This window comes from Papaver somniferum, chromosome 3 (assembly GCF_003573695.1).
Source record: "Papaver somniferum cultivar HN1 chromosome 3, ASM357369v1, whole genome shotgun sequence".
Classification (NCBI taxonomy): Eukaryota; Viridiplantae; Streptophyta; class Magnoliopsida; order Ranunculales; family Papaveraceae; genus Papaver; species Papaver somniferum.
The window spans coordinates 1,674,176-1,745,255 of NC_039360.1; the positions used below are offsets into that span (position 1 = coordinate 1,674,176).

The following is a 71,080-nucleotide window of genomic DNA, read 5'->3' on the forward strand; positions in this document are numbered from 1 at the left end:
TAGAATTCCTAGCACATACTACACAAAGCAAAGTGCAAAGGCTCACCACCCTTGTTAATGCTGGAGAATTTACATCAAAAGGAAACGATAAATATTGCATGTTTAAGAAGATCAATATAGAACATCTTATACCTAATGGTCTCGCAGAGGCTACCATCAGGGGTTACAGATTGGTAACTGGATTTAAGCCTGACATTCGTGTTCTTACGCATTTTTGGTTGCACTATATATGTGCCATTACGACTCCACATCGTACTATGGTGGGTCTTCAAAATTTAGTTATGTTCGAAATGAGTTCCCAACAATTATCCGCATTTTAAACCTTTTGGCAGGATATCTCTTACCGCTAGATTGCGGATAATCACTTTAATGAGACGGTCTTCCCGTCATTAGGAGGAGATAAGAAAAAATATTTTCTAAGGGAACGGCAGGAATTTTCGTGGTGTGTTCCCACTGTGTCTAAATGTAAATGTGAAGTGACAAAGAATAATCGATTTTCAGAATGTACTCTAATGTCGTAAAGTGATTATATCACACATACCAGCTGCAAACCTACCTGCAAGGTTACAATCCTCAATAAGGGGTATACACCATAGACTAAGGTGTTTCAACTACACTTAGTGTAAGTGTGGTTGAGACCGTGGCTCCATAAAGGAAGATGAATAGACCACCAGGTTTTATCAATGCTCATCTTGAAAGAAAGTAGATGAGTAAGGCACAATGTAATTTGTATCATTAATGAAATCATCTCATTTGATTGTCTGTGAATATGTCCATGAATCAAACTGGAGGACGCTCCAAAGTTTAATGATTCCAAAGAACAATGAAATCCTAAAGGATTATGAGAACACATAGGAGTCAATCGAAAGATCGTGCGAGCATATTAATGATTATTTATATATTTATAGTTGCTCGAGGAAATAGAGCAGTATGATATTGAACCATGCTTTTTATAATTTAATGTCAACAAAGAGCATATTTGGCCTACACAATCCAGATAGAACTTGGTTCTTTGATAAATATACAGGTATTTGGTGTGGTAGTGCTAACCAACCAAGTTTAAAGCCTATGGGACATACATAATTATTTGTCATACAACACAGTGGGACGAATGAAGTCTCAAAGTATCAAGACTCGCCTTGTGGCACGAGGTTTCTCACAAATCCCTGGAATTGTCCTCTAGTAATGAACGTTATAATATTCCGTTACTTATTAGCTTGGTAATTTCAAAAGGACTTGAAATGCAACATATGTATGTGGTTATTACGTGTCTCGAATCAAGAGTTAGTAGATACTTACAAAAGTACTTGATATCCTTTTGTTTCCTAAATCAAGTGACTCTAAACTACCGAATGCGTTTACAGTTAGGTAGAACGCTCACTTATAGATTGAAATAATCAGGAAGATGTGGTATAACCGTCTAAGTGAGTATTTGATTTGGAGGGGATAGAAAAGTAAGTTATTTTTAGTTGCGCACTCACAAGAAAGTTCCTGATTTGGAATTGTAGATATCTATGCCGATGGTACAGACATGATAGGTACTCTTGATGTAATAAGAGGCCTTAAAAGCTATTTGAAATCCGAATTTGAGATGAAAAATCTGGGGAAAGCTCGACCGAATACTGATCTTGTGGTATATTATTCCACCAGTTTGCATATGTCTAATGTTGTCAGGCAATTTAACAAAGACATGCATCCTGATAGCACTCCCATGATTAGTCGAAGTACAAAATAAGTAAATGAGCATCTCTAAAGAAAGATGACGAAGATGTGTTGGGATATGAAATTCCCATATCTAAGTGCAATAGACGTATTGTTGTACTTAGCATAATGTACTCGAAAAAAATATTTCATCTGTAGTGAACTTGTTAGCTAGATATAGCTCAGCGCCAACGCAACGTCATTGGAATGGTAAAGTGAATGTAACCATGTACTTAAATGTAACTATTGACATGAGTTTGTTTTATCCCTTCAAAGGCATAAAAATGAATGCTAAAGGAACTGCAATCCAAAGGTTGTTGATTATGAAGGAACAATAATCTGTTCTCCAACGAAAGTAATCAGGGGGAGATATGGTAGACTATTTTATAAGTCACTACCTATATTCAGTTTCGAAAAGTACATGATTAAAGAAACTGTCTGGAACAACTCTAAAAGTAATCAGGGGGAGATGCCTACATTAGGGGGAGGATCCAAGGATATGATGTCGACATATTTTACTTCGAAATTGAAGTTGTGCTGTATTCTTTTTCCCTTCAATCGAGAATAGTTTATTCCAAAGGGTTTTGTCACTCGACAAGGTTTTTAGCGAGACAACACTAAAAACATCAAGTATGTTGAACGTTGAAGACATAAAGATCGCGTTGATATTACTTAAAATATATGAATCAAAGAAATGAAACGTGATAGTATGTTAAGCAACGTAACTTCCAGAATCAACAAAAGGGTCTTATAAACATTCAAGTCACCAAAGTAAAGTGTGATAAACTCCTTTTGACTGCATTAGACTAATGAAAAATGTTTGACATCAAGGGGAGCATCTAATGGTGTGTTGAACTATTTTTCTTCACCGAGGTTGCTTTTTCCCACAGGGTTTTAATACTCGAAAAGATTTTTAATGAGACAACAACAAACACTGGGAATGTAATTTCCCAGCTAAGGTTATTATCTTTCCCACGAGGGCTTTCCGCCTTAAGAGTTGTGAAGCAACTAGTCAACATCAACGGAGCAAAGTGATCATCTGCAATGGATCACCTTTACTTGCATCTGTCACATTGTACTCTTTTCCCTTCGTCAAGGTATTGTCTTACTGGGTTTTCCCTTGTCAATATTTTAATGAGACAACATATTCAAGTCCAACTATGTTCTAAGTTTGCTTAATATTTTTACTGTTTTTCTTTAGTTCAGATTTTGTCCCTCTGGGTTTTCCTGATGAAGTTTTAACGAGGCAATTAACTTAGACTCGTCGATCTTTGAATATCGTACAACATGTGAAGTACTACATGTGAAGAGATGTACCAAGGTTTTTTTTCACTGGGTTTTCCATTATCAAAGTTTTAATGAGGCAATGGATCATGCACAAGTCATCAAGGAGAAGGACATTTAAGAATTATATGTAAAGCATTATGTATAAAGTTTTGTTATTGAACCGCACAAGGGGGGTGTTACATGGCCTACGGTCCATGGATGTGCAGTCCAACTAGATTCCTAGGGTTGTATATAAGGGAAACTATGTAATGATTCTACACTACTCTCCTAATAAGATTGTTCTTCTCCTTCCTCTTATCTTTCCCTGTTTCACCCATAATTCTCCTAAAACATGTTTATATTTTTTAGCTGGTTTATATATATACTAGGGTTTAACACGTGCCACGAGGGCTCGAGTGTTATATTAATTATTACGTATAGTTATGTTAAATTAATTGGGACCATTCTGGGACAAGAGTGGGACGAAGCTCCGCGTCACCAATTGGGGTCAATTCTCATCATACCCGGGAAGCACTTCATATGTGTTGCACTATTTAGAGTTTACAATATATATTATATTAACATCATTTTTTCGAAGTATTTAATATCAACTATTGATACAAATATATACGGTGATTATGATTTTTTATTTTATTATAAGGAGTTGGAGCCTGAATGAGAAGTTGAGTTGGTTACTTGTTTCTTAAGACAAATATATGATATTGTACGTAAGGCAGGTGGGGAGTGTATAACGGGTGAAGTACAAACAAGATTTGGCCCCAGTAGAATCCTTTATTTGGATTTTGAGGTAGAATATTATTATGACTTTGTTTCTTTATTTTTAAGTGGTAAAAGATTAATCGTAGAAAATTAAAACCAAGAAATGTGTATTCTAGAATTTAGCAAGACTAAAGGTAGTAAATTGATACAACTATATATAATGACTGTGATTTTTTATTTTATTATAAAGAGTTGGATCCTGAAAGAGAAATTGAGTTGACTACTTGGTTCTTAACACAAATATATGATATTGTACTTAAGGCAAGCGGGGAGTATATAATGGGTGAAGTACAAACAAGATTTGGCCTCAGTGGAATCCTTTATTTGGATTTTGAGGTAGAATATTATTATGACTTTCTTTATTTTTAAGTGGTAAAAAATTAATTGCAGAAAATTAAAACCAAAAAATATGTATTCTAAAATTTAGCAAGACTAAGGGTAGTTATAGTGCTACTTTGAGTAGCCGACTTCAGATTTAGCCTTAGCAATTATTTTTAATATACTGATGTTCACTGGGTCATTGATTACATAATGATTTCAAAGGTTAGTACTATAATGTTTCAAAAGCTTAAACAATATCTTCGTGGTAAATTTGGTTATAAGATTTAATCTACTAAATGATAATTGATATTTTTCATTATGCAACGCAGTTATTAATTGAGATCTCTTTTAGGACAGGTGCGGGGCGAATTTTCAAATTAGTATTAATAAAAATTGGAATGAATGGAAATCTTACAAAGTGTTTAAATGAAGAAAAATGTCCTTCAAGTCAAACATACTCCTCGATAGTTGACTGAAGTCCAGGTACCAAAACACTAGGATGATTCGACAAACAAAAAAAACAATGGTGCACGGTCAATTTTGTGAGCTAACAAAACAGGAAGTTAAAAGGAGTTCTGCTGATAAATTGGTCCCCTAATACCAAAACCTGATTCCACTATCCCGCCCATCATGTCCCGCATGTATCTTGTTTTTATGCCGCAGTCATACTATTCCATCGGAATCTTCAACAAATCCTGTACACGCCAGACACAAAATCACATTTGTCAAGAGATTAATTTTGTGTCCCTCTCTGGCTCTTACTATTATAAAAAAGAAACAACCAAATCCAAACGTATCAAAAAAAAAAATTAAAAAAAAAATTACCCTTTCTCTTATCACAAAGGCCAGATATAATAAACAAACTAGTTAGGCAGTAGAGATTCTTAGTTTTATATTACTAATGATCCTGTTTAGATTCTGCCAACAGATGGTGTTGAGTCAGCTGTCATCAATCATTATTAATTGGGTTATGAAAAGTATCGAGACTGTTTCTTTTCGGGTTCTTGTTAATGGATCTCATTGTAGAAGCTTTCAACCTTCAAATGGGATTAGGCAAAGGGGGTCTTTGCACCAAGTTAATCCAACAGGGAAACGTTTTGATATAGGTAGAGGTGCTCCTAAAATCACCCACTCATTAAATGCTCATGAGTATCATTTTGTGAAGGCCAGCTACGAAAATTCTCGTAACTTTAGAAAGATTCTGGATAACTTTTTGTAGGTGGTCTGGCCAGATTATTGGTGAGGCCAAATCCACCTTATAACTTCTTCTAATTTGGGAGGAGTTTCACTAAAGGTATTGAGCTCGTAGTGTCCTCGTGGCCTCTAACCAAGGAAAAAATTTAGACATTCCTATGAAGTGGGGGAAGATTTTAAATCCCGTTGAAAAGATTGAAAACATGATGTAAGTTTGGGAAGCTAGTGATCTAAATATTGTTGGTAGAACAACACTACTTAAATCTGTTTCGGACCCTGTCACCAACCATGTCATATCCTTATTAAAGTTATCAAAAGGCTCATATAACAAACTAAACAGATTTAGAAGGAATTTTGCGTGGGGTGGTGACAAGGAGAGTATAAAAATTGATAAAATCAAATGGAGTTCCTTTTAGGCATGGTGGTATTGTCTTTAGGGATTTGGAGATTGTTAGAGCATAGCTCGGTTGAACTCACCAAGCATTGTTATGTCAAGTTTGGTTGTCATATTTTAGTATCAAAACTCATCTAGAGTTTCTTGATTAAATACTACAGTCAACTTCGTTTAGGTTAGACTAGAAAGTATAGGAATGCTGAGACATACAAGTATTACTACTCTGAAGACCTGAATAATGATAAGAAGTAACGATTACAATGATGACACCATCCTTCTACTTGAGGTTACTAATATTGACTTGAACTTATTTCATTCCTAACGTATCTTTCAAGTTGCGCTATATTGAAAACATAACATGCGAAGCTGTAGATATTGTGCATAATACTCTAGTAGATAGACATGATCATAATAATATGGTCATAGTATTAGGAAATTATATTACGAAGTATTACGCTTATCTTTTGAACTTCGTAGATATGACATCGACATAATCTTGTATATAATGTTATGATTATGTGTGTGTGTGTGTTATGGTGAATATTTCATCATAGGAAATAATGTTTTACATTTGTGTAAAGGAAGTATACTCGTGAACTTGTTTCATGAATCGAAAGGGAAATCAATAGGTATATTGGTTCGGCTATTCATTGCATATACTTTGGATGACCAATATGTGTAAGTTGGTAGAACTGATCTTAACTCAGGTTATGTATCTTGGTATAACCGATCACAATACCTAGACTTATGATTTGGTATGACCGGTCCTGGTAATTGGTGTAACCGATCCTAAGTAATCACCATGAGATGGTATGATCGATCCTTGTAATTGGTATGACCGATTCTGATAACTGGTGTGACCGATCATAAGAGGTTGTTTGACCGATCCTTGTAATTGGTATGACATATGCTAATGATTGGAGTGACCGATCACAAGTAGATACCATGTGTAGATGGAGATGATCCTTCTAATTGGTATAACCGATCCTAGTGACTGGTGGGACCGATCAAAAGTAGGTACCACGATTAGGTAGAACCGATCCATGTGATTGGTATAACCGATCTGAACCCATGTATGTGACTTGGTAGGACCGATCACAAATATCATTGTGACTTGGTACGACCTGTCACATAGTAAACTTGGAAGTTTGGCAGAACTAGTTCTAAAATTGTTTGGAAGTGTGGTAGAACCGATACCAAGATGCAAATCCATGTATACTCAGAATAAGGATTTGTTGTCTAAAGATGTCAATATACTTTGAACACGAGCAGTAACTATTATCATTTATTGTTCAAAGATATTCCTTGGTACTCAAGGTGATCTTGTACCTAAATAAATTGAGAATCTTTTAATTAAGATTTTTGGTTATATATGTTTTAATTACCAGCAAATAATGCATATAGAGAATAAAAATTAGTAATGTGCATTTAATAATTGGAGATTTTATATTCAGAGATTACAGAAATATTGGACCAACATTTATTATAATTAGGAAAATCGAATTTGGGATTTATTGCATATCTTGAGAATATTTTCGGTTTTGGAAATTCCTTGGTGTCCAAACATCGTTGGTATATAAATACCAAAGTTTGCATTTCTATCAAACTATTCTAAGATCCAGGAAAACTTAATTACTTGTTGTTTTTGGTGGAGCCGTCTAATCAGAGTGGAAAGTATCCTAATTAGGTGCAATCTCTTATGACTGCTCGTTTAAAGACTTTTGTGGGATCAAGAAGCTCTATGGGTACCGCTGGTGGGAGACTAGATATTTGCAGTGTTATTAGTTTTCGATTTGATTTGATTGACTAACGATTTTTGGAACTTTGATTGCACCTAGTTTGTTTATTCTTGAGAATCTTCTCTTCTGATATAAGATTCACTCCGACTAGATCAAAGTATCAACGATATCTTTGGAATTGTTGTTAGATATAAAGACATCTTGTGATAATCCATTGTTAACAGACTCTGTTCTGTATTTGATTGATCACAAGAGGATTTAAGCGGTGTTGTGCAAGTTTTTGAGGACAATAGAAGATTTGAAGACGAAGAAGAATTCTTATTAGTTTTCGTGGTTTAGTAAATTATCACAAGATGTCTCTATTTCATTATATTCCATCTGAGAATTCTTGAAATTGTGGATCATATAATAATCGAGAAATCATCATATAATAATCGAGAAATTGCATTAGAAAAGAAAAAAGAGGGGTTTGTGATGATTTTGAAATCTTTTCTACTAGGTAATCTATTATACTTATGCATGAAGATAATAAATTCGGTCGTTGTGGTCGGTCTCTATTATGGATTTCTGACCACAATCTCCATAGGGCCCTCTTATCTCTTCCTTCTCCGAGCTCGGGATATGGAAGAAGGAACCGAGAAGGAGGTATCAGCACCAACGGGTTTTATTATGGGACATCTCATGATGTTCATATTGATCTATTATGCGCGTCTCCATCTAGCATTGGGTAGACCTCATACAATAACTGTCCTAGTTCTACCGTATCTTTTGTTTCATTTCTTCTGGAACAACCACAAAAACGTTTTTGATTATGGATCTACTACCAGAAACTCAATGCGTAATCTCAGCATTCAATGTGTATTCCTGAATAATCTCATTTTTCAATTATTCAACCATTTCATTTTACCGAGTTCAACATTAGCCAGATTAGTCAACATTTATATGTTTCGATGCAACGACAAGATGTTATTTGTAACAAGTAGTTTTGTTGGTTGGTTAATTGGTCACATTTTATTCATGAAATGGGTTGGATTGGTATTATTCTGGATGCAGAAAAAGAATTTTATTAGATCGAATAAGTACCTTGTGTCAGAATTGAGAAATTATATGGCTCGAATCTTCAGTATTCTCTTATTTATCACCTGTGTCTACTATTTAGGCAGAATGCCGTCGCCTATTGTTACTAAGAAACTAAAAGAAGAAACTGCCAAAACGGAAGAAGGGGGAAAGTGAGGGAGAAACAGATGTACAAATCGAAACAATTTGCGAAACGAAGGGGACTAAACAGGAAGAAGGATCCATCGAAGAAGACCTTTCCCCTTCCCTTTGTTCGGAACAAAATTCGAAGTTATAAACACTTAAACTTAAAGAAGATAAAGACCTCCTCTGGTTTGAAAAACCTCTTGTTACTCTTATTTTCGACTATAAACGATGGAATCGTCCAGTGCGATATATCAAAAATGATCAATTTGAAGATGTTGTCCGAGACGAAATGTCACACTATTTTTTTTTACATGTGAAAGTGATGGAAAATAAAGAATCTCTTTGACATATCCACCTAGTTTGTCAATCTTTTTGGAAATGATAAAAGGAAAGATACTTTTGTCCACAACTGAAAACCCTCTTCTGAAGAATTGTATAATAATTGGGTTTATACCAACGAAAAAAAAGAACATAAACAACGCATTTTTCAATAGAATTGATGCTCCAGAAAGGGGGTCTCTGAAACTGAATGTACTTGAAAAAAGGATTAGATTACGCAATGATGAGACTGAACAAGACTGCCTGCCTGAAGGGTATGATCCTTTTTTGAAAGGAACCCGCCGCGAAAGCGAAAAAAAAAGTATTTAAACTCAAGTTTGAATATGAATGAGGCTTTCTCAGAAGAAGGTTGGATCTGGATAAATAAATTTAATAATATACTTCCCACAAATTACCAAGAATTTGAAGAAAAAAAGGAAAAATTTGAGAGAAATTACTTCCTTCAAGAAGAAGGAAAACTTAATTCAGAAAATAGAACGAAATATTTATTTGATGCGGTTACACCCGATAGACATCATCAAAGAACTATAAAGGAATCCATTGGAATAAAAGAAATACGTAAAGAAGTTCCTCAATGGTCATACAAATTGATTACCAGTTTGGATCAACAAGATGGAACAATTTTAGAAGAAACGACTGAGGATCGTGAAATTAGGTCAAGAAAGGCCAACCATGTAGTCATTTTTACAGATACCGAACGTACAAATAGTACAATGAATACTAATGATGAAGTAGAAGAAGTGTTTGTCCTACGTTATGCGCAAGAATCGGATTTTAGTCGAGATATAATCAAAGGATCTATGCACGCTCAAAGACGTATGGGTGGAATTGGCCTGGGGGTCTCCGTAATAGAAGACATTTGACGATAAGCTTGTTCTTGTTTGGAGGGATCATCATAAATGATTGATGGTATTCGTGAACCTATTTCTGGGTCTCTACTTTATGGAAAAAATTTCATCTCTGGTGCCATTATTCCTACTTCTACATCTATCAGGCTGCATTTCTACCAGTTCCTTGAGTAGTTCTTCATCTTGTATGATGATCGCCATGTAGTTCTTGAACTCAACTACACTTTCTATCCTAGTCCGAGACTTAGCTATAGTAGACTAGAAATCAAGACTTATAGTTTTGATCACTAACATTGACAAACATGCTTGAGATAGCAACGCATGCGAGTTCGACCGAGCAGTGCTCTAAAAACTTTTGAACACTCTGAGATAGTGTAAGTTTGGTTTTAGACCGTAGGTAGACACAGTTGATCAAGTAACATGTTGCAAAGATAACTTCTCCCCAAAACCTTAAAGGTAAGTTTTTGTTATGGAGCATTTCCCTGGCCATTCCCTGAATGTTCCTATTCTTTCTTTCAACAACTCCATTAGCTTGAGGAGTAATAGATGGTGAGTATTTGTTGAATAATCCCCAGTTCGTCACAAAATTCAAACACCTTAGTGTCCTTGAATTCAGTTCCATGGTCGCTTATAATTTTCTTTAGTTTGCGACCTTGATCTTTCTGGATTCTATTAACAATAATCTTGAATTCATCAAGGGTTTCATTCTTATGAGAAAGAAATGCTACCCAAGTGAACCTGGTGTAATCATCTACCATAACTAAAGCGTACTTCTTACCCGCAACCGTGAGTTGTTGAATGGGTCTGAAGAGATCTATATGAATTAAATCAAGTGAAGCTTTAGTGAGAATGTCTCGAGATGATTTATGGTGAACTTTCGTTTGATTACCCTTTTGACAGGCACCACATACACTATCAATCTTTGAATTGATTTTGGGAACGCCTCTAACAAGTTCCTTATTAATGATCTTAGTTAGAAAAAGATAATTGATGTAACCAAAACGCTCATGCCAAAGATGTGTAGATTCCACCTTAGTCAAGTTGCAACAGTTAGTGAATTGAGTATCCAGAAGATAACAATTGTTTTTACCACGAGTACCCTGAAAAATTACTTTCCCAGTTTTTTCTACAATGTCACATCCATTTAAATTGAACACAACTCTATGGCCTTTGTCACAGATTTGACTAATTGAAAGAAGGTTTGCAGTCATACCTTTTACGTATACTACATCATGGATTTCAGGTACGCCGGGAAGTTTGATCGTCCCCTTCTTACTTATATAACAACAACTCACATCTCCAAACGTTACCGGACCTCCTTCATAGTCGCTTGAAGTTACGAACCACGAGAGATCACCAGCCAAATGTCGGCTACATCCACTGCCAAGAAACCATTGAAAGGGCGATGTTGATTTTAAAGAAAGAGCTCTCATACTAACACTATTATCCTTTTATGATTTCTTATTAGTTTTGTATATCCTTTTAGAGAAGTAAACAGTTGTTCATCTTTCTTATGAAGATTACTTCCAACCTTTAAACTTTTCCGGAAGGACATACATGTATGTTTAAAGTGATTGTAAGAGTCACATAACATACATGGACCAACATCTTTAATCTCGTCTGACTAGTTCTGAGTCACATCAGGTTTCACAAAGCCTAAATCTGACTTACGACAATTCTTCAGGGAAGAATAAACAAAGTTATTCAAATCCATCAAAGAAATTTTGACAGATTTCAAATCCTTAATCATTGCAATTTCTGCAACAAGATCAGAGTTGATCCGGATTTGTTCATCCAACTTTTTATGGAGAATAACAAGTTTTTCAGAACTTTCTATGCGATCAGAATTTAATCCTGGAAAAGCATTTCTACAGACTTTAATGTGCATATAGTAAGATTGCTACAAACACAGACTTATTAGGTCTTTAAACGTGTTTTTCAGCTCTGATACCAATTGAAAAAGAGGGGGTCTAACAACCACACCCAATATTTCGCTTAGCAATCTGTATGGACTAACTCCAATATACTTTTAAGAGAATCAACTAGACAGTCAGACTCAATCTTAATAAAAAGTATATCAAAGAGTTATATCTCAATTTCTCGATTCAATACTTAAGCAAATAGAAATCTGCGAGTCTAATTGAATACAAGAGAAATCACTTGAACGATACCAAACACTAATGTTCAAGGATTAATCAATTTAAACAAACAACCAAAGGTTGGATTTCCTAATTGATCGATTCAACAAACAACCTGTGATATTTCCATTATATAAAAAAAAATATAATGCAGAAAAGAAATAACAAAACACCAGAAGTTTTGTTAACGAGGAAACCGCAAATGCATAAAAACCCCGGGACCTAGTCTAGATTGAACACACATTGTATTAAGTCGCTACATACACTACTACAAACTAACTTCAGTCTGGACTTTAGTTGAACCCCAATCAATCTCACACTGATTAAACGTACAATTGCGCTCCCTACGTCTCTGATCCCAGTAGGATACTATGCACTTGATTTCATTAGATGATCTCACCCACAACTAAGAGTTGCCACGAACCAAAGTCGAAGACTTTAATAAACAAATTTGTATCACACATAAAAGTCTACAGGAATAGATAAATTTGTCTCCCAAAGAAACACCTACGAGTTTTGTTCTGTCTTTTGATGAATCAAGGTGAACAGGAACCAATTGATATACCAGACTTATATTCCCGAAGAACATCATAGAAATAACAATCACCACACAATAATCTTAATCGACTAGCGAAACATGATATTGTGGAATCACAAACGATGAGATGAAGATGTTTGTGACTACTTTTCTGTCTTGCATATCGGAAAAATTAATCTCAAGTCAATCCTTACGATTGTACTCAAATACGATAGAAATAGCAAGATCAGATCACACAACTATATAAAAGATAGTCGGGTATGGCTTCATAATCCCAGTAAAGTCTTCAAGTCATTAACACTAATCCAAAATCTGTTTTTAGGACACTTGAGATTTGAGAAAATGACAGATTAGGCATGTAATTAAATATTTTACATATGGGATTTGTCAAATAATTTAGGCGTGATTAATTAACGCTAACAACCTGTAATTTCTTTTCCTATTTGTTTGCCCTTATTCCCTCAATTTTCCACCCCTATCGGATCAAAACACGAACCCTTGGATAACTTTAATTGTAGGGCCTATAATTATATTTAGGAACTTCTCAAAACCGAATCACACCGGTAGGAACTTCGTGTTTATCAAAACTGAAACTTCCTAACTTCCCCCACTCGATTCTTCTGAGTTTCATTTTCTTAACATAGCCATTAAATTTGATCAGCGTATTTAATCAACTTCATCACGTAAATATTTAATTTTCTCTAAAACCCCAATTTTTACTGAAACTTGAACCCATTTTATTCCGATTCCGATTCCAATTTGTAAACAAAGATTTAGCTCGAAAGGGTGAAAGTGGTAAGGGGTTGATCCCAAAGACGAACATAGAGAAGATTTCATCATCATCTGGATCTGGACTAGAAATCTTCCATAAGGTGAATAAACCCAGGTGGACGAGAGATAGAGATGTAAAATCAGAATAGATTCGTGTAATTTTGATTTTTTTTTGTTTTCCAGATTTAATTACTTATTTGTTTGTTTGATTAGAGATTGAAGAGGAATAGAGGAGGATTGTATTTGATTAGAGATTGAAGAGGAGCAGAGGAGGATTGTACAAAAGCTATCGAACTAGACAGTAATTCATCAATCTCTCTAATTTGTGGTTTCTATTTTATTAAATATGCCGATATTTTTATTTTAATCTGCCCTTACATGCAACCTATACGGGATTGTTCATTAGGCTTAATGATATAACCATAATTTTAGTAGTTTAGGTACAAATGTGTGTGGTTACTGGCAACTAAGCGGAAGGTGAAAATAATTTATGATAATATTGGTTCTTCTTTTTTTTCTGTATATTTGAATGTTACCCTGTGATAGTCATTGTGTATGATTGGTTTGGTATGTTTGTTTATTTTATATCCAAGTCCAGCAATTTTTGCTCGATACATCTTTGGCATTACAGTTTCCAACCATTTTTTTTTTTGTTTGTTATAAAAAAAAAAAAAAGTTTCTTGGTTGCTTACATTTTTTTCTTCCCTTTAATATGTTTTTGCACATCTCTCTGATGCATCTTATCTTCTTGCTTTATTTTAGTTTAAACTTCAGTTAGTTTCGTCTAGGCGGTTTCTTATAAAACATAGATGAAAGAACCCAAAAGACCATTCAATAATAAAACTGTCCATAAAATACTTGGCTACTACATTCAATAACAAATAGCATAAATTACCTACATAAGAAGGATCCACGAAACAAATATAATTTTTGATTTATATGCACATCACTGCCTCTTTCCTATATATCCCGAAAATGTAAAACTAAGGAGACAACAAAAGTGAACCTGCAATCACAATGAAATTCATGTTATAACTGCTTGTTGTTGCACCAGTTCCACTTGGCGTGCTAGGTTTTGAGGTGAGAGTTTCAGTAGTTGGTCTTGAAGTAGTGGTAGGAGTAGTAGATGTTGTAGGAGTTGTGGGAGTGGTAGCAATAGGAGGTTTTGTTGGAGTGGGAGGTGTTGTAGGAGTTGATGGTGTATGGCAGGATTAGCAGTTGTTGTAGCTTTGTAAGAGTGGTAGGACTAGTAGGAGTTGTTGGTGTATCTGCGTCACCGCCTTTGACCGCTAATTTCATTTCACCAGCATAATGATTTCCTTCTGGACTTTAGAAATACATGGTTCCGGCTACTTAAGGGACAGTGCTACTTCAACCATTGTACGTACTTTTGGCTCCTGACCCACAGTTATTATAATCACTTTTGTGTACCACTTTTACTTATGCAATTGCACATACGTCAAAGATGATCAAGGTTATCCAAGATAGGAATTTTAGTTAACAAAACTGTGCATAGTTGATAAGAATCCACACCAATATTAACTGTGTCGTAAAAGTAAAATGTTTTCGTTAAGGATATTATTGTTATCTTACTTCAAAATCATTCTCATTTTTAGTACTCTGTGATATTTATTTTGTATGGTTGGTTTGATATGCTTGTTTATTTTACATCGACTCATTTGTTGTTTTGTTTTTTCAATTCCTTTAGATAACAAGGCACTCCTTGCATTACGGATTGCGTCATGGCAGAGCTTGTGAAATTGGGTCAGAAGTACCAAAAACAAGATATATGGTAAAAATTTCAAGCACATTTGAATTTATTTGGAGTTTTGGTTGCATGATTACTAAATTTCAAGCACATTTGAATTTATGTTAGAGTTTTGGTTGCATGATTACTTTTCTGTTTTACTTGAATTGCAATATCATTCTTTATTCCCAAAAGTGCAATATTAGAAAATCCATTTACAAGAGCTCTTCTCTGTTTTCGTTTGCCTGCTAGCATTATTGACGAGAGAGTTGCACTGTCATGGTCCAGGGTCGTCCTCGGGGTGATAAACTTTTGGCAATCTGCACTGTAATGTCAACTTTGTTCATCTGGCTCGGATTAGTCAGCTTGTATTGGTCTCTCTTGGCTGCATGTGTTGGTAACACCCTTAACTGCCTCAACCTATGTCGTTTTAAACATGTTTGGCATGCCCACTACGTTCTCTACCAGTGGGTACCTTACCATTTAATGTTAATTAGATTCTCACCAAGTTTTCTGAACTATGTATGCTTTTCTCTGCAGTGACTTGCTGGAAGAAGGAGGCAGTTGCACTTGGACATGTTAATTTTAGTACACCACCAAATGATGGTGGTTATGAAGTCCTTATAGATGAGAATACAGATAGCAATATGGAACTATATGTGTTGGAGATGGAAAACTTGGATATATTGATCCCTGTGAGACAATTGAATGGCCAAAGCAATACGTAACTCGTGCACTTGGATGTTAAATCATAATGTTTTTTTTTTCTTATTTGTTGTTATGAACATGAAGTAGCTTTTGTTGTTGAATTTAATTGTTGAGTTGTTAAATGAATTAAAAGTCAATTTTAATAGAATGGGTTAGATTTTCTTACAAAATTCATGTGTTGGCTTGTCTGTAGTATTGTCATAAAAAAATAACGAACAAAGGAAGAAAAAAAGGAGAAAGGAAAAAAATAAATTCTCATACTCAATCAGATTCAGCTGAAATTGACTTACCTGATTAAGCTGAATCTATGATTACAGAATTTCGACAATCATCGTCTGTCATTAATCTTAGACAAACCAAATTCGTTGTTAATTTTAGACAACTACGAACCGTCATATAATAAATAATACACCAAATATATGACAGACATTAGGACAAACCATAGTTGTCGTATAACTCGATTTTTGACAGTTTTGGTATGTCCTAAATTCCGCATTTTGGACTAGTGTAACCTACAGGGTCTTGATAGAAGCCTAAGGTTAAAGGAGAATAGACTCTGGCATACAACTAGTATCACACACGAGGTGTGGGGATTAGGTTTCCCAATTGTTATAGTTCTCCTTTATATGGTCTTCAAATCAGGGTTTGCAATCTAAGTTACCTTGGTAACAAAGCATTCAATATTCACCGTTAGATGAAATCCTGATTAGATTCAAGCTAATATCTTTCAACCGTTAGATCGAATTTAGCTTATTATATACACATGAAATGTAACTTCATTTAGGTTTGAGTAACCGTACCTAAATGTGTACAAGCCGTTGGTTCAACAGTAGTTAACCATAGGTTGGCCATATGAGCACTTTTATATCAACCTTATTCTTCTTCACCACATCTAGTTCAAATGACTCAAATGAACAAGTTAGAGAGTTGCTCAATTGCTTAGATATCATAGAAGTATACAAGACAGAATCGAAACAAAAACAGTATTGATTCACTCGAATCGATTCATGAACATTATAGCCACAGTTTGCAAAGATTGCATTCCTTAATAGATAAATGTCTTAGTTCACGAATTAAACTGTTTTTTAGAAAATAACCTTCTTAAGTACGCATACCTGGTACGTATACTTAAGTACTCGGATTAAGTTTATTTTCAGTTCACAAACTCCAGCATAAATTCATGGGATGTGAACTTCCTACAGTGCGTGTACTGGTAGGTGGACTTTAGTTCCGGTTATCCTGAGCAGCAAGGTACGCATACTTTGGTTCAAGGATTTTGGACTTATACAAGTATGAGTTATCACACAATGCTTATATCCAATCATGGTTATATATTTTAAACTCTCATTTCAATCATTGAAACAATCTTAGAGGACGTTATATAGTTGTTGTTCACAAACTATTTTTCGTCAAAGCGATTTTCAAGTAATTGAAACAAATATGACTTTCATCACTAGTAAAGATGAACTTGGCCAAAGTGAAAGCTTACCAACACATATTTGGAGAAATAGATAAGCGAGATAAACTCAGCTCGAAATAGTACATGTGTATAATCATAGTCTATATAGCAATACGACTTTTGTCTCAAGATAAGAGATAAAGTAGACTTTTGAGTGATACATAAGTTCAAGTCTCCACATACCTTTTTGTCGATGAAGTTCCATCAGTTCCTTGAGTAGTTCTTCGTCTTTGCATGATGAACCCCGTGGAGTCTATAGCTCCTCAACTACAATTTCTATCCTAGTCTGAGACTTAGCTATTAGTAGACTAGAAATCAAGACTTACAGTTTTGGAAACTAAACTTGACAAATAAGCTTGAGATAGCAACGCTTGCGAGTTCGACCGAGTAGTGCTCTAACAATCTCCTCATTGTCAATTTTAGTGACAAAACTATTAATACATATGGAATACAAAATAAATAAACTTTTCATCTTCTCTTCCACATGCATGATCTCCTTGGTTCTTCAACATTACTCGAAATCTTCGTCACTTCCAAGTACTCCAATGATTCCTAAGATATTCAATGCAGCACCATCATTGTTGAAGATCCGTAGCCATAACAATGAGAAAACAAAAGCTCTCAATCATTGTTACACAGTGTCATAGTATTATTACACAACATCAAAGTTCAATTACATCACAACTTCGACAACAATACTATGATGATATTGATCGTTGTCGTATGCATCAAAAATAAATTACTTTCTCACTACTCAAAATATATAATATGGCAAGGCCAAGAAAGGATCGTTCCCACAGAGAGGTCTTGGGTTGTCAAGATGTTTCGGTTTCCTATATAAAACAATGGAGGTTTTATGATTTTTATATAAACTAAAATAAAATAAAAGCAAAACAATGAAAAGTAAACACGCAAATCAAGGATGTGAAATATTGGTTAAAGGTTTCATCTTCAATTGTAAACAAGTATTTAATGTATGATTAAAATTCGTATTTAATCTCGCTATCATCAAAAGCCCTAGAATACCTTATTGCAAGAATACTCTGTCAATTTCCTAAGTTCATCAACAAACACATCAGAGTTGCGAGTGTGAATTATACCTAACGCCTTGCGCCAATTAAGTTCAATTCCTAGGAGCATTAAGTTTAAGAAATAGGCTAATCAATTCAATTGTCATACATTGCGCATGAAAACTCGGACAAAGGTCAATTTCTACATATGATTACAAGAATGTATCACTACAAACCGTATTCATATCATGCTACTCATATTCAAGGTTATCGCTCGATGATGAACCCTAAATTAGCTATAGATATGAATGTGAGTTCAATCAATTCTAGACTTAACTAAACAAACATTCAATCATATTACAATACATCAATCATGAAATTATTATACGCAGTAGAAATTAAACGATAATATTGAGAGAAAATTAATTCATAAAATCAATAACTTGATTGCAAAATCCAACTACATCTTTAACCAATAATAAAACTTAGTTACTTGTGTTTTTGGAAATCATCATATAAAACAAAGAAGAACTATCATGTAAAACCTTAGAAAACCTTAGAAAACAAGTAGAAGCCTCCATAACCTAGAGAGAGATTTATTTATTTATATAATTCTCTATTTCCAAAAGGATACCACCAATTATTCACGCTTCCAACTCTCGGCCAAACCTTTCAGCCAAGACAACCCTTGTACGCCGTTTTGTCTAGGTCTCAGCACAGCCCACGGCTACTTAAAGCCCATTCAATACTTGGCTCGTCAAATACAGAGAACTGACAGCCTATCCTGTTGCTCAATTACTTCCTCCAACTGCCGGTCATCTTCCTTGCATTCAACTTCAAACGACAACAACAGCTCAAACCATTTCAGCTTCAACTGCAACTTGTACTTGTACCACCAACAGCTCACAGCAACATCCTTCTTTTCAGCTCCACACAAAAGCAAGCACCAGTATCAGTCCCTTGAATATAACCACGGCCTTCATCTTGACTACAATAGCATCAGATTCACTTCCTTGAGCCCACACCCAGCGGCAACTCAGCAACAATCAATTCTCATTCTGCTCCATAACAGCATTTCCTGCATCTCCTTGATGAGCTCAAACCTGAGATGTAACCACCTACACCAATTCAGCTGCAAGCCTTTACTTCCCTGACTTCATCCAATCTCTGCACCAATAACTCCATCTCTTTGCGGTCAGCTGCTTCCACTGCCATCTCCAGCTAGCCATCAGTTGTTTGTCAACTCAGAATCACCACCATCTTCTATTGCATCTCAGCTTTCCATCCTTCCAAAACTGCAAGCCTCAAACCACAGTAACAACAGCAGCATCAACATTACATCTTCTTGAGCACTCAACATTTCTTCCTAACTTCAATCAGCATCATCTCCAGTAAAACACCACCACAAAACTGTAGCTGCATCCATTCAAGATTCCCTGACTATAACAACTTCTCATGTTCTCTGCAGTTGCAATACCACAGACCCAATACTCTTCATTGTTTCTTCCGTACCACCAGGTTGCAGTAGAAACTTCCCCTTGTATATCAACAACACCACCAGTTGCAACATCATGGCCTGTAACTCAGTTCAAGCACACAGCCCAGCCTCTGCAACTCAACATCACTATCAGCATCTCAGTACCACCATAGTCATGTCACCTGGACTACATTCATCTAAGTCATCAAATACCCATAGCACCAATTCCATCCAGTTCCTTGATGTAGTTCAGGCTCAACCCAAGTACTTGAGCTTCACCAGTTGCAAAACATAGTTCACCTGCAACATCCTACACATTCATCTAATCAGTTTCCAGTAGCCTCATATTATCCCCAATTTCATCGTTCTTCACTGATTCTTCCATTTCTCAAATCGACGGCAACAACAAACCCATCTTAGATTCGAGCCAAATCAATTCCATTCTCGTCTCAGGTTCTAATTCAGATCAACCCCAACTTTATTATCAAACAGCAACAGATTCAAGCCTTCCATCCCTGCATAGCTTGCACATCAATACCAGCTGCAATCTATCATCACCAGTGCCTTTATTGCAGCTGCAACTCCTTCTGCAAGTCCATTATCTTGCCACTACTCTGTCTCACACTCTCACTGCTTCAACCATTGATTCAACCTACAAAATATCTTCATTAAACTCCCAATCGATTCCTTGCAGACCCTTGTAGACGTTTTAGCAGCAATCATCTTCTCTCATCTCTTCTTCTGTGTCTCTGAACTCGAATTCAACCCAATCAAAGCAGCCACCGTCTTCTGCTTCCTTGAATCTGTTACTTCCAAACCCTGAATTCTTGACTTCGACCACAAACCCATGGCAATCAACAGATTCACATCGAACCCATCTTCAATTTCACAACAGACTCTCAACTATGACTGAATTCTTCTCGTACTTCAACCACCAACATATTCCTTCTCAATTGCAACACCGATTCAGAATTGAACCAAAACCCTTGAATATAATCACCCTTCTTCTGGATCGATTCATCACCGCCCTTCTAGATTCAGCATCATCATCTTCAGTCTGTTCAAAACTCATCTTCTCTCTCGATCTCACCATTAACAACGTCTCCTTTTCTGTCTCTCAAATTCATTTCAGGTGAAACAAATGATAAGACAGAAAACAAATCTTCTATTGTAATATATTTGTGTTAATTCATCAGCATATGGATGCTGGTTCTCGAACAATACATCTCTTCTAGGTACAGTAAACGAGCCTTGTATATAGTTAGTAACAAACGTGTAACAACTAAAGAGAGAAAATGAAGTACAAGAAGGAAACGAGAGGCTCTTGTTTAGATTTTCTCCAGGTACAAATTAACTGCCCAGGGCAGGGTATATATAGACCAAACTGTAGATATGTGGCTTAGCTATAGTAGTGCCACTTCATAGTACAAGTGTCTTTATAACAAAATTACATGTTTGCCCTTTTAATTAATCGATAACCTTTATCCCATTTGTACGTCTCACACATGCATAGTTGTTATCTTGACTTTGCCAGTTGTCTTGATCGGTGGTCAACCACCAAGTATACATAACACTCCCCTTGGATGATCACTATTGCTTATATGTTGTTTTGTCCAGAAAAATTCAGCGAGTCGAAAAAACTGGTCGAAAATAACAACTCTTAGATCTTTGGAGTGGTGATGATGTCACGAATTTTCTCTTCTTGTCAAAACACCATGAGATACTTCCTCCATCAAGATTGTGAAAGGAAAACCACTTGGGACAAAACTTAAACGTCTGAACCAGATTAGTCTCGATATTGGTGCTGGTTAAAACCATACTTAGATTTGTACTACAAACCCAATATCATCTATACATAGCATATTTCGGCTAATGTACCATTTACACATTTCTTGTGTAATACAAACCACAATGTGATATATCTCTTTCGTTGAGATGCAAATCGATCAATCTTGTAAGTAAGAGATCGAATGACTGCAATTATGCAAGCTCGTCCATTTAAATATGTCTAAACCTTTAAGGTTGACGAAATTAATGGACTGTTAGCCACAATATCCACACTGCAATCTTGTTTTACTGAGATTTTCATCTTGAACTTCTGCTTTAAGCATTTTTGTGCTTTGGATGACTCTTCAGAAGTTCCAATAAAGTAGATGTTGTATATATCAAATCTAGTAAATGCACAATATATGGGCATATAAGATGGTTCACATATCCATGGTTTAATAAGCATTCACTTAGACGATTGACCATGTTCGTCCTTATTGAGCAAATGCATATGACATTGTAATTTTACTGATAGGTGAAAACCTTCAGGAATTTGTCTGCGGTTATTTGTATCATGTTTTCACACAGATCACAGTAACCATATCTACTAGACGCACATCGAGTCCTTAAAAGACTACTAGACAAGCACCAAAGAGGTAGTTGCATCCATAACATAGAATATGTTTCTTTGTAATCCATTGCAGATTTCTGTGAAAAGACTTTGTGCTATTAGTTGACTTTGCTTTTCTCATTATGCGTAAACATCCACCTATAGCCACTATGGTTACATCATCGGATGTCGGTACTACAAAACACCCACCTGTGGATAAGAGTAGCTCACATTATCGAGCGTTCAGGCTGCAGTACCAATGTTATGCATTTTGCAATAAAGCTGTTATCCTTCTTTGATTTCTCCTGGTTTAACGATACCTTTGATGACATTCCCATAGAGAGTGGTTTAAAACCAATAACACCTACAACAGTATCAGTGGATACTTTGACTGTATCATCAACAATCATTAGATTACGATCACAAATTTCTCTATTGCGTGCGTGCCTTAAGGAAATCCTCTCATTTTGAGGTTCCACAGCCTTTGCAGAGACATTCTCTTATTAGGAGAACTATACTTGGAGAAAGTAGATCTTCCACTGATAGTCTCTTTGAGAGCACTATCTTTGAATGATTGTGACTGGCTCTTTCTTTCAGGAGGTGCAAAATATTTTAAATCAACTAGTCATCCACATTGTAATGTGTTTTAAATGATACACTTACTACTACATACACAGCTTCTCATGGAGAAACTTGATTTGCAATTTTTGAAGATATCAAATCTTCTATATGTCTTTCATTGTTGAAAACATCCAGATGAGATACATCCCGGTTCTTCTTTGTACAAACCAGAATACTTCACGTTATTTTTCAGGCGATAGCCCTTCCTCCCCCAAACGGTGGGAAGATTTTCTCATCGAATTTGCAGATCTTGTAGTAGAATGGTAACAATAGTGGAATGTAGCACGTCTCAAACAGAAAACATGACAATAGTTTCATGAGTAAAATTCAAAATGCTATATGAATGGAGTAACTAGACCATTCAATGAATGCACAAGAACAACGGGTATACTTACCATCAATGCCCAAATCATCACTAGGATGATACAACATCAATAACTGATAAACAAGAGTTTCATTTAATATCTATATGAGTATAGATATACAGTTACCACCCAGTTGATAAGTCGAGTCACGTATGACTACCAAACCATACTTCCATCAGCCCGGTTAATGTACGAGGAAATTCCCTATCAAGGGTTGGCGTTATACAACAGGCGACCTAAAATAGTTCTCTTACTACGCTTTCATATAAGAATCAAATTTGTGTCTGATGCTAAGACTAAGGTCCCAAAAGCGTACACAAAGAGAGAAAATAACTTAGTATGAACTGAGGTCCATATCTGCCAATTATATAAACTTTTTCGATAATTCCTTTGCAAAGGAGGGATATCTATCCACAACAATTTCAGTAGCTACTCTGAATATTATCGACATCCAATTAACAATTAGCTAATAAACGATCTTACATTATTCTCTAGAGTACGAGAATATTCTAATCCACTGGTACCATATTTCAATATGCGGATATCTGTCTCCATGAGATATCAACGCAAATTATGTGGATATGCTCCTCTTCAGGGGTTATCAACTCATCACTCAAAGAGAATAAGGACGTTATCTGATTAGATTGACATACATAGAACAAGAGGTTTTCGTCTATGCTTCTAAGTATATTTTCAGATAAAACAATCGCTGCGATTCCATGGCATGCCTTGCAAGGATTTTATTTTACGCCGAATCAAGCAAGCGTACTCTTGCTAAATCTAGCAACAGAGTAATCTCCAACACCTTAGGCACTTCTCGGTGTGAGAATTTAGATGAGACACAATTGGAGTTAACCAATATCGTCGACGATTCTCCCCCTGATCCTCGGGCGGGATGTCTCATCAACAGAACATCCAGTTCCGCATTACTCTACATATCAAGGGAGCAACTGGGTGTAGAAAGCAACAATAACACATAGCCCAGGAAAGGTAACTGATCATGTTTCCTCTCTCGTTTATTGTCCAACTGGAATAATTTCAAGAATTCACATTGTCATGTAAAATCAACAGTAAACTGTAAACTAAATTATGTGAACATAGACACAATCTCAATATCAGTCCTAGTCCTGCCAAGACGACCGACAGTGATTAACAACAATGAACAACACTCCAGGTGCACGTACTGTGTCTTTTGTGTCACGACGATAGCAGAGCTTTACCAGGCTCAAAGATGGTTATTCAAACCATTCATTATGCAACCGTCCCGTATTTTCTCCACTTCTGGTGGTACGCGGTTTATCAGATTCTCAAACCTGATAATTATTGTGGTTCCCATATTCAATTATGCCTACCACAATTGTATTTTCCTTCTTCGCCAAAGATAAACTTATTTGCATAGGTAGTGTTGCAAATTTAATTCACCAAACTCGTAATTTTTCGGTAATAACTTACGCGACGAGAAGACATGATATTCACTTTGAATACCATTAAATAATTGCAACACTTATTATTGCTCGAAGTTTGTATATCTATAAGGCGCTATTAAAATATGCAACTCTCGTTGTTGTTGTAATAACAACATATACAAAAGCGCAAACTATTCACTAGCTTAACAAAGCTCGTCGATGCATATAATAGGCGCATATTATGCATGCTATAAAGCTCGCGGAAACACGTAAGGGCGCAAAATATGCCGCTCTCCTTATTGCTCACCGCAGCATTTTACACGGTGCATACATCTTCTTTAGAATCAAACCAAACTGATTACCACAAAAATCAATGGTGAAATAAGGAGGAAAGTGTTCCAGATGTGATATATACGGTTCTAACATAATACCGACAAATCTCCAACTTCGTCAATTAGGGTCGACGAAATATTAATTTATCAAAGTTGAAATATGAAAAAATTCTTTATACCACAAAAGAAATTGTCTCCATATCAATCGTAGGTCATTTTAAGGACCGTTGATAGAGACTGGATAACAGTGTTAACCCAGTGTCCATTTTTCATCGCATTCCAACCTTAGGTGGAACGACTTTGAATTCCAGAGATTACTACAACACAAGAATATTAAAAAATTTGTTATCCCTCGGGATGCAACAATTCCTCGCTCTACCGATATTAAAACCGATAACACCTCAAAAATCAGTGGTGTACCAACAAAGGAAATTTTTATTTTCTACGCTATCCAAAAGGGCGCAAAAAAACCTTCTGTTGGTTGGCTAAAGAGGAAAATATCAAACTCTACAATACTCAAATATTTGGCTAAATTCGGAAATCGAATAAGCATCACAAATATGGGCTTTTCTTAATACATACCTCTTTTGGATATCTCTTCGCATACCGTATAATTATTTGTGTTCCAAATAGCACATACAAGGAATGACGAGATGCCTAACTTCTTTTTTAACAAGTCCTAATAAAAATAGGAAACAAAGTTAAACACTGCAAAAATTTATGCATAGAACTGCTCAACCATAATTAGATAAGATGTGTAAAAATTTATGAGAATTACTCATTTAGTATCGTCGGCCCCATGTCATTTCCGCGGAGCAATTCGTTCGGATAACGTGTAATATATTTGTGTTAATTCATCAGCATATGGATGCTGGTTGTCGAACAATACAGTAAACGAGCCTTGTATATAGTTAGTAACAAACGTGTAACAACTAATTGACTGCCCAGGGAAGGGTATATATATACCAAACTGTAGATAGCTATAGTAGTGCCACTTCATAGTACAGGTGTCCTTATAACAAAATTACATGTTTGCCCTTTTAATTAATTTGATAGCCTTTATCCCATTTGTACGTCTCACACATGCATAGTTGTTATCTTGACTTTGCCAGCTGCCTTGATCGGTGGTCAACCACCAAGTATACATAACATCTATATGAAGTTTAGGCATGTGTAGGAAGTGAACTGGTACAGACACCCACACCATTGGATAAGGCCACACCATGATATTTGACCTGTCAGTTTCAGCAAACTGACTGCCTATTCTGTCTTGCTCAACTGTCGGCTGCGCGGAAGTGACAGCTCATGCCTCGCCTCCTTTCCTGCATAATCTTAGCTGGCTCCAAGTTAAGCCCGCCTGCGAATTGACCTTTTCGCTTTTTTTGCTCCAAATGAATGATTTCTCATTCTTTTGCTCCAAACGACTCCATTGCACTTAATAACTCAAAACTAAACATAAGAGATGCAATTCATAAGGATAATAGCAAAAAAAAACATAAATACTAGATATAAAATTAGGTGTTCTAGACACCTATCAGATATGTATCACTCCCCCTTAGTCAATACTTCATCTCACATGAAAACCACTCGGATCATATGTATTTGTAATGTGAACTACACATTAATCCTCCCCCTTTTAGTCAATAAAATTGGCAAAGGTACGAAAACTAGTGGGATCCTAATGAAATTTTCATAGAGACACTTCATGACCAAAAGAAAGCACATATCAACTTTTTAGATGCAATCATATAGCCGAAGCTAAATGCATCCATCAAGGAGTTTATAAAGATACAAGATAACCCCTATAATATTCCACATCCGCACTCCCCACAAAGATTTGGCAATTAAGCACAAGTTCATTTAAGAACTTTCCTCCATAAAATGTCATTCCCGAAAGAACAACAAAGGCGACCTTACTTTCACAAGAAAAGAAGGATTTCTTTGGACATTACACTAAAACACCTAACAGAAAATCAACTTACTGAAACAAATGTATAATTGAAGCAACACTTACAGGAATTCCAAACTCAATTTCCCAACAGATCGAGATAAGTACAGGGGCAAGAGTTTTATAGGTGACTAATGAACCAAAACAACACCAATAGACTGCCGTAAATGTTGAAATGTAGCAGTATCTAATGGTTTGGTGAGGATATCAGCCAATTGTTGTTCGGAAGGCACAAATTCCATATTTATGGTACCATTTTCATATAGGTCTCGAATAAAATGGTACCTTCTATCAATGTGCTTAGTTCTTGAGTGCTCAACGGGATTCTCCGTGATTCGAATCGCGCTAGAGTTGTCACAAAAGATCATCATTATTCAAGTATCAATTCCATAATAAGCAAGCATTTGTTTCATCCATAGAAGTTGAGTACAACATGATCTTGCAACAATATATTTTGCTTCACATGTGGACAGGGATTGTGAATTTTGTTTCTTGCTATGCCAGGCCACAAGATTCAATCCTACATAGTAGAAACCCCCTGATGTACTTTTCTGTCTTCCATACATCCTGCCCAATCAGCATCAAAATAAGAAGAAAGGTCAATGTTAGTATCAAAAGTGTAATATAGACCATACCTGACCGTGTGATTAACATATCATATGATCCTTTTTGCTGCTGCAAGATGAGATTCCTTTAGATTAGCCTGAAATCTAGCACAACAACCCACATTAAATGTAATATCAGGTCTAGTAGCTGTAAGATATAATAGGCTACCAATAATAGATCGATACAGTTTTTGATCCACATTTACTCCTTTCTCATCTTTATGTAGTTTACCAGTAGTGGGCATTGGTGTCAGTTTTGGAGTTGACTTATCCAGACCGAACCTTGAAATAAGATCCTTAGCATATCTTTCTTGAGATAAGTAAATTCCATCCTTATGTTGTTGAATTTGTAATCCTAAAAATAACTTTAATTCACCAACATTGCTCATTTCAAATTCCTTTCCAAGAGAGACTTGAAAATCTTTTGCAACAAGAAAATTGGACTTTAGCGACTACCTGGATTCAGTTGGTACAGGGCACGTTTTACTGGATGGAGCTCTTTAGCAATCAACATGGCAACCGATACGCTGTGTGGGTGAAGACCACTTTGCTAGAGATGTGTACCAACCATGCTGCTGGAAAAGATATCTGTCGACTACATTTAAGCGACTGAAGTCCTAGTTAGTGCAATTTTCCGATAACTACAGATTATCATTGGTAGAGTACGTAAAGCTTTGTTGCTGAAATACACAACCCACAAAAAAGTTTGTTGCTGAAGACTTATATATTGTTGGTAGAGGTGGTCAATTATAAAAAAAATTCAGCAGCTAAAACGTTGAACCCACTGGGTTTTAGTTGTTGCAGGTGTTGGTCAAGGATTGTAACCACTACATACTTTTACGAAGAAGAGTTCCTTCCACTGAATTTTCGTTGCTCAAGAATTTAAGCTTCTACAGTGTGAGTTGGATAAGAACTTCAGCCTCTCATTTTTCAGTTGTTTGAAGAGTGTAACCAACTTTTTCTAGTTGGTCAAGGTCTCTAGCCGCTGTTTGTTCAGTGGCTCACGTATGTAACCTCTGATTTTTTTGTTGGTTGAAGGATGTAACCACCCTAGTCGTTGTTTCTTCAGTTGGTTTATGGGTGTAACCTCCTTCTCCTAGGCTGGACAAGGTGTCTATGCACCAAGTTTGCGGTTGGTTAAGGTGACGTCGATGAAAACCTCTTCCGTCATAAGATTTAGTTGTTTGAGGTATTTTTTGTATTGTTGGCCAAGGGTTTCACTAATTTCATTCTGTTAATAAAATCTTTAAGCCTTCGGTTAAACTACAAACAATCCTATCACTAGTGTTGTCGCTCAAAGCCTCATCCCGCTACAATAACAGTTACTTGAGGTGCTTTCAGGCCAGTTAGCACTGTGTTAATAAATCATGTAATTTCAATGTTAATAAATCATGTAATTCCAAAAAAAAATAAAAAATAAAAAAGATAACATAGGAATTATCATCCAAAATACTATATATATATATATATATCATTAGCGTCCAAAATACTTACATCCTAGCATTGTCTCAAGCTAGAGATAGACATTTACATCCCAAAATATGACCCAGAGAGACATTTACATCCCAAAATATGACTCCAACAGACTTCACATCCCAAAATATCATACATGACTCCAACATACTGTATATCCCACAAAAACTTTAATCCCTGACCGTAAGTTTGATGTTTGATCATGTATTTTGTCAACCACATTCATATGAAAATAAAATGAGCACTTACACTGACATCCAAGAGTAGGTCAATCAAAAAGTTGATCCTCCTCCATGTACTCATCGTCTTCCATGTTACCATGCCCACCTTCCTCATTCACAAGTTCTTCATCAGCATCCACATCTTCATATAGACCTTCCTCTTCCTCATCTAGTGCATCTTCTGGTAAGGGCTCACGACCCAAACTCTCTAAAACCTGGTTTAAGAGTTGCAACTCTTTAGTACCTTTGTTTTTAGACTTCTTCTTCAATTGTTAAATCTCCTTTGCTTGTCTTGCTCTTTCAGAGGTAGCTGCATCCAGCTTTGCATGCATTTCAGCCAGTTTTTCCTCAGTTTTTGAATAATAGCATGCAAAATTGTCCTTATCAAGAGGTCTTTTTCTGCCAGAACTCGACGAGGGAATGTTAGCGTGATATATATCTTCCATTGACATGTCAAGTTCTCCTCTTTCTACCTACTCCTGCATTGCTTTCATTTTTCCCTGCATTGCTTTCATATAAATCAGTCACCAAACAGCAAAGCAACTAACCGAACAAAATGTACATACTAAAGATTCAAATACACTAAAATTAAGAATATCCAAACACTAATTCAGTCCCTTTACACATGTTTCGCAGATGTTCTGCAATTAGATTATGCTATTTATACCTCTAGTCGGTCTAGTGCATACATCATTTCCTATATGCAATTCATGTAATAGTCTTCCATAGGTATGAGTCTTCAAAACAGGAATATAAGAATATAGAAAATAATCCAAGTTTACTGTGGAACTACAACCTCTGATTGTATGGATAATAGTATAATACAGACTATCGCTGCTCTAAATCAGACTTTCTATTATAACAATCAATATTCATTCTACGACAACATAAAACTATACCTTAATATTTTCACAAGTAGGATCGGTAAACTTCTTAAACTTATGGGTTACGTCGAATATAGTGATTGGATCAATGGGTTCTCCATTCAACGCCTATAAAAACATAACATAGGATAAGTACATCATGAAACACATAATACGAACTATGGGAACAAAGATAATTACTTGACTAAAAAAAGGGAACGCAGATAGTTGAAGATGATAAGTTTACCCTGCTATGCATTGACTGGGAAAAACTCATCGGTCCATTAGAATGCTTCGGGACTTGACTCTTTCTGGCTTGGCTTGCTTGATCAGATTTAGCCTGTTACTCCAATAAGTATATTGCAAGTTAATTAAGCAGTTTTGGACTTTATGAAATAATGAAATCTTAACTAGAGATGATATTTACCTGAAACTACTCGTTTTTGAACACGTCGCATACAACTTTCCAGTCCTCCATGTTAGTACAGTCCTTGGACGGGTTCGCTAGTGCCTTGTCATAATCTTTGCCATATTTCAACCTGTAATTTGCACTAAATCCAGATTTGTATCCATTGTATAAAGTCCTCATTTTCCTCTTTAACAATTTTTCTGTTGAGGCATCATCAGGCACTAGTTCGAAGTGATCCTACAGAATTAAGGAAATTTATTGTTAAATCAACACTTTGGAAACAGAAAACTGGAAATACAAAGAAGAACATATGTTTTTTTATTACCCTCACAAGCGTAACCACCCTCTGGACATTCTCTCCAGGGACGTCTTTGAAATAACGCGTTGTGAGGGGAAAGTTCTCCCTATGTCTTACCCACATACCAATAGATAAGCTAAACTGACGAATACGCAAACCCACGAATTCGTTGTCAGGAGAAACAAGAAATACAGGTTTACTATCACCGAACTTCTTTCTTTTACAAATCTCAGGAAGGCTTTTTGGACCCCTGGGAACTGTTCAAATTCATCATTTCCGAAATCAGATAATAATCAACTAAGATGATGAATAATTAAGATAAAATAGACACAAAGTAAAGTTACATACTATAAGGAAATAATAAAGATAAAATACAAATGAAGTAGAATTACATACCATAAGGCCTTCTTGTAGCAACTTCATCTCCTTGGTTGCACTGGCCATGGCTATTTGATGCTCCTTGCGATGAATGTCTATAGTGGTGTTGCCTAGTGTCAAGTCCCAAGTTGTTTGGTAGTAAATTGCACCGAGATCTAGCGATTGAAGGGCTAGATAATTGGTCATCGTCATGTGGTTTTCCAACTGCATTTCGCCTGTAGGTAATTGTTGCGGACTGGCCAAGGATCTAGAGAGTGAGGGAGAATATTGGGCTACATCAGGTGAATGCCCCCTTCTATCATGTACAGCTTCCTTGTTTCGCATAACACTTGAAGCATTGTCCCTTTCCAGTATTAAGGAATTTTTCACACGATTCTATGTTCGAGGTGCGTTTAGAGCTACCCGTCGGTTTGATGGAAGAGATAACGATGTAGCAGCAATTCCAAGTCTTCGATGGGAGTATCTAGTTGGAGTACTGCCATTTTCTTGCTCCCTTGGAAGATTTATTCCATGCACATTTGAAGTTTTTCTCCCTTGCGAATTAATTTCCCTTAATCCTGCAATTAACCACTTGCATAATTTAGAAAATCAACATAAAGTAACTGAGAAAATGTGAAGCAAATGTATATTCAATTACCATTTGTTGGCCCAGAACTTTGTGATAATCCCCCTCTAGCTCATCCTAATGTGAACACTATAGAAAAAACAAAAATGAATTAGTGACTACAACATAAACAAGATGAGTAAGTGACTACAACATAAACATGATGAATAAGTGACTACAACATAAACACGAACAGATGAATCAAATATTTAACCATATTCACTTCTTATAATCCGTAGAAAACCCCAAATTCCAATAGGTGGTCCTTGAATAAAGTAGAACAGAAAATGTGAGAAACAAATGTATATATATATATTTCATTACCGTTTGCTGATGGTGTTTGTCTTGCAACTGGACTTCTCTCTGGCACAGAATTGTGCAAGGGATCCACTCGCCCGGTAGATCTTTGTGATAATCCTCCTCGTTTTCTCATCATAATGACTACAGCAAAAAAAAAACATGGATGACATGAGAATCAAAATAAAACTTGAGAAAAAGTTACAGCACTATAAGAAAAACACCCAATAACAACGCAGTGAAATCAAACGATATATAATAAAAATCAAACCTAAAATTGGTAACACTATGAAATCAAAGGAATTTTTATTTATATCCTCATTTTTCAACTCAGGATTGACCATCACAGTTGAAATCGGACCAGAGATTGATCTCAAATACACATGCAATTGCACTTCAGCAAAATCCCTAATTTTTTCTTCAGAAAATTCCAAAAAGACAATTGAAATCCTCATTTTTCAACTCAAGATTGACCATCATAGTTGAAATCGGACAAGAAAATGATCTCAAATACAAATGAAATTGCAGATCTAACACAAGCCCTAATTTTTTCTTCAAACACCTAAGTGTCCTTGAATTCATTTCCACGGTCACTTCTAATTTTCTTTAGTTTGCGACCTTGTTCGTTCTGGATTCTATTAACAATAATCTTGAATTCATCAAGGGTTTCATTCTTATGAGAAAGAAATGTTACCCAAGTGATTCTGGTGTAATCATCTACCATCACTAAAACATACTTCTTACCCAGAACTGTGGGTTGTTGAATGGGTCCGAAGAGATCCATATGAATTAAATCAAGTGGAACTTTAGTGAGAATGTCTCGAGATGATTTATGGTGAACTTTCGTTTGTTTACCCTCTTGACATGCACCACACCATCAATCTTTGCATTGATTTTTGGAACGCCTCTAACAAGTTCCTTATTGATGATCTTAGTTATAAGAAGATAATTGATGTGACCAAAACGCTCATGCCAAAGATGTGTAGATTCCACCTTAGTCAAGTTGCAACAATTAGTGAACTGAGTATCCAGAAGATAACAGTTGTTTTTACCAAGAGTACCCTGAAAAATTACTTTCCCAGTTTTGTTTATAATGTCACATCCATTTGCATTGAAGACAACTCTATGGCCTTTGTCACAGATTTAACTAATTGAAAGAAGGTTTGCAGTCATACCTTTTACATATACTACATCATGGATTTCAGGTACGCCGGGAAGTTTGATCGTCTCCTTCTTTCTTATATAGCAGAAACTCCCATCTCCAAATGTTACCGGACCTCCTTCATAGTCGCTTGAAGTTACGAACCACAAAAGATCACCAGTCATATGTCGGCTACATCCACTATCGAGAAACCATTGAAAGGGCGATGTTGATTTTAATGCAAAAGCTCCCATACTAACACTACCATCCTTTTTAGGATTTCTTATTAGTTTTGTATATCCTTTTAGAGAAGTAAACAATTGTTCAGCTTTCTTATGAAGATTAATTGCAACCTTTAAACTTTTTCGGAAGGACATACATGTATGTTGAAAGTGATTGTAAGAGTCACATAACATATATGGACCAACATCTTTAATCTCGTCTGACTAGTTCTGATTCACATCAGGTTTCACAAAGCCTAAACCTCGTTTATCATCTGACTTACGACAATTCTTCAAGGAAGAAGAAACAGAGTTATTCAAATCCATCAAAGGAATTTTGACAGATTTCAAATCCTTAACCATTGCAATTTTTGCAACAAGATCAGAGTTGATCCAGATTTGTTCATTCAACTTTTTCTGGAGAATAACAAGTTTTTCACAACTTTTTCTACGATCAAAATTTAATCCTGGTGTTTATAGAGATTTTACTGTCCATATAGTCAGATTACTACAAACACAGACTTATAAGGTCTTTAAACATGTTTACCAACTCTGATACAAATTGAAAAACCTGGGGTCTAACGACCACACCAAATATTTCGTTTAACAATATGTATGGACTAAATCCAATATACTTTTAAGATAATCAACTAGACAGTCAGACTCAATCTTAATAAAAAGTATATCAAAGAGTTATATCTCAATTTCCCGATTCAATACTTACTCAAGCAAATAGAAATCTGCGAGTCTAACTGAACACAAGATAAATCACTTGAAGGTACCAAAGACCAATGTTCAAGGATCAATAAATCTCAATCAACAACCAAAGGTTGGATATCCCAATTGATCGATTCAATGCACAACCTATGATGTTTCAATTATATAACAAAATATAATGCGGAAAATAAATAACACAAACGCCAGAAGTTTTGTTAACGAGGAAACCGCAAATGCAGAAAAATACCGGGACCTAGTCCAGATTGAACACACACTATACTAAGACGTTACAGACACTAGCCTACTACAAACTAACTTCGGTCTGGACTGTAGTTGAACCTCAATCAATCTCACAGTGATCCAAGGTACAGTTGTGCTCCCTACGTCTCTAATCCCAGAAGGATACTACGCACTTGATTCCCTTAGTTGATCTCACCCACAACTAAGAGTTGCTATGACCCAAAGTCGAAGACTTTAACACACAAATCTGTATCTCACAAAAAACTCTGCAGGAATAGATAAATCTGTCTCCCACAGAAATACCTACGAGTTTTTTTTCGTCTTTTGATAAATCAAGGTGAACAGGAATCAATTGATATACCAGACTTATATTCCCGAAGAACAGCCTAGAAATATCAATCAACTCACAATAATCTTAATCGACTAGTGAAACAAGATATTGTGGAATCACAAACGATGAGAAGAAGATGTTTGTGACTACTTTTCTATCTTGCCTGTCGGAAAAATTAATCTCAAGCCAATCCTTACGATTGTACTCAAATACGATAGAAACAGCAAGATCAGATCACACAACTATATAGAAGATAGTCGGGCCTGGCTTCATAATCCCAATGAAGTCTTCAAGTCGTTAACCTACAGGGTCTCGATAGAAACCTAAGGTTAAAGGAGAATCGACTCTAGCGTACAACTAGTATAACACAGGAGGTATAGGGATTATGTTTCCCAGTTGTTAGAGTTCTCCTTTATATAGTCTTCAAATTAGGGTTTGCAATCTAAGTTAACTTGGTAACAAAACATTCAATATTCACCGTCAGATGAAAACCTGATTAGATTCAAGCTAATATCTTTCAACTGTTAGATCGAACTTAGCTTGTTATATACACATGAAATGTAACTTTATTTAGGTTTGAGTAACCGTACCTAAATGTGTACAAGCCGTTGGTTCAACAGTAGTTAACCATAGTTAGACATATGAGCACTTTTATATCAACCTTATTCTTCTTTACCACAACTAGTTCAAATGACTCAAATGAACTAGTTGGAGAGTTGTTCAATTACTTAGATCTCATAGAAGTATACAAGAAACAATCGAAACAAAATCAGTATTGATTCACTCGAATCGATTCATGAACATTATAGCCACGGTTTGCAAAGATTGCATTCCTTAATATATAAATATCTTAGTTCACGAATTAAACTGTTTTTATAAAATAACCTTGTTAAGTACGCATACCTGGTACGCATACTTAAGTACCTAAATTAAGTTTTTTTTTCAGTTCAAAAACTCCAGTAGAAATTCACGAAATGTGAACTCTTTAGTTCCAGTTATCCTGAGCAGCAAAGAATGCATACTTTGGTCCATGGATTTTGGACTTATACAAGTATGAGTTATCACACAATGCTTATATCCAATCATGATTATATATCCTAAACTCTCATTTCAATCATTGAAACAATCTTAGAGGACGTTATATAGTTGTTGTTCACAAACTATTTTTCGTCAAAGCGATTTTCAAGTAACTGAAAGAAATATGACTTTCGTCACTAGTAAAGATGAACTTGTCCAAAGCGAAAGCTTACCAACACATATTTCGAGAAATAGATAAGCGAAATAAACTCAACTCGAAATAGTACATGTGTATAATCATAGTCTATATAGCAATACGACTTTTGTCTCAAGATAGGAGATAAAGTAGACTTTTGAGTGACAGATAAGTTCAAGTCTCCACATACATTTTTGTCGGTGAAGTTCCACCAGTTCCTTGAGTAGTTCTTCGTCTTTGCATGATGAACGCCGTGGAGTCTAGATCTCAACTACATTTTCTATCCTAGTCTGAGACTTAGCTATTAGTAGACTAGAAATCAAGACTTATAGTTTTGACAACTAAACTTGACAAACAAGCTTGGTATAACAGCGCTTGCGAGTTCGACCGAGCAGTGCTTTAACGGCATGGTATGCAGAAACTCGAGTTAGAAGGCAGTCCTCCGTAAAGGTGGATGCCGTAACCTTTTGGGCAAGGGTATAGAACAAATATATGCAAGAGTTTGGGAATCTTAATGGAAGAAGTGTTCAACAAATTCATGATAGGCACCAAGTCATCGAAAATGTGATACTTTCTTATTTAGCTATCCAAAAACCGAATTTCAACTCTACCCACTTTAGATACTCCATTAAACAATTTGTAAATATTTTTGTGGTTTATTTTACGTGATCCATGTTGTTTGACCTTCCTACTAAGCACCACTAACGAAGTAAGTTTGTGTTTTGTTTTTGTAGCATGAAGTCGTCAAAACGCGCTACTTGGAGGAAAATGGGGAAGCATTCGCATTCGATGCAAGCTATCAATTCATGGTCTCCAAAATCCCGGAGTATACCTCGGACTTCATGGAGGGTGGATCGGACTTGGATTCCTTCGACGAAGATTGATGGTTTTAGAGGTTTTTGTGTAGGTTTTGTGGGTAGATCTCTATGTAAACCCTCACGAGACTATAACTCGTCCACTAGGGTCGCCTAGGGGTTTCAAGGCTTGATGCATGTGCTAAATGCATCATACAATAATGAAATGAATGAAAAAAAGATTCATATAAAAAGACAAAAATCGGTTTATATATGTCACATAAAATCCCGATTATGACAATCGTATTATACATATGCCAAAGTCAATCGATTATGAAAGTCTATGTTAATTTTGGAAACACAAATCCAAAATCGATTTACAAGTGCATGAACGTAAGCCGATTCTAGGTACTGTATACGAAAAATAATAATTTTTTTTAAGTTGTTTGATGTTTTGAAGAACTCTTTAACATTAGTTGATCTCACATCTAAAACATAATTAATAACTAATACGATTTATTAATGCTAATTAATTAGGAATAAAATAGGTACTTAGGTAAGTATTGGATAGTGAAAAATACTAGAACCCACTTCTATATTGGTTCAATATATAGAAGCCCCACTAAATGGATCATCCATTGTCAACTCCATACTTTCAGATTTTGATATTTTTAGGCCCGGAACTTTTAATTTTGGGGCCAGGTTTTGAAATTTCCCTGGTCGATGACGTCATAAAAAAGAACTAAAGTACCGAAACTAACCCTCAGATATATACCTAGTTATATTGGAAACAGAATCAGGAAATCAGATTCATTTTTCTTTTCTCTTTCAGAAACTTCCAGAGCTCCAGGCGATTTTTTTTTTGTTTCTTCTACGTGCAATCGATTTAGAGGATTGAATCGATTTGATTCGATATATTATACAGCTAATGATAAATTAATCTACAAACTCAAATCATTCACTCAATCGATTGATTTGAATCTAAGTTTTGAGTTGGTTCCAAGTTATTTCAGGTTAGGCTTTCGTCTTTCTTTGTTCGATTAGCTTTTAATTTTTGTATTGATTGATTCAAGCATCGAAGAAGAACAACCAGATTTGTCTTGAATCAGGTGATTTCACTTTTTTTTTGAACATTTAGGTTTTTCCTCCTGGATCTAAAAATTCTGACTCTAGAATTTCCTTATGAATCTGAAATTGCAGCTTCGTCAGATCTTCTTTATCTCTCATCTATTCAGAAATCTTCTATAACTGGTTATTGTTTCATCTCATCAATTTCTTCTTTCATCTTCTTCACGGTTCTTTTAAGTTGTAATTTCTTCTACTTTGTTGTTTCTCATGTGTGTTCTAACCTTAATGATTGCTTGTTGTGCAGGTTTAACAATGGAATTAAGAAGATCTTCAACCACAACAGATATGAAATCGTCATCATTCATCTTCAGCTTTTACAACAACTAATGAAAATGCACCTAATAATAATAACACTTTCCTGTTTGAAAATCAAACTCTAGGTTTGTAATCAACGCAACTTAATCTCTATTAACTATCAAAATTTTTCTTATTCGATGTTCTTTTGAATTTTGACCTAATGGATTTGATATGCATTTGGTGTTTCGTATATTTATAAAGAAAACAGAAGGTTTCCAACCTATGATTTACTATAACTAATGAAGAATCCCTTTCCTATTTCAGAATCAGTTCTCAAGGTTCCTGATTATGATGAAGGAAAATTCATATAGTTATTGATCATAATGTGTACAAGGATATTTGAATGCATAATAGTACTATTTGCAACCACATCATTAATTGCACAATGTCCAGATCCTCCGCGAGTAAATGTGTAACTTCCAGATTATTCATCTGGTAAGGCTTACTACGGCTCAAACCCATCTTTCACTTGGTAACTATTTGATATCCCCTGTGAATGTTGTATATATTACCTCATAGGTAGCTGACATTGTTATATCTTCCATATGTATGAAGTTTTGGTATTTCCAAATGTATATCTTACCTCTTAGGTAGTTATGGCTTTGTACTTCGTGTTGTGTTGTTGGTCTTTCTGGCATGGATAATGTTTCTCCTCTTTAGTTTATCTTTGATAGTTGTATTGCTACCACTAGGACGTGTACTGCTCAGTTCCATTTTTAATATCCCAATACTCATGGTGTGAAGTGAAATAATAATTAATGTCCTTGTAATTGTACTTTCTGCTATATTTCATGCTTTTTCGGTGAATCTTATTATTAACGCTAAGCTTTGAAATTGAGAATCTACTCGGCTGTTTTAGATTATAGGCTATTGTAGCCATACAGCTATATTAAGTTTCCTTTGAGGATTGTTGAGCCTCATCCAGATGGTATGAAAGTTACAACTCATAATTTGATTTTTTTTTGCGAATGTATTTCAGTAGTTATATGTATGTGTAACTAGTAATTACACAAGATATATGGATGTGTAACCACTAGTTACACAAGATATATCGATGTGTAACCACTAGTTACACATGCTGGGATATAATGTGTATGTTATATATATTTCATTTTCTTACATTTTTTGCACTAAGTTTCGTACTAGTGGACTTTCCTTGTCTTGCGAACTCTTTCCATATTTGCCAACTGAGGTTTTTATGTTAATTCGCAGTATGTTATGGTTCTACTAAAAGGATCAGTCCCTATCTGAAGAGAACAACGATTTTGGTGAGCTAACATCTATAGGAGGTGGTAATGCCAATGTAAACAAGAAACTGAGTGCAACAATTCTCGAAGACAAGATCTCTTTGTCCAAATATCGCTTCTTTATCAAGTTCACTGACACAAAGGCAAGCAATCTAAAACTCCTTGCAGATCTACTTTGGCATATGTTGCGTAGTCATTCATTTACTCATTGATCTAATGCATGCTTACACCGACATTAGAAAATACAGAGAATACCATCCAGTGTTTCAAAACCACTAGAAATGTTCTTTTCAACTTTCAAGTATCATTAAAACATCTTCTGATTGTACTTCCAGTAATTTTTTACCTCTTCAGTTAGTATCTTTTGGTACTTATGCCATTGTTTCTTTTGTCTGTGCAGGGGTGAACTTTGGATGGAATTGGTCCGCTTTCTAAAACCTTTCTTTTATCTTAAATTTCTTTTGATGGAATTGTGTGGCTATAAGCATGTGTATCTACTAGTTACACATGCTTTCTAGAATGTGTATCTGCTAGTTACACATGTTTTTAGGATGTGCAATTGCTGGTTACACTTGCATGTTGGGTGCGTAATTGCTGATTACACATGTATTTAGTGATGTATATCTGCCATGTATAGATGATTCTTCTCTCAAACTATACATTTCAAAAGGAAAATAATGTAAATTTGCTTACTTGGGGTTGTGCGGTTCGCATTTGATGTCCTTATCAACGGTCTAGCAATTATGCCCATATCGATGGTCTAACATTAATTAACAGTATTTCAATGTAAGAATTAAGATCTGCCTTAGTATTGTTCAACAGTCTGCTTGACTTCTCCTTGAGTTATCATTATTTAGCAAGTTGAATTGATTTTTTTTTCTCTTTTGCATTTTGGGCCAACAGGTTATCACAGTGTTCCAACTGGTTTTAGTTCCTGCTGCTCTTGTACAACAAGAATTTGGCACCTTAGAAACTGAAGAGTACATCAAATACTTGAGGTATGCTTTTTTCTGCGATATCAGTTTAAGTTCTCAACTGAACATCCATTAGTGATGACGACTTTGTCGATTTACAATGAGTACTAGCTTAATATAACGACTAATAATCTCATCAACATCTGTGGCTACATAATGAATCACGTCGAATATAAGTATCGTCTCTTTAAAGTATCTTAGCTACTATATATTCTCCATGAGTACTCTTAGGTCAAAACTGATGCAATATGCTTATCTTTGATTGAAATACTTTAAAATTTCTGAACTTTATGTGACGAAATTCACTAACTTGGCAAGCTAAATGGGTGTGCAGCTACTAGTTACACATGATAATTAGTTGTGTAGCTTCTAGTTACACAAGCTAAATGGATGTGTAGCTACTAGTTACACATGCTAACCAAATGTGTATCTTATAGATACATATGCTAATTGGATAGGATAAAAAGTCTACGTTTTTGTTTGTGCAAGCTCTTACGGAATGAGATATCATGCAGATTGGATGATACTGTAAATTGTATAATAAGATGCACAATCTAATAAGATTAAACTGTAAATTGTATGTGCCAGGTACACGAGCCTTCTGACTTTACGAGTGCTATATGGATGTGTAGCTACTAGTTACACATGCTAATTGGATGTGTAGTTGGTAGTTACACATGCTAGTCAACATTGTTTTGAGCCAGATTATTTGTCTGGTTGAGACAGCCCAAATGTCCAAAGATCCTGTTCAGAAATTTGTTGATTTTGTAAGTATCAATGAAACAGTTACTTATGGTGCTTACTTTTATACATATTTAATCTATGAAATGTCTCATGCTAAATTTTTTTGCTTTATCTTCTACAATATTGAAGTAGTGCTGTAATTGTAATTATGTGACTTTACTATTCTCATTATCTGCATGTCTCATAAAGGTTGCTAGGATTTTTGTCCCCACAGTTGTCGTATTGTCATTCTTGACATTGGTTAGTTGGTGCGTAATTTATTATCTCAGTTACTATGGTTTTCCAGCCAGAAAATGAATATTCAGATTCTAGTGTGTTTTGTTTGGCTATTCAGCTGATAACCTTTTCGACCATCCTGATACTCTTGCAGGTATATCTTTGGAGCATTAAGAGTATACCCAGATGACTGGTTGACTAAAAACAACAATCATTTTGTCTTTTCCCTCATGTTTTCAATCTCGAAGAAACTATTGTAGTCATTGCATGCCCATATGTAACCGATAAACATAGAATTATTGTAAATGAAATTATTATTTCAATAACAACTGAATATATGTTTCTTTTTGGCGTGTAACTGTTGAGATGAACATTTATATGCATGTGTAACTTGTAGATACACATGTTATACGCATGTGTAACTTCTGCTTACACGTGTAACTGTTGAGTTAAATTATTTTAATAATTTTGGGTCTGAATTTAAATTTTATTTAATTATGGGCCTGACAATATGCATAAGGGTATCAAAGTCTTTTAATATTTCGGGGCCTAGATTTAAACTTCTTTTAATTAAGGGCTTGATATTATGGGTAATCCATGGTCGGGCCTTAGCCTAATTTTCCCATCATAGTTTGAAGAGAATTTTTGGGAGTTTTTAGATTTTATTCTTGGTTTTCTGGATACTCACGTAAACTCAGCATTAATTTGTTTCCATTGAATAGACATGCAAAGTTACCATAGTTTGAATAGAATTTTTAGAAGTCGTCAGATTTTTATTCTCGGTTCTTTGACACTTCTTAATTCTTTGGATACTGCATTATTTTTAGAAGTCGTTAGATCTTATTCTTAATTCTTTGGATACTGCATTATTTTTTTTAAATATGGAAATCCAGGATTTTTTCTTAAAGATTTCCTTTTTTTTGTATATAGAATTTCACGGTTTTTTTTTTCGTTTTTTTCGACAACCAATCCTAAGGTCCAGATTATATTATAATTATGTAAACGCGGTGTAAGAATCTGCTAAGTTGTCATTTGATTTGTAGCGTCAGATCGAGCCAATTCTATTAAAAATTAACGGACATGAAATTTAGGGGTATAAGTTTCTTTTCAACCAATCGGGAGCAAGGGTTTCGTTCACCGGCCAATGAGAAAGGAGGTTACTGTAACTCCCGACGTGGTGTCAGAAATGGCCTGGGGTTTTTAGGTTGTTGATGATTTTGATGTTTTTGAACCAAAAGTTGGACAACTGGAAGAAAATACTCAAAATTTAACTGATATCCTTTCTAACGTATGCTACAGATATATGATGGAAGTCGAACATTTTTTAAACTAACGTAACAACTAACGACACAGTTATGAAATTGTACGAACAAAGAAATTATAGAGGCAATAATAAATTGTGAGAATAAAAGTTAACCAAATAATAACAGTGTTACACAAAATATGTTATCAAAAGAGGCATTTGAACTTTGAAGTAGTAACCACCATAAAAAAATTACTTGCTATTACCTGTTTCCATTATTCATTTTGCCAAGTCTATGCATTATTACTAGACTTGGAAAAAAATCAACTTAAATTTTTTTATCTGGGAACAAAACGATATAGACCCGTGCATAGTAAAGCAGTAATGCAAGCCAATAAGGATAGTAAACAACATAAATGGATATATTTTCAGAACTGATTGCATGACACAAAACAAGGGCTGAACATGACATTATTAAGTTGAAGATTAACTTTAGTTAAGTGTAACAAGTGAGAGAGGCCATGAAAATATTCAAATACAGGCAAGCGACTCTATGTATTGATGAACATAACCCCGTGAGTTTGAGTTTGCAGTCATGGTGAGAGTTTTTGGATCGAAATAATAGATCTCCCTATAGCTCATCTCTTTCAGATCATAGGATATAAGTTGAGTAGCATTTATCAACAACATCAATTTTGTTGATGATTTCTCTTCGGATTCCCCAAGAAACATTACCCACACACAATAATCGATGGTATTGTTATAATTCGTCACCGACTCTAGGTGGTATGCATTTATAATTCTTTCTAGGTCGACCTTGTATATAAGATTCCACCCACTGTAATCTTTCTCCATTTCGAAGATGCTGTAATTATCAGGACATGATCCAAGAGCCCCTACAAGATACAAATGATTTCTACACTCTCCAAAATATTTAATATACCACATATTATCATTACATACAGCTGGCAACGGCAGCGGCTTTACTAAATCTTGTTCGATATCAAAATACAGTGACGCTTCATCTTCCATGATCGAGAATTGCGAGATCCAATGCAAACAACCATTCCAAAACACACCTGGCCCAAGGAAACAGTTCCATAACGCACCTGGCGCCCTAGAGGAACTGAGACGACGTGCTGAAAAAGGACTCTCCGCAGATAACCTCCATGAGTTTGTTTTAGAGGAGTATATTTCGATATAATAAACATCATGTTCATAAAATTTCCCTATATCTATCCAGATGCAGATAACCTGATAGTGATCTGGAGACTTGATTGGATCAAAAGCTAAAGATACACTTTTAACTGCATTCCAATAATATTTGACGACATCTCTAAAGGGGGATCGAGGAAGAGCTTTGTATCGTTTTGTGGTTGGATTGTAAATGTAAATGTGGCGGATTACGATACGCGGCTCCTTGGCCTCTGAGATGTTATCCTAGTGCAACATAATAGACCATTCCAAGAATGTTCTATTCTTAAGCTACTTTCAACAATAGGACCTTCCGAATTTCGCGGAGGAACTTCCACGGGTTTTTAGGGGGACTCCTCCGCCACCGGTAATAGCATCATCATTGTTAAGGAAGATAAAATGAAATTCAAATTCTGGTTCATCAGGAGGACCCGAAGGACGTCTTAATTTCTGTATGAACAACCCAGGGATTTTAAAGCTGGTCTTCCGACAAGAATGATTCTTAGCGAAATATGGGTCAGATATTAAAAATAACCATTTTTTGGATACAGATTTGAAGATCAATAGAGATTTCACAGGTAGACATAATAGAATTTGTGATAAAACATCAGAATTGTTGGCTACTTTTGTCGCTGATAATGATGAAGAATTATTGTCCACAGGAATATTCATACCTGATGATGATGAAGAAGATAACATCCTGATCCAAACGCCGCAAATCAGAATGAATTCTCGTCCTGCCAGAAACCATTTGTTTCCGGTTGTTAGAAATGAAACCTTAAATCAATTTAAATCTGATTTAACTACTATGTTTAGAAAAAAAACATCAATGCTTCTTTTCGTCTCTTCCCAATTTGTTTCTTTTAATGTGAATGGACTTGTTTGGGAGGACAAGATACCTTCCTCGTCGTCCTCATCTGGTTCTAAAATAGCTTAACTGTATTGTTTTCTACCTGACATTGGAACTACTTTTTCTCCTAACCATCCATCCATCCTATATCCTAGTTAAACTTTCTAACACTATTGAGAATAGCATAACGAAAATGAAGCCTTTTCTCGAATGCCCAATTAAACTAGCTACAGAGCCAATATGTGTCTGGTAAATTAACATATTTTCAGTTACATGTATGCCTCCTGGATGATCCAATGAGCACAAACCTCACAATACCCGGAGCAAAAATGTAGTGTGCACTAAATGGCTCATTGTCATCATGAGTAGTGAAACACCATAATGCTAGATTTATGGTTTCTACATACTATATGTAAGTTTAAATTCAACAATTATATACAATATTGGCTGCCCAGTTTGTGATCTATGATTGTTGATAAATGGCTCCAGTCCTGATAATTTTGCACCTTCACATTGTCAACAACAACAAGAGACGAACATGCATTTAGAAACAAAACACAATAGAACAACTTTAATAAAAACATTGTCAATGGCTCATTCATTTCTATTTTCTCTTTCCTCTCCGAAATTCTGGGAGCTTTTCCAATGGCGATTTTTCATGTGAATTCTCAGCCTCCTTCTCGTATCAATCCTTCGTGATTGATTCAGTTCAAGAGTGGTTATTCTTTTCCTGTATTTCTTTTACTTCATCTCTTTTCAAATGACTTTCTCATCAACAGTTATTTTGGAATCCAAATCCTTTGAGTTATCAAGGAACATCAAAGGTAAAACAAAGGATCTGAAGGTATCGGAGAGATATAAGGGTAACAGTAATTGGATTTTTATCCCTTATGATACTGTCAATTGGATTATTCCTACTACAAAGGAATTAGCGAAGACTACAGCAAATCAAAAATGGTCACACAGATTTCATCAGGTTTTGATTCTTGTTGAAATGCTTTCAAACAAGTTTGGGAGCTATTTGAAAATCACAAGAACTGCTGCGGATTCAAAGCAAAGATTTATTTGTATCCCTAAAGGAAATGATTATTCTATTTGTCTTTTTTTTTGGGCGTATGTTTCTACATCAGATATTTTATCATTGAACAATTTTAATTCAACACAAGAGGTTTCGATGCCTGCAAAAGTGCAAGTTCCTCAAGCTGTTGTTTCTTCTACGAAGAATGATTATTGTGCTTTAGGTATTTCTGTGACGTTACTTAATTCGCATATTTGTTGGAATAAGATTGGATTACTGTTGGTTTTTCTAAACATTCTGGATGGTAGGATGTCTTCATGTGAATTCAAATATGAATTCTCCCTGCCCAAGACCAATACCACTTAGTACCGGATCAATATATGGGCTGGATGGGGGGAAGCCAGAGCTGTTGATAATTCAATCCCCAATGCTTCTCAGGATTTTGAAATTCATAATATGGTAGACTTTCATGTCTCTTTCAATAAGCAACTGAGGATTAATTATGATAACCGAATTTCAAGATCGATTTATAAAGATCTTCTGTTGCGGTTAAAACAATCATAAGAAGCTAACGAAGATCTCGATGGATTGGGGGGGGGAGGTGATTTGATTCAGATGAAGATTTGAATATTGAAGCTGAAGGAATTTCCAAATCTTCAGCTGCAGTGGGGACTACTAAGGTATGTAATGGATATTAAGAGTATGACTTGGAACGTTAGGGGTCTTCACGATGATCCAAAGATTCAATCAGTCGAAAATGCTATCAGGAAGAAGAAAGTTTCTCTATGTGCTATCCAAGAATCGAAAATGGAGTGTGTCACTGATTCGTTAGTGCATTCATTATGGGGTAGTAACAAATGTGAATATGCTTTTCTTCCTTCGAATGAAAGATATGGAGGCATAATTGTTCTACGCAATGGTGGGGATTTAATCATGGAGAAATCTTTATTGGGTGTTTTTTCTCTAACTATTAGATTCTGAAATGTCAAAGATGGTTTTGTTTGGATTTGCACATCTGTTTATGGTGCTTCTGATCCTTCAGATTTTGCTCAATTTCGGCAACAAATTGCTGATATTAGAACTATTATGCATGAGCCTTGGTGCATAGATGGAGATTAAAATACAATTTTCACTCACTCAGAGAGAAATAGAGATGGAGGCAGATTAATTAATAGAAGAAAGTTCAGGAATATTTTTAGATACACAAAATTTTATAGATCTGCCAATGGCTGGAGGCATATTTACATGGTCTAATCTTCAAAATCCTCCTATTATTTCATGATTAGATAGGTTTGTTGTGTCTCCAGATTGGGAAGCTAAATGTCCTGCACTACTTCAGCCAAGATTGGAGGTCAAGGTGCCGTTAACATTCAAGGCGAAGACCAGAAGAAGCTCGAAGTTATCTCCAATGAGGTATCTACTAAACTGAATGAATCCATTGTGAAATTTTGTATAAATTAGTTTTGGTAACACTCAAGTAATTTTACCACACCATTAGAAATCCAATTCCTTAGTTGGCATAGCATTTTTATTGCCATGTAGCATGTATAATTTCTTACATAGATGCATGAATGTGGTTTAGGTGTTCTCAAGCTGCTTGAGATCAAGTGGAAGAACAGGGATTATAGCTTCAGAGGAAGAAGATGTACCTGTTGCAGTGGAAGAGAGTTACTCTGGGAACTACATTGTCGTATTTGATCCCCTAAACGGCTCATCCAACATCGACGCTGCTGTATCAACTGGATCCATCTTTGGTATCTACCATCCTAACGACGAATGTCTTGCTGATTTTGGAGATGATGTATCCGCTGTACGTATATGCAAACACGTTCTTTTAGAAATCTGACATTCCTAGTTTTCATAGCTAACCAAAAGTTCTGTATATCCAAACAATGCAGTTGGACCAAGAGAAGCAAAAGTGCATAGTGAGCGTATGCCAAACAGGGACCAACCTGTTGGCCGCAGGATACTGCATGTACTCGATCTCCGTGATTTTTGTGTTGTCCGTCGGGAAAGGTGTCTACTCCTTCACGTTGGATTCCATGTATGGTGAGTTTGTGTTGACTCGAGAGAAAGTGCAGATCCCCAAATCAAGAAAGATCTACTCTTTCAACGAAGGCAACTACCAAATGTGGGACGACAAGCTGAAGAAGTACATTGATGATCTCAAAATCCCGGATCCAAAGCCATATTCAGCACGTTACATTGGTAGTCTTGTAGGTGATTTCCATAGGACATTGCTTTACGGAGGGATATATCTTGTGTGAAAATCAACAAAATATTTCAGGTCATTTTTACAAAAACAAAAACCGCGGTCTATGCTTTTCGTCGAGAATTCGTTTTTGCTCTTTAAACCTTCAATTCCAATCAGAACTAGACAAATAATGGCTATATAGAAACCTTACAGATCGTAGAAAAATATCATGTTTGAAAATCAACAAAATATGTCAGGTCTTTACAAAAATAAAAGGTGAACCGCTGCCTATGCTTTTCGTCAAAAATTCGTTTTTGCTCTTTAAACCTTCAATTCCAATCATAACTAGACAAATAACGGCGCAATAAAATCGTCACAGATCCTAGAAAAATATCATGTGTTAAAATCAACAAAATATTTCAGGCCATTTTTACAAAAACAAAGCGTGAACCGCTGCCTACGCTTTTCGTCAAATACTCGTTTTTGCTTTTTAAACCTTGAATTCCAATCATAACTTGACAAATAATGGCTATATAGAAACCTTACAGATCATAGAACAATATCATGTTTGAAAATCAACAAAATATTTCAGGTCATTTTTACAAAAACAAAGCATGAACCGCTGCCTACGCTTTTCGTCAAAAATTCATTTTTGCTCTTTAAACCTTAGATTCCAATCAGAACTAGACAAATAACGGCTCAATACAAACCTTATAGATCCTACAAAATTATCATGTGTGAAAATCAACAATATATTTCAGGCCATTTTGACAAAAACAAAACGTGAACCGTTGCCTACGCTTTTCGTCAAAAATTCGTTTTTGCTCTTTAAACCTTCAATTCCAATCATAATTTGACAAATAATGGCTATATAGAAACCATACATATCATAGAACAATATCATGTTTGAAAATCAACAAAATATTTCAGGTCATTTTTACGAAAACAAAGCGTGAACCGCTGCCTATGCTTTTCGTAAAAAAATCGTTTTTTCTCTTTAAACCTTCAATTCCAATCATAACTAGACAAATAACGACTCATTAGAAACGTTACGGATCCTAGAAAAATATCATGTGTGAAAATCAACAAATATTTCAGGCCATTTTTACAAAAACAAAGCGTGAACCGCTGCCTACACTTTTCGTCAAAAATTCGTTTTTGCTCTTTAAACCGTCAATTCCAATCATAACTAGACAAATAACGGCACAATAAAATCGTCACAGATCCTAGAAAAATATCATGTGTTAAAATCAACAAAATATTTCAGGCCATTTTTACAAAAACAAAGCGTGAACCGCTGCCTACGCTTTTCGTCAAAAATTCGTTTTTGCTCTTTAAACTTTCAATTCCAATCAGAACTAGACAAATAACGTCTCAAAGAAACCTTACAGATCCTAGAACAATATTATGTGTGAATATCAACAAAATATTTCAGGTCATTTTTACAAACACAAAGTGTGTACTGCTGCATACGTTTTTCGCCAAAAATTTGTTTTTGCTCTTTAAACCTTCAATTCAGATATGAACTAGACAAATAACGGATCAATAGAAACCTTAAAGATCCTAGAACAATATCATGTGTGAAAATCAACAAATATTTCAGGCCATTTTGACAAAAACAAAGTGTGAACCGCTGCCTACGCTTTTGGTCAAAAATTCTTTTTTTCTCTTTAAACTGTCAAATCCAATCATAACTAGACAAATAACAGCTCTATAGAAACCTTACAGATCATAGAACAATATCTTGTTTGAAAATCAATAAATATTTCAGGTCATTTTTACAAAAACAAAGCGTGAACCGCTGCCTATGCTTTTCGTAAAAAATTCGTTTTTGCTCTTTAAACCTTCTATTCCAATCATAACTAGACAAATAACGGCTCAATACAAACCTTACAGATCCTACAAAATTATCATGTGTGAAAATCAACAATATATTTCAGGCCATTTTGACAAAAAAAAAAGCGTGAACCGTTGCCTACGCTTTTCGTCAAAAATTCGTTTTTGCTCTTTAAACTTTCAATTCCAATAAGAACTAGACAAATAACGTCTCAAAGAAACCTTACAGATCTTAGAACAATATTATGTGTGAAAATCAACAAAATATTTCAGGCCATTTTTACAAACACAAAGTGTGTGCTGCTGCATACGTTTTTCGCCAAAAATTTGTTTTTGCTCTTTAAACCTTCAATTCAGATATGAACTAGACAAATAACGGATCAATAGAAACCTTAAGGATCCTAGAACAATATCATGTGTGAAAATCAACAATATATTTCAGGCCATTTTGACAAAAACAAAGCGTGAACCGTTGTCTACGCTTTTCGTCAAAAATTCGTTTTTGCTCTTTAAACCTTGAATTCCAATCATAACTTGACAAATAATGGCTATATAGAAACCATACAGATCATAAAACAATATCATGTTTGAAAATCAACAAAATATTTCAGGTCATTTTTACAAAAAAAAAAGCATGAACCGCTGCCTATGCTTTTCGTAAAAAATTCGTTTTTGCTCTTTAAACCTTCTATTCCAATCATAACTAGACAAATAACGGCTCATTAAAAACGTCACAAATCCTAGAACAATATCATGTTTGAAAATCAACAAAATATTTCAGGTCATTTTTACAAAAACAAAGCGTGAACCGCTGCCTATGCTTTTCGTAAAAAATTCGTTTTTGCTCTTTAAACCTTCAATTCCAATCATAACTAGACAAATAACGGCTCATTAGAAACGTCACAGATCCTAGAAAAATATCATGTGTGAAAATCAACAAAATATTTCAGGTCATTTTTACAAAAACAAAGCGTGAACCGCTGCCTATGCTTTTCGTAAAAAAATCGTTTTTTCTCTTTAAGCCGTCAATTCCAATCATAACTAGACAAATAACGGCTTTATAGAAACCTTACAGATCATAGAACAATATCTTGTGTGAAAATCAACAAAATATTTCAGGTCATTTTTACAAAAACAAAGTGTCAACCGCTGCCTATGCTTTTCGTCAAAAATTCATTTTTGATCTTTACACATTCAATTCCAATCAAAACTAGACAAATAACGGCTCAATAGACACCTTAAAGATCATAGAACAATATTATGTGTGAAAATCAATACAATATTTCTGGCTATTTTTACAAACACAAAGTATATACTGCTGCTTACGCTTTCGTCAAAAATTCGTTTTCGCTCTTTAAACCTTCAATTCCAATTAGAACAAGACAAATAACGGCTCAATACAAACCTTACAGATCCTACAAAATTATCATGGGTGAAAATCAACAAAATATTTCAGGTCATTTTTATGAAAACAAAGCGTGAACCACTGCCTATTCTTTTCGTCAAAAATTCGTTTTTGCTTTTTAAACCGTCAATTCCAATCAGAACTAGAAAAATAACGACTCAATAGAAACCTTACAGATCATAGAACAATATCATGTGCGAAATTCAGCAAAATATTTCAGGCCATTTTGACAAAAACAAAGCGTGTACCGCTGCATACGCTTTTCGTCAAAAATTTGTTTTTGCTCTTTAAACCGTCAATTTTTATCATAACTAGACAAATAACAGCTCTATAAAAACCTTACACATCATAGAACAATATCTTGTTTGAAAATCAACAAAATATTTCGGTCATTTTTAAAAAAAACAAAGCGTGAACCGCTGCCTATTCTTTTCGACAAAAATTCGTTTTTGCTATTTAAACCGTCAATTCCATACATAACTAAACAAATAACAGCTCTATAGAAACCTTACAGATCATAGAACAATATGTTGTTTGAAAATCAACAAAATATTTCAGGTCATTTTTACAAAAACAAAACATGAACCGCTGCCTATGCTTTTCGTCAAAAATTCATTTTTGCTCTTTAAACCTTCAATTCCAATCAGAACTAGACAAATGACGGCTCAATACAAACCTTACAGATCCTACAAAATTATCATGGGTGAAAATCAACAAAATATTTCAGGTCATTTTTATGAAAACAAAGCGTGAACCGCTGCCTATTCTTTTCGTCAAAAATTCGTTTTTGCTTTTTAAACCGTCAATTCCGATCAGAACTAGAAAAATAACGGCTCAATAGAAACCTTACAGATCATAGAACAATATCATGTGCGAAATTCAGCAAAATATTTTAGGCCATTTTGACAAAAACAAAGCGTGTACCGCTGCATACGCTTTTCGTCAAAAAAAATTTTTTGCTCTTTAAACCTTCAATTTTAATCAGAAATAGATAAATAACGGCTCAATAGAAACCTTACAGATCCTATAACAATATCATGTGTGAAAATAAATAAAATATTTCATGCCATTTTTACAAAAACAAAGCGTGTACTGCTGCCTACGCTTTTCGTCAAAAATTCGTTTTTGCTCTTTAAACCTTCAATTACAACTAGAACTAGAGAAATAATGGCTCAATAGAAACCTTAAAGAACATAGAACAATATTATGTGTGAAAAAATAAAATATTTCAGGCTATTTTTACGAAAACAAAGTGTGTACCGCTGCCTACGCTTTTTGTCAAAAATTCTCTTTTGCTCTTTCAACTTTAAATTCCAATCAGAACTAGACAAATAACGGCTTAATAGAAACCTTACAAATCCTAGAACAATATTATGTGTGAAATTCAACAAAAATTTTCAGGCCATTTTGACAAAACCAAAGCGTGTACCGCTGCCGATGCTTTTCGTCAAAAATTTGTTTTTGCTCTTTAAACTGTCAATTCCAATCATAACTAGACAAATAACAGCTCTATAGAAACCTTACACATCATAGAACAATATCTTGTTTGAAAATCAACAAAATATTTCAGGTCATTTTTAAAAAAACAAAGCGTGAACCGCTGCCTATTCTTTTCGTCAAAAATTCATTTTTGCTCTTTAAACCTTCAATTCCAATCAGATTTAGACAAATAACGGCTCAATAGAAACCTTCCAGATGCTATAACAATATCATCTGTGAAAATCAACAAAATATTTAAGGCCATTTTGACAAAAACAAAGCGTGAACCGCTGCCTACGCTTTTCGTCAAAAATTCGTTTTTGCTCTTTAAACCGTCAATTCCGATCAGAACTAGAAAAATAACGGCTCAATAGAAACCTTACAGATCCTAGATCAATATCATGTGTGAAAATAAATAAAATATTTCAGGCCATTTTGACAAAAACAAAGCGTGAACCGCTGCCTACGCTTTTCGTCAAAAATTCGTTTTTCCTCTTTAAACCTTCAATTCCAACTAGAACTAGACAAATAACGGCTCAATAGAAACCTTAAAGAACATAGAAAAATATTATGTGTGAAAATAAATAAAATATTTCAAGCTATTTTTACGAAAACAAAGTGTGTACCGCTGCCTTCGCTTTTTGTCAAAAATTCACTTTTGCTCTTTCAACTTTCAATTCCAATCAGAACTAGACAAATAACGGCTTAATAGAAACCTTACAAATCCTAGAACAATATTATGTGTGAAAATAAACAAAATATTTCAGGCCATTTTTACAAACACAAAGCGTGTATCGCTGCCTACGCTTTTCGTCAAAAATTTGTTTTTGCTCTTTAAACTTTCAATTCTAATCAGAATTAGACAAATAATGGCTCAATAGAAACCTTACAGATCCTATAACAATATCATGTGTGAAAATAAATAAAATATTTCAGGCCATTTATACAAACACAAAGTGTGTACTGTTGCCTATGCTTTTCGTCAAAAATTTGTTTTTGCTCTTTAAACCTTCAATTCCAATCAGAACTAGACAAATAACGGCTCAATAGAAACCTTAAAGAACATAGAACAATATTATGTATGAAAATAAATAAAATATTTCAGGCTATTTTTAGAAAAACAAAGTGTGTACGAAAAGCAATCATAAACCGTCAATTCCAATCATAACTAGACAAATAACGGCTCTATAGAAACATTACCGATCATAGAACAATATCTTGTTTGAAAATCAACAAAATATTTCAGGCCATTTTGACAAAAACAAAGCGTGTACCGCTGCCTACGCTTTTCGTCAAAAAATCGTTTTTGCTCTTTAAACCTTCAATTCTAATCAGAAATAGACAATTAACGGCTCAATAGAAACCTTACAGATGATATAACAATATCATTTGTGAAAATCAACAAAATATTTCAGTCCATTTTGACAAAAACAAAGCGTGAACCGTTGCCTACGTTTTTCATCAAAAATTCGTTTTTGCTCTTTAAACCGTCAATTTCGATCAGAACTAGAAAAATAACGGCTCAATAGAAACGTTACATATCCTAGATCAATATCATGTGTGAAAATCAACAAAATATTTTATGCCATTTTGACAAAAACAAAGCGTATACCGCTGCCTACGCTTTTCGTCAAAAAATCGTTTTTGCTCTTTAAACCTTCAATTCTAATCAGAAATAGACAAATAATGGCTCAATAGAAACCTTACACATCCTATAACAATATCATGTGTGAAAATAAATAAAATATTTCAGGCCATTTTTACAAAACAAAGTGTGTACTGTTGCCTACGCTTTTCGTCAAAAATTCGTTTTTGCTCTTTAAACCTTCGATTCCAATCAGAACTAGACAAATAACGGCTCAATAGAAACCTTAAATAACATAGAACAATATTATGTATGAAAATAAATAAAATATTTCAGGCTATTTTTACAAAAACAAAGTGTGTACCGCTGCCTACGCTTTTTGTCAAAAATTCACTTTTGCTCTTTCAACTTTCAATTCCAATCAGAACTAGACAAATAAAGGCTTAATAGAAACCTTACAAATCCTAGAACAATATTATGTGTGAAAATCAACACAAACACAAAGCGTGTACCGCTGCCTATTCTTTTCGTCAAAAATTCGTTTTTGCTTTTTAAACCGTCAATTCCGATCAGAACTAGAAAAATAACGGCTCAATAGAAACCTTACAGATCATAGAACAATATCATGTGCGAAATTCAGCAAAATATTTTAAGCCATTTTGACAAAAACAAAGCGTGTACCGCTGCATACGCTTTTCGTCAAAAATTTGTTTTTGCTCTTTAAACCTTCAATTCTAATCAGAAATAGATAAATAACGGCTCAATAGAAACCTTACAGATCCTATAACAATATCATGTGTGAAAATAAATAAAATATTTCATGCCATTTTTACAAAAACAAAGCGTGTACTGCTGCCTACGCTTTTCGTCAAAAATTCGTTTTTGCTCTTTAAACCTTCAATTACAACTAGAACTTGAGAAATAATGGCTCAATAGAAACCTTAAAGAACATAGAACAATATTATGTGTGAAAAAAATAAAATATTTCAAGCTATTTTTACGAAAACAAAGTGTGTACCGCTGCCTACGCTTTTTGTCAAAAATTCTCTTTTGCTCTTTCAACTTTAAATTCCAATCAGAACTAGACAAATAACGGCTTAATAGAAACCTTACAAATCCTAGAACAATATTATGTGTGAAATTCAACAAAAATTTTCAGGCCATTTTGACAAAAACAAAGCGTGTACCGCTGCCGATGCTTTTCGTCAAAAATTCGTTTTTGCTCTTTAAACCGTCAATTCCAATCATAACTAGACAAATAACAGCTCTATAGAAACCTTACACATCATAGAACAATATCTTGTTTGAAAATCAACAAAATATTTCAGGTCATTTTTAAAAAAACAAAGCGTGAACCGCTGCCTATTCTTTTCGTCAAAAATTTGTTTTTGCTCTTTAAACCTTCAATTCCAATCAGATTTAGACAAATAACGGCTCAATAGAAACCTTCCAGATGCTATAACAATATCATCTGTGAAAATCAACAAAATATTTAAGGCCATTTTGACAAAAACAAAGCGTGAACCGCTGCCTACGCTTTTCGTCAAAAATTCGTTTTTGCTCTTTAAACTGTCAATTCCGATCAAAACTAGAAAAATAACGGCTCAATAGAAACCTTACAGATCCTAGATCAATATCATGTGTGAAAATAAATAAAATATTTCAGGCCATTTTGACAAAAACAAAGCTTGAATCGCTGCCTACGCTTTTCGTCAAAAATTCGTTTTTGCTCTTTAAACCTTCAATTCCAACTAGAACTAGACAAATAACGGCTCAATAGAAACCTTAAAGAACATAGAAAAATATTATGTGTGAAAATAAATAAAATATTTCAGGCTATTTTTACGAAAACAAAGTGTGTACCGCTGCCTACGCTTTTTGTCAAAAATTCACTTTTGCTCTTTCAACTTTCAATTCCAATCAGAACTAGACAAATAACGGCTTAATAGAAACCTTACAAATCCTAGAAAAATATTATGTGTGAAATTCAACAAAATATTTCAGGCCATTTTTACAAACACAAAGCGTGTACCGCTGCCTACGCTTTTCGTCAAAAATTTGTTTTTGCTCTTTAAACCTTCAATTCTAATCAGAATTAGACAAATAATGGCTCAATAGAAACCTTACAGATCCTATAACAATATCATGTGTGAAAATAAATAAAATATTTCAGGCCATTTATACAAACACAAAGTGTGTACTGTTGCCTATGCTTTTCGTCAAAAATTCGTTTTTGCTCTTTAAACCTTCAATTCCAATCAGAACTAGACAAATAACGGCTCAATAGAAACCTTAAAGAACATAAAACAATATTATGTATGAAAATAAATAAAATATTTCAGGCTATTTTTACAAAAACAAAGTGTGTACGAAAAGCAATCATAAACCGTCAATTCCAATCATAACTAGACAAATAACGGCTCTATAGAAACCTTACCGATCATAGAACAATATCTTGTTTGAAAATCAACAAAATATTTCAGGCCATTTTGACAAAAACAAAGCGTGTCCCGCTGCCTACGCTTTTCGTCAAAAAATCGTTTTTGCTCTTTAAACCTTCAATTCTAATCAGAAATAGACAATTAATGGCTCAATAGAAACCTTACAGATGCTATAACAATATCATGTGTGAAAATCGACAAAATATTTCAGGCCATTTTGACAAAAACAAAGCGTGAACCGTTGCCTACGCTTTTCGTCAAATATTCGTTTTTGCTCTTTAAACCTTCAATTCCAATCAGAACTAGACAAATAACGGCTCAATAGAAACCTTAAAGATCATAACAATATCATGTGTGAAAATCAATAACATATTTCAGGCTATTTTTACGAAAACAAAGCGTGGACCGCTGCCTACGCTTTTTGTCAAAAATTCATTTTTGCTCTTTAAACTTTCAATTCCAATCAGAACTAGAAAAATAACGGCTTAATAGAAACCTTACAGATCCTAGAACAGTATTATGTGTGAAAATCAACATAAAATTTCAGGCCATTTTTACAAACACAAAGCGTGTACCGCTGCTTATGCTTTTAGTCAAAAAATCGTTTTTGCTCTTTAAACCTTCAATTCCAATCAGAACTAGACAAATAACAGCTCAATAGAAACCTTACATATCCTAGAACAATTTCATGTGTAAAAATCAAAAATATATTTCAGGCCAATTTTACGAAAACAAAACGTGTATCGCTGCCTACGCTTTTCGTTATAAATTCGTTTTGCTCTTTAAACCTTCAATTCCAATCAGAACTAGACAAATAACGTCTCTATAGAAACCTTACCGATCATAGAACAATATCTTGTTTGAAAATCAATAAAATATTTCAGGCCATTTTTACAAAAACAAAGTGTGTACTGCTGCATATGCTTTTCGTCAAAAATTCTTTTTTGCTCTTTAAACCTTCAATTCCAATTAGATCTAGAAAAATCAAAGCACAATAGAAACCTTAAAGCTCATAGAACAATATCATGTGTGAAAATGAATAAAAGATTTCAGGCCATTTTTACAAAAACAAAGCGTGTACCGCTGCCTACGCTTTTAGTTTAAAATTCTTTTTTCCTCTTTAAACCTGCAATTTCAATCAGAACTAGAAAAATAACGGCTCAATAGAAACCTTACATATCATAGAACAATATCATGTTTGAAAATCAATAAAATATTTCAGGCCATTTTTATGAAAACAAAACGTGTATCGCTGCCTACGCTTTTCGTTATAAATTCGTTTTGCTCTTTAAACCGTCGATTCCAATCATAACTAGACAAATAACGGATCTATAGAAACCTTAAATATCATAGAAAAATTTCATGTGTGAAAATCAATAAAATATTTCATGCAATTTTTACGAAAACAAAGCGTGTACTGCCTACGCTTTTCGTCAAAAATTCGTTTTTACTCTTTAAACCTTCAATTCAAATCAGAGTTAGACAAATAACGGCTCAATAGAAACCTTGAAGATCATATAACAATATCATGTGTGAAAATCAATAAAATATTTCAGGCTATTTTTACGAAAACAAAGCGTGGACCGCTGCCTACGTTTTTTTGTCAAAAATTCATTTTTTCTCTTTAAACTTTCAATTCCAATCAGAACAAGACAAATAACGGCTTAATAGAAACCTTACATATCCTAGAACAGTATTATGTGTGAAAATCAACAAAAAATTTCAGGCCATTTTTACAAACACAAAGTGTGTACTGCTGCTTATGCTTTTCGTCAAAAAATCGTTTTTGCTCTTTAAACCTTCATTTCCAATCAGAACTAGACAAATAACGGGTCAATAGAAAACTTACATATCCTAGAACAATTTCATGTGTGAAAATCAACAAAATATTTCAGGCGATTTTGATAAAAACAAAGCGTGAACCGCTGCCTACGCTTTTCGTCAAAAATTCGTTTTTGCTCATTAAACCGTCAATTCCAATCATAACTAGACAAATAACGGTTCTATAGAAACCTTACCGACCATAGAAAAATATCTTATTTGAAAATCAACAAAATATTTCAGGTCATTTTTACAAAAACAAAGCGTGAACCGCTGCCTATTCTTTTCGTCAAAAATTCGTTTTTGCTCTTTAAACCGTCAATTTCGATCAGAATTAGAAAAATAACGGCTCAATAGAAACCTAACAGATCTTAGAACAATATCATTTGTGAAATTCAACAAATTATTTCAGGCCATTTTGGCAAAAACAAAGCGTGTACCGCTGCCTACGCTTTTCGTCAAAAAATCGTTTTTGCTCTTTAAACCTTCAATTCCAATCAGAACTAGAAAAATAACGGCTCAATAGAAACCTTACATATCATAGAATAATATCATGTTTAAAAATCAATAAAATATTTCAGGCCATTTTTACGAAAACAAAGCGTGTACCGCTGCCTACGCTTTTCGTTATAAATTCGTTTTGCTCTTTAAACCGTCAATTCCAATCAGAACTAGACAAATAACGGCTCAATAGACACCTTAAACATCATAGAACAATGTCATGTGTGAAAATCAATAAATTATTTCATCCCATTTTTAAGAAAACAAAGAGTGTAATGCCTACGATTTTCATCAAAAATTCGTTTTTGCTCTTTAAACCTTCAATTCTAATCAGAACTAGAAAAATAACGGCTCAACAGTAACCTTACAGATCCTAGAACAAGTGAAAATCAAAAAAAAAATATTTCATGCCATTTTTACAAAAAAAAAAGCGTGTGCGGTCCTACGCTTTTCGTCAAAAATTCGTTTTTGCTCTTTAAACCTTCAATTCCAATCCGAACTAGACAAATAATGGCTCAATAGAAACCTTAAAGATTATAAAACAATATCATGTATGAAAATCAATAAAATATTTCAGGATATTTTTACGAAAACAAAGCGTGGACCGCTGCCTACGCTTTTTGTCACAAATTCATTGTTGCTCTTTAAACTTTCAATTCCAATCAGAACTAGACAAATAACGTCTCGATAGAAACCTTACAGATCCTAGAACAATTTCATGTGTGAAAATTAACAAAATATTTCAGGCCATTTTGACCAAAACAAAGCGTGAACCGAGGCCTACGTTTTTCGTCAAAAATTCGTTTTTGCTCTTTAAACCGTCAATTCCAATCATAACTTGACAAATAACGGCTCTATAGAAACCTTACCGATCATAAAAAAAAATTATATGTGAAAATCAACAAAATATTTCAGGCCATTTTTACAAAAACAAAGCGTGAACCGATGCTTATGTTTTTAGTCAAAAAATCGTTTTTGCGCTTTAAACTTTCAATTCCAATCAGAACTAGACAAATAACGGCTCAATAGAAACCATAAAGAACATAGAACAATATTATGTGTGAAAATCAATAAAATATTTCAGGCTATTTTTACGAAAACAAAGTTTGTACCGCAGCCTACGCTTTTTGTCAAAAATTCACTTTTGCTCTTTAAACTTTCAATTCCAATCAGAACTAGACAAATAACGGCTTAATCGAAACCTTACAAATCCTAGAACAATATTATGTATGAAAATCAACAAAATATTTCAGGCCATTTTTATAAACACAAAAAGTGTACCGCTGCCTACGCTTTTCGTCAAAAATTCGTTTTTTCTCTTTAAACCGTTAATTCCAATCATAACTAGATAAATAACAGCTCTATAGAAACCTTACCGATTATTGAACAATTTCTTGTTTGAAAATCAACAAAATATTTCATGCCATTTTGACAAAAACAAAGCGTGTACCGCTGCTTATGCTTTTCGTCAAAAAATAGTTTTTGCTCTTTAAACCTTCAATTCCAATCAGAACTAGACAAATAACGGCTAAATAGAAACCTTAAAGAACATATAACAATATTATGTGTGAAAATCAATAAAATATTTCAGGCTATTTTTACGAAAATAAAGTGTGTACCGCTGCCTACACTTTTTTTCAAAAATTCACTTATGCTCTTTAAACTTTCAATTCCAATCAGAACTAGACAAATAACGGCTCAATAGAAACCTTACATATCCTAGAACAATTTCATGTGTGAAAATCAACAAAATATTTTAGGCCATTTTGACAAAAACAAAGCGTGAACCGCTGCCTACGCTTTTCGTCAAAAATTCGTTTTTGCTCTTTAAACCGTCAATTCCAATCATAACTAGACAAATAACTGTTTAATAGAAACCTTACCGATCATAGAAAAATATCTTGTTTGAAAATCAACAAAATATTTCAGGTCATTTTTATAAAAACAAAGCGTGAACCACTGCTTATGCTTTTCGTCAAAAAATCGTTTTTGCTCTTTAAACCTTCAATTCCAATCAGAAGTAGACAAATAACGGCTCAATAGAAACCTTAAATAACATAGAACAATATTATGTGTGAAAATCAATAAAATATTTCAGGCTATTTTTACGAAAACAAAGTGTGTACCGCGCTGCCTACGCTTTTTGTCAAAAATTCACTTTTGCTCTTTAAACCTTTAACTCCAATATGAACTATACAAATAACGGCTCAATAGAAACATTAAAGATCCTAGAACAATATCATGTGTAAAAATCAACAAAATATTTCAGGAAATTTTGACAAAAACAAAGGGTAACCGCTGCCTACACTTTTCGTCAAAAAATCGTTTTTGCTCTTTAAACCGTCAATTCCAATCATAACTAGACAAGTAACGGCTCTATAGAAACCTTACCAATAATTGAACAATATCTTGTTTGAAAATCAACAAAATATTTCAGGCCATTTTTACAAAAACAAAGCGTGAACCGCTGCCTACGCTTTCGTCAAAAATTCGTTTTTCCTCTTTAAACCGTTAATTCCGATCAGAACTAGAAAAATAACGGCTCAATAGAAACCTTACCGATCCTAGATCAATATCATGTGTGAAAATCACCAAAATATTTCAAGCCAATTTTACGAAAACAAAGTGTGTACCCTGCCTACGCTTTTCGTTTTAAATTCGTTTTGCTCTTTAAACCGTCAATTCCAATCAGAACTATACAAATAACAGCTCAATAGAAACCTTAAAGATCATAGAACAATATCATGTGTGAAAATCAACAAAATGTTTTAGGCCATTTTTACAAAGACATAGCATGTACCGCTGCCTACGCTTTTCGTCAAAAAATCGTTTTTGCTCTTTAAACCTTCAATTCTAATCAGAAATAGAAAAATGACGGCTCAATAGAAACCTTACAGATCCTATAAAAATATCATGTGCGAAAATCAATAAAATATTTCAGGCTATTTTTACAAAAACAAAGTGTGTAGTACTGCCTATGCTTTTCATCAAAAATTCTTTTTTTGCTCTTTAAACCTTCAATTCTAATAAGAACTAGAAAAATCACAGCACAATAGAAACCTTAAAGCTTATAGAATAATATCATGTGTGAAAATGAATAAAAGACTTCAGGACATTTTTACAAAAACAACGCGTGTACCGCTACCTACGCTTTTCGCTTAAAATTCTTTTTTCCTCTTTAAACCTTCAATTCCAATCAGAACTAGAAAAATAACGGCTCAATAGAAACCTTACATATCATAGAACAATATCATGTTTGAAAATCAATAAAATATTTCAGGCCATTTTTACGAAAACAAAGCGTGTACTGCCAACGCTTTTAGTCAAAAATTCGTTTTTTCTCTTTAGACCGTCAATTCCAATCAGAACTAGATAACTAACGGCTCAATAGAAACCTTACAGATCATAGAACAATATCATGTGTGAAAATCAACAAAATATTTCAGGCCAATTTTACGAAAACAAAATTGTACCGCTGCCTACGCTTTTCGTTATAAATTCATTTTGCTCTTTAAAACGTCAATTCCAATCAGAACTAGACAAATAACGGCTCAATAGAAACCTTAAAGATCATAGAACAATGTCATGTGTGAAAATCAATAAAATATTTCATGCCATTTTTACGAAAACAAAGTGTGTACTGCCTACGCTTTTCGTCAAAAATTCGTTTTTTCTCTTTAAACCTTCAATTCTAATAAGAACTAGACAAACAACGGCCCAATAGTAACCTTAAAGATCCTAGAATAATATCATGTGTGAAAATCAAAAAAATATTTCATGCCATGTTTACAAAAAAAAAAGCGTGTGCGGTCCTACGCTTTTCATCAAAAAAATATTTCAGGCCATTTTTACAAACACAAAGCGTGTACCGCTGCCAACGCTTTTCCTCAAAAATTCGTTTTTGCTCTTTAAACCTTCAATTCCAATCATAACTAGACAAATAATGGCTCAATAGAAACCTTATAGATCCTAGAACAATATCATGTGTGAAAATAAACAAAATATTTCAGGCCATTTTTACAAAAACAAAGCATGTACCGCTGATTTCGCTTTTCGTGAAAATTTGTTTTTACTCTTTAAACCTTCAATTCCAATAAAAACTAGACAAATAACGGCCCAATTGAAACCGTACAGATCCTAGAACAATATCATGTGTGAAAATCAACAAAATATTTCAGGCCATTTTGACAAATACAAAGTGTGAACCGCTGCATACGTTTTTCGTCAAAATCTCGTTTTTTCTCTTTAAACCTTCAATTCCAATCAGAACTAAACAAATAACGGCTCAGTAGAAACCTTACAGATCCTAGAACAATATCATGTGTGAAAATCAACAAAAAATTTCAGGCCATTTTGACAAAAACAAAGCGTGAACGGCCTACGCTTTTCGTCAAAAATTCGTTTTTGCTCTTTAAACCGTCAATTCCAATCAGAACTAGACAAATAACGGCTCAATTGAAACCTTAAAGATCATATAACAATATCATGTGTGAAAATCAATAAAATATTTCAGGCTATTTTTCCGAAAACAAAGCATGGACCGCTGCCTAAGCTTTTTCTCAAAAATTCATTTTTGCTCTTTAAACTCTCAATTCCAATCAGAACTAGACAAATAACGGCTTAATAGAAACCTTACAGATCCTAGAACAGTATTATCTGTGAAAATCAACAAAATATTTCAGGTCATTTTTAGAAACACAAAGCGTGTACCGCTACTTATGCTTTTCGTCAAAAAATCCTTTTTATTCTTTAAACCTTCAATTCCTATAAGAACTAGACAAAAAACGGCTCAATAGAAACCATACATATCCTAGAACAATTTCATGTGTGAAAATCAACAAAATATTTCAGGCCATTTTGACCAAAACAAAGCGTGAACCGCCGCCTACGCTTTTCGTCGAAAATTCGTTTTTTCTCTTTAAACCGTCAATTCCAATCATAACTAGACAAATAACGGCTCTATAGAAACCTTACAGATCCTAGAACAATATCATGTGTGAAAATAAACAAAATATTTCAGGCCATTTTTACAAAAACAAAGCATGTACCGCTGATTACGCTTTTCGTCAAAAATTCGTTTTTGCTCTTTAAACCTTCAATTCCAATAAGAACTAGACAAATAACGGCTCAATTGAAACCTTAAAGATCCTAGAACAATATCATGTGTGAAAATCAACAAAATATTTCAGGCCATTTTGATAAAAACAAAGCGTGAACCGCTGCCTACGTTTTTCGTCAAAATCTCGTTTTGGCTCTTTAAACCTTCAATTCCAATCATAACTAGACAAATAACAGCTCTATAAAAACCATACAGATCATAGAACAATATCATATTTGAAAATCAACAAAATATTTCAGGTTATTTTTACAAAAACAAAGCGTGAACCGCTGCCTATGCTTTTCGTCAAAAATTCGTTTTTTGCTCTTTAAACCTTTAATTCCAATAGGAACTAGACAAATAACGGCTCAATAGAAACCTTACAGATCCTAGAACAATTTCATGTGTGAAAATCAACAAAATATTTCATGCCATTTTGACCAAAACAAAGCGTGAACCGCTGCCTACGTTTTTCGTCAAAAATTCGTTTTTGCTCTTTAAACCTTCAATTCCAATCATAACTAGACAAATAACGGCTCTATAGAAACCTTACCGATCATAAAAAAAAATTATATGTGAAAATCAACCAAATATTTCAGGCCATTTTTACCAAAACAAAGCGTGAACCGCTGCCTACGCTTTTTGTCAAAAAATCGTTTTTGCCCTTTAAGCCTTCAATTCTAATCAGAAATAGACAAGTAACAGCTCAATAGAAACCTCATAGATCATATAACAATATCATGTGTGAAAATCAATAAAATATTTCAGGACATTTTTACAAAAACAAAGTGTGTACTACCTACGCTTTTCGTCAAGAATTCTTTTTTGCTCTTTAAACCTTCAATTCCAATAACTAGAAAAATCACAGCACATAGAAACCTTATATCTCATAAAACAATATCATGTGTGAAAATGAATAAAAGATTTCAGGCCATTTTTACAAAAACAAAGCGTGTACCGCTTCCTACGCTTTACGTTTAAAATTCGTTTTTCCTCTTTAAACCTTCAATTCTAATCAGAACTAGAAAAATAACGGCTCAATAGAAACCTTACTTATCATAGAAAAATATCATGTTTGAAATAAATAAAATATTTCAGGCCATTTTTACGAAAACAAAGCGTGTACTACCTACGCTTTTCATCAAAAAAATTTTTTTTCTCTTTAGACCGTCAATTCCAATTAGAACCAGATAAATAACGGCTCTATAGAACTCTTACAGATCATAGAACAATATAATGTGTGATAATCAACAAAATATTTCAGGACAATTTTACGAAACAAAACGTGTACCGCTGCCTACGCTTTTCGTTATAAATTTGTTTTGCTCTTTAAACCGTCAATTCCAATCAGAACTAGACAAATAAAGTCTCAAAAGAAAACCTTAAAGTTCATAAAACAATGTCATGTGTTAAAATCTAATAAAATATATCATGCCAATTTTACGAAAACAAAGCGTGTACTGCCTACGCTTTTCGTCAAAAATTCATTTTTGCTCTTTAAACCCTCAGTTCCAATCATAACTAGACAAATAACGGCTCTATAGAAAACTTACCGATCATAGAACAATATCTTGTTTGAAAATCAATAAAATATTTCAGGCCATTTTTACAAAAACAAAGCGTGAACCGCTGCCTATGCTTTTCGTCAAAAACTCGTTTTTGCTCTTTAGACCTTTAATTCCAATCAAAACTAGACAAATAATGGCTCAATACAAACCTTAGAGATCCTAGAACAATATCATGTGTGAGAATCAACAAAATATTTCAGGCCATTTTGACAAAAACAAAGCGTGAACCGCTGCCTACGCTTTTCGTCAAAAATTCGTTTTTGCTCTTTAAACCGACAATTCAATTCAGAATTAGAAAAATAACGGCTCAATTGAAACCTTACAGATCCTAAAACAATATCATGTGTGAAAATCAACAAAATATTTCAGGCCATTTTGACAAAAACAAAGCGTGAACCGCTGCCTACACTTTTCGTCAATAATTCCTTTTTGCTCTTTAAACCGTCAATTCCAATCAGAACTAGAAAAATAACGGCTCAATAGAAACCTTACAGATCCTAGAACAATATCATGTGTGAAAATTAATAAAATATTTCAGGCCATTATTACGAAAACAAAGCGTGTACCGCTGTCTACGCTTTTCGTTAAAAATTCGTTTTTTCTCTTTAGACCGTCAATTCCAATCAGAATTAGATAAATAACGGCTCAATAGAAACCTTACAGATCATAGAACAATATCATGTGTGAAAATCATCAAAATATTTCAGGCCAAATTTATGAAAACAAAACGTGTACCGCTGCCTACGCTTTTCGTTATAAATTCGTTTTGCTCTTTAAACCGTCAATTCCAATCAGAACTAGACAAATAACGGATCAATATAAACCTTAAAGATCATATAATAATATCATGTGTGAAAATCAATAAAATATTTCATGCCATTTTTACGAAAACAAAGCGTGTATTGCCTAGGCTTTTCGTCAAAAATTCGTTTTTGCTCTTTAAACCTTCAATTCCAATCAGAACTAGACAAATAACGGCTCAATAGTAACTTTGCAGATCCTAGAACAATATCATGTGTGAAAATCAAAAAAAATATTTCATGCCATTTTTACAAAAAAAAAAGCGTGTGCGGTCCTACGCTTTTCGTCAAAAATTCGTTTTTGCTCTTTAAACCTTCAATTCCAATCAGAACTAGACAAATATCGGCTCAATAAAAACCTTACAGATCCTAGAACAATATCATGTGTGAAAATCAACAAAATATTTCATGCAATTTTTAGAAAAACAAAGCATGAACCGCTGCTTACGCTTTTCGTCAAAATTTTGTTTATGCTCTTTAAACCTTCAATTCCAATCAGAACTTGACAAATAACGGCTCAATAGAAACCTTACAGATGATATAACAATATCATGTGTGAAAATAAATAAAAGATTTCAGGTCATTTTTAACCGGGGGCCTGTAAAATGGTTGTTGTCAACCAACGCAATCACCACTCTCATATGTCTAAGTTTCTCAACACATATGGTTGTTTTGGGAGAGTATGTGAAACTACCACCTTTTGAAAAATAATGCACTACACAATTGAAATCCTCGGCGATTAAGTGCCCACGCATTGACATCCAATAATCCCTTGTGATTGGATCGGCCCCGTGAAGACGAATGTGAAACCTAACAAGTTGCACAACTAAACTAGCATCGCCATCGGACAACATTGTCATGTAAAATTCCGGTTTTTCCTTTAGTGTCATCATCAACCTTTGACGAACATAAGTGATTTGATTATCATTATATAGCTTGGCACCTTGAGTGAAAGGCCCTATTTGTTGTACGACTACATGGAAACCACAATTACCATCCGGAGGGACGTCATGGGTGGATATTACGTAATCTCTAATGTAACAAGGAAGGTCTTCCAAGTACCTTTTATCATCAAGAGGTGGTGTACCTTCCAAGTACCTCTTATCATCAGGACTTGGTTGCCTCAGTTCCGACGGAGTAGGTTGAGAGCGTAACATCGCTCCTTTTTTCTTCATATCTCGTTCACTTGACTCCCCTTTTTCAATAATTTTCCTTCCCCTTTTCTTCGAATCTTCTTGGTATTTCGCCGCTGTATACTCATGCCCACAAGGATCTCTAGTAAAAGGAGTCATTTCACTTGCCTTCTTAGACAACACCTTTGCATATTCTCTAACTTGTTTTTTTGTTTCTTTGGTTTTTGGCCTACCTCTTCCTCCCCTTCCTTTACTCGGTTCTTGCACATTCTCCGAAGTGTGCGGGTAAATGATAGGCCGCATGTCATCCAAAAAAATTTGCCTTTCGAGTTTGTTCATGTTTCGGTATTTTTCAATAGCCGCTCTTCTCATTTCATTGTCACCAAACTCTTCACCGACATCGCCCTTTGGAGGAGGGACAAAACTTAAGTGTTGCCAATGTGGATCAATATCGCATAAAAGAATTATGCCATGTTCATACTTAGCTATCATGTGGCGACAAGGGAGTCCCATAGACTTCATCATGTTGCAAACACACACCTCGTCCGGCTTGCTTCCCCATATATCAATTAAATTCACCTCAATCATTAACCTCTTGATGCAAGCATGTGAAACATTATAGTGGAGTCCCTTGAATAACCGAAGGTCCGCCATATTCTTGATGTTACCACCCTTGTCTACAATCCTTTTGTACTTAAATATGCGGCTTTTTTGGAACTTTTCTTTAATTCTCTCAATATCGCGGTTAAAGTAACTCTCCATTGCGTTGAACACAACCACAAAATTATCGACACACCCAAAGAGATTTTTCTTCAACCGGTGGTGAGCAGATTCTACCAAACTTGTCGCTTGATTCCAAAAATGTCTATAGTTATTGGTAAAAGCATAAACAAAGCGCTCTTTCTGCGGTTCCAACCATTGCTGCACCACATACGTTATTATATCCCCCGGATATTCGGGGCTAGACCAATGTTGTCTAAATTCGGCAAGATTAAGATAATACTCTTCTTCGGTGAGAGACCAAGTCAATGCCTCCCATTCCCCGGAGAAGGCAACCCATTTAGCGTGATTTATGGTGTATTCTTTATCGAATTTCTTTTTTGCTTCCTCTAGTTTATCAACCGGTAGCTTACTAATATCTTCCAATCCTTTCCTCTTAGGTGGAAAAATTTGAGGCTTGCACATATTCATTACATTGCACCATATATGAAATGTACAAAGCATATTATGTGCTAATGGGAAGACTTTCTCTATTGCTTTCTAAATGCTACATCATTGTCCGTCACGATAACCCCGGGGATCTCATCATCTCGGTAGATCGCCTTCATTTGTTGTAACGCCCAAGTGAAACTTGGTTCTTGCTCGTCCTTTAGAAAACAAAAACCAACGGTAAACTGTGACATTGTCGACGTACGACCAACAATGTTCAAAAAATGGCATCTCGTATTTGTTTGTCTTGTAACTACAATCCATTATAAGAACTTCATGGAAGGATTGAGCCAATTGAACACTCTTTGGATGGGAAATGAAGAGATGAGTTATTTATTCTGCCGGACCTACCTTCTTTTGAACCGCGTAGCCTTTCTCTTGAGCCAAGAAAAACAATTGTTGCATAACTTTTATATTCTTCCATTCATTCCTTTTAATCGTCTCAATTGCATTGTAAATGGTGGACAAGGATGATACGTTTCCCAGGTTATCTTGTTTTAATAAGCGAAGCATTGTGGAAGGTGGAACACACAATTTCCTATACTCGGCTATTTTTTCCATTTCTCGAGGAGAGAGCCTTGCGGCCATTGCATGCCCTTCAAGATCATCCGGATGAGGGTGGTTATGACTACCTACCAACTTATCATAGCTAGAAACCATTTATTCGTTGATTTCCTCTTGCTAAATACAAGCTTGAACGGACATTTGATTTTCTTTGAGCACGTTGTGTTCTTCCTCTTCGTCTTTCCTTTATACTCGTAACCCTTCCTCTTGTGACTAGCTTCCGGATCTCCACTTCTCTCACAAACCATTTCTAAACGAGTGTTGCTTTCTTTCCCATTACAAACCAAGACACAATTGACTCTCTTGGCATGTTCTCTAGCCAATTCTTCACATCAATAGGTGAGTCAAATTCTAACTCATTAGCATAGTGATGAGATGTATCTTCGAACAACATACCAATCATATAAGGTTGATTATGCATTGCTATTATTTACAAGAAATCACAAATAAGTTCGGTTAAATGAAAATGTCATCGTGGAAACCGAACTATACGTTCGGTTTATTAAGTAATTTGGCAAGTAACCGAACAAACAAAAGGAAGAGAGTTCGGTTGTTTCGCAAAAACATTGTAAAATTCCCATGTAATGGAACTCTAGGATTAAAAACATAGAAAGAATTTTTTATGTAACCGAACCTTACTGTTATTCCCATTGGTTTTATTAGTCTTAAAACCGAACTCTGACCTATGAGTTCGGTTCGATCGCAAACATTTTAAAACCTCCATGTAACCGAACTATAGGGTTAAAAACATTTCTAAACTGACTAATCTGAGTTCGGTTGGATCGCAGAAGCATGCAGTTTGCTATCCAACCGAACCGTATACACTTATATCAAATTAATTTGTATGTACAGTTCGGTTAGTTGCGAAACAACCGAACATAACGCTGCATGCCAGAACTTCCATTGATATGGAGTTCGGTAACCTGCGTGGTTGGATCAAGTAACCGAACTACACCTTCAGATGAGTTCGGTTACTTGTTCATCCTCACAAAGAAACCGAACTACACCTTCAGGAGAGTTCGATTACATTTTCTTCACAAAATGTAACCGAACAGTCCCAAATCCAGTTGAAAAAATCCATCATTTTCATCATACATGTCCACCCATATACTCATTCTCCGGTTGTGGCTGATAAAATCCATCATTTTCATCTTGAGTTTCTTCTTGAATAATACAATCACCATCTAAGAAATAAGCCAAATCCGGATCATTTTGAAGATTAACAAATATAGTATGAGAGGATTGAGATGAAGAATCAGATTCATCACTTGAATACTCAAATGGGGTGAATTGGAAATTTCTTTTATTTTCCATGTTTTTCTCCTTCATCTTCTCTAACTCTAATCTCACAAAAATTCTACTCATAAAAATTCTCTCAACTAATAATAAACCCATCTTTTAATTTAATCTCACTAATTGTTTTTAACTAAATTATTTTACTAATCATAACCTAAATTAATTAGGAGGGTAGATTAGGTATTAAATAAATATCTAGATAAGGGGTGACCTAGAATTACTTCCAATGTCTTGACCCAAAATAGAACCATGATCCAAAAAAAAAAACTATGGTCCCAAAAAATGCTTCAAATTAATAATCATAAGGGAAAATTAGGCTAAGGCCCAACCCATGGATAACCCATAATATGAGGCCCTTAATTAAAAGAAGTTTAAATCTAGACCCCAAATTATTAAAGGTCGTTGATACCCTTATGCATATAATCAAGCCCATAATTAAATAAAATTTAAATTTAGGCCCAAAATTATTAAAATATTATGTGATGATGTTCCAACCACCTCCGACCACCACAGTCACACCACCTCCGACCACCACCGCCACCAACCACCTCCGACCACCAACGCCAACTACCTCCGACCACCACCACCCCCAACCACCTCCGACCACCGCCGCCACCAACCACAACCGTCAAACCACCTCCGACAACCACCACCCTCCACCTCGGACCACCACCACCTCCACCAGCCACCTCCGACCACCACCTCCACTGACAACCACCGCCTCCAACCACCTCCCGCCACCACCGCCAACC

At 34.8% G+C, this 71,080-nt stretch overlaps 1 protein-coding gene, 3 long non-coding RNA genes and 1 pseudogene across 4 annotated transcripts; 3 read left to right on the forward strand and 2 right to left on the reverse strand.

The window, feature by feature from the left end:
* Positions 1–8,749: 8,749 nt before the first annotated feature.
* Positions 8,750–9,800, forward strand: LOC113358900 (annotated as a pseudogene).
* A 3,176-nt stretch (positions 9,801–12,976) lies between these two features.
* Positions 12,977–15,857, forward strand: LOC113355124. Its single transcript, XR_003362131.1, has 5 exons — positions 12,977–13,333; positions 13,446–13,533; positions 14,941–15,024; positions 15,268–15,376; positions 15,520–15,857. It is a non-coding gene; the product is annotated as an uncharacterized LOC113355124 (long non-coding RNA).
* Positions 15,858–31,364: 15,507 nt separating this feature from the next.
* Positions 31,365–31,918, reverse strand: LOC113360845. The gene is made up of 3 exons (XR_003364828.1): positions 31,858–31,918; positions 31,567–31,623; positions 31,365–31,486 (listed from the first exon to the last, which is right to left on the reverse strand). It is a non-coding gene; the product is annotated as an uncharacterized LOC113360845 (long non-coding RNA).
* A 10,813-nt stretch (positions 31,919–42,731) lies between these two features.
* LOC113355125 lies at positions 42,732–44,430 on the reverse strand. Its single transcript, XR_003362132.1, has 2 exons — positions 44,205–44,430; positions 42,732–43,980 (listed from the first exon to the last, which is right to left on the reverse strand). It is a non-coding gene; the product is annotated as an uncharacterized LOC113355125 (long non-coding RNA).
* Positions 44,431–44,836: 406 nt separating this feature from the next.
* LOC113360846 (fructose-1,6-bisphosphatase 1, chloroplastic-like) lies at positions 44,837–47,707 on the forward strand. Its single transcript, XM_026604292.1, has 3 exons — positions 44,837–46,811; positions 46,981–47,208; positions 47,297–47,707. Exons 1-3 carry the CDS (start codon positions 46,719–46,721, stop codon positions 47,663–47,665), a joined length of 690 nt encoding a protein of 229 aa, XP_026460077.1. The 5' UTR covers positions 44,837–46,718; the 3' UTR covers positions 47,666–47,707.
* Positions 47,708–71,080: the final 23,373 nt, after the last annotated feature.

What these genes read in the sequence shown, in the direction of transcription:
- LOC113360846 (XM_026604292.1), top strand. Translation starts at nt 46,719, where the DNA reads ATGTCCTGCACTACTTCAGCCAAGATTGGAGGTCAAGGTGCCGTTAAC. An exon ending in TCGAAGTTATCTCCAATGAG is followed by an intron (nt 46,812 to 46,980) that starts GTATCTACTAAA and finishes AATGTGGTTTAG; the next exon opens with GTGTTCTCAAGCTGCTTGAG. An exon ending in TTGGAGATGATGTATCCGCT is followed by an intron (nt 47,209 to 47,296) that starts GTACGTATATGC and finishes CAAACAATGCAG; the next exon opens with TTGGACCAAGAGAAGCAAAA.